This window comes from Arachis hypogaea, chromosome 9 (assembly GCF_003086295.3).
Source record: "Arachis hypogaea cultivar Tifrunner chromosome 9, arahy.Tifrunner.gnm2.J5K5, whole genome shotgun sequence".
In the NCBI taxonomy this organism is placed as follows: domain Eukaryota; kingdom Viridiplantae; phylum Streptophyta; class Magnoliopsida; order Fabales; family Fabaceae; genus Arachis; species Arachis hypogaea.
The window spans coordinates 6,598,553-6,655,491 of record NC_092044.1 but is presented as its reverse complement, the minus strand read 5'-3'; the positions used below and the strand labels follow the sequence as shown (position 1 = coordinate 6,655,491).

The following is a 56,939-nucleotide window of genomic DNA, read 5'->3' as shown; positions in this document are numbered from 1 at the left end:
TTTAAAAAAATCTAATTATAATTTTTAATTAAAATATTATGTTTATAATTTTAAATTTAAATTCAAATATATTTTTTTAATTTTTAAGTAAGTAATTAGGTTTGAGAATACTTTTTAAAAAATTATATAATTTATAAGCTATTATGCTAATTACAAAGGATTATAATAAAGTAAATAGAATTACCAGTCTTATTAAGATGTGAGGTTATTTATACTGTTAAAAAAAATATTTATCTTTATAGCAATATAAATAAAAAGTTCTTATGCTGACGTGGTGCTCATACATTGAATTTGGAAATTTATTTGTTTAAGTGTCGTCACTGAAAATTTTTAAAATTTTATTTATATATAACTTATTATTTGCTTACGTTGTTACCTTTTAAATTTTTAAATACGCTTTCTTAGGTTGTTGGGTATTTAATTTCTAATATTGTTGAACTAATAATTTGCTTAGGTGTCATCACTAAAAATTTTTAAAATGTTAATTATAAATTATAATTTATTATTTGGTTAAGTTGTTACTTTTTAAATTTGAAATAATCTTTCCCACAAATGGAGAGACTTTTTGCTGACGTGACACTCATATGTTGAGTTTCGAAATTATTTGCTTAAATGTCTTTATTAGAAATTTTTGTAATTTTATTTATAAATTAATAGATTATTTGGTTAGATTGTTAGATAATTATAAGGATTTAGTTTTTGAGTTTATTAACAAGATAGTTAGATATTTAAATCTTAATATTATTGAAGTAATTTAAAAAAATTAATATATAAATTATTCAGTTAGGTTGTTAGATATCAATAAAGATTTAGTTTTCAAGTTTATTAGTAAGGTAGTTAAATATTTAAATCTTAATATTATTGAACTAATTTAAACAAAGTTATTTATAAATTATTTATAAATTATTTTTAAATCAGGACGGTTGTTTAATAATAAAATTAACAATTTAAAAGTAATAACAAAATAATAAGAAGCAAGTAATAGTAAGAAACAAGTTCGAAAATAAAATAAGAAAAGCTTAAATTTAAAAATGGAAACAAAATGTTCTTTTAAAATAAAATAATAAAAAATTGAATTTAAAAGTGATTGTTACATTTTAAATTTAAGTTATTTAATTAAGTTGTTTTGCTTAGGTTGTTATTTTTTTAATTTTAAGTGATTTTGCTGATGTGGTTATTTTTTAAATTTTAAATTATTTGTTTAGTTTATTATTTTTTAAATTTTAAATTATTTACCGATTACTCTTTTAAATTATAAATTATTATTATTTGTTTAAGTTGTTACTTTTTAATTTTAAATTATTTATACATAAATTAAAATTAAAAAAAATACATGCTTCAGTTAAGAGGACTCTTGTGTCTCGATCCATGAATTTGCTAAGAGAAATCGATGACGGATAATCAATTATTTTTTTTAAATATCAACACTTACACATAATAGATGAGTAAAATAAAATTTAAGAATTTTAATATTAACTTCGATGTAAGTTTATTTATTTGGATTTGTTTCAAAATTTCATTCTATATATTCGAATTTATTTATTTTAGTATTTTGTATTTAAATTGTTATTTTAATTTTATTTTGTTACAAAAATTTTTGTAATATTTTTTTTTGTACTTGAAAGGTTTTAACTTGAATTTGAAGTTGGTCAAACGTTAACGTATGCTGAGTTTTCAAATCAATTTGTTTATGATAGCGAAGAAAAGGAATGATATCCACACAAGAGAGAGTATTCTATCAAGAGGTTAAACTATGTTCCACCGGGTACATGTGATGATATCTACTATATGAGAATTTTGTTAATTATTCAAAAATGTTGCACAATATAAGAGTCTATTAGGACATTTAATGGGATTACATATCCTAACTTTTAAGATGCTTTCTATTTTATGGGACTACTGTATGATGATAGAAAATTCATTGCAGTTATTAATGATGTCTGGTTATCAATTGAAAAAATTATTTGTAATGCTATTGATATCTAATAGTGTTAACAAATCAAATCGTATTGAAAATGCAACTTAGACGTTATTGGCTGACAGGATATATTATATATGAAGGGAAAAATATTGAAAAATTAAGGTATTTCACTATGTGGTAAATTATTATCATATGTAGAACTTTACTTGAAAAAATCACTGTTCACTAATGGTCATTTTTACATTGCTTTGTCAAGAGTTAAGAATCGCAATGGTCTTAACATTTTAATTCTAGATGAAGACAACAATCCAAACTCAACAACAACAAATGCCGTGTTCAACAAAGTTTTTAATAATATATATTTAGATAAGAAAATAGTATTTTCATTTTAATAACATGTTATGATTTATACTTTTGTACAAATATTTGTCGTAGATATAACTAATTTATTAACTATACTTTCAGACTTGAAATAAAATGTATATCATGAAACACAACATTATATGCCAATTATTTTTCTAATGAGGTTAGTAAAATATTAGGTTGCCTATAAATTTTTATTAGCCTTATAATATAAAATTTAGTGTCAAATTAACATGCTAATATTACAGTTATATATGTTCTTATTTTTTTCAAGTCAGTTTTTTTATGGCTCAAGAGTATTATAAACTTCAAACTGTTCCATTTGTATTTTACTTTGAATAAAGATAAAACAACATTTTAAGTACGTTTATTATATAATGATAATGATAGTGTTATACTAAACTTAAAAAATTTATGATTATTAAATATTATTTTTGATTTACCATGTCAAATTAAAATATAAATTTCGTGCATCGCACGGGTTTAATACTAGTATAAATTCATTTGAGAAAAGAGAAGTTTTCTACTCAAAGAAAAACCTGTATAATATTTTTTGTATTCTTTATTTTTTAATAACAAGATATTTTGTTTTCAATAATTTTTGTTTATATTTATTAAAATCATTCGGTACATTTATTTTATTAAATCACTTTATTTTTAGTTAATAAAATCTAATAATTCACAAAAATGATATATCCAATACGGACAAAATCAAACTAATTATAATTAAATATACTTCCTCTACTTATGGTTTGAAGCCGATTAAACGATTTCCATAGTTTAATTAAATAATATATATATATATATATATATATATATATATATATATAGTTAATAATCAAATATTTATTATTATATATAATTTATCTTAATGTGTATTTTATTTATCTAACTATCTAAGAGACTAAGAAAGTAATATCCCAAACTATTTTTTAAAATTATTATTGAGTTAAGAAATTAACTAAATTAATTAGTGATGATAAACATTATTTTTGGGCAAAATAAATAATTAGTGTTAAGTGTTAATAAGTATATGTTGCTAATTACTTATTTCATATTGCAGGCCAACAAAATTTCAAGCAGCCCAAATGGTATGAAAATGATATAGCAAGGCTGATGGATAAGTAATCAAGCACAGCCCAAGAGAATCAAAGCCAAAGGATCCAATGGGCCAAACGGGTGGCTTAATGAAAACCAGATCCAAGCCCGTATCCATCCCACAAAGCTTTTCATACAAGATAGAAGCTTTCATTCCTTCTCACTTGCTCTCACCACAGCAACGTACACTTCTCTAATCAAGTCAAATCATAGCATCAGAAAAGTAAGAAAGAGAAGGAGAGAAAAAAAAAAGCTTCATCCATAAGCTAGTGACCAAAGAAGCAAGAGAGAGAAAGAGTGAAGCTTGAAGCACAGAAGCTAAAACAGTAACTCCAAGCTAAATCAAGCTTAAGAAAGGTAATCCATCTCATCTTGCATGCATCAGATCTTCATCCCTTCTTCCCAACGCTCTGCAATATCCGAAAATGGCATTCAAAGAAAAAGTTGATCTCTGTTCTTCACTGCTACAAATCCACGGTCACAAGAGATTCTTGGGGACCAAGTTGCATCTCTATGGTTCAGATTTGGTTGACCATAGGAAAACTATTTCGGTTACTCCTTCATGGCTTTCGGTCAAGTTGGAAACGTCAGAAGGAAAGGTTCTACTTTGATGATTGAGAAGAAAAAGTGAGCTTGTGGGTTGGTGAAACTCAAGGCTCAAGATGTTGACCTTGGAAGAAGAACCAAGGAACATGCAAGGAGATAAAAAGAAGCTTGTTGTTCATTCTGAAGTAAGGAGAGATAACCAGTGAACTTGAGGTGTTTGTTCTGAGAGAGCTCTTTGAAGAAGTTCAACTAACTGGACAGTGTAACCTAATCAAAGGTGCATTCCGCCAGTATGAAGAACTGAATCAGAGGCTTGCTAATCTGGTTTTTCGCATAGCACAAAGGCTGTTGATGAAGTCAATCTCCTTCATGTTTTACTGCTTGTAATGTATTTTTCTAAGCTTATCTTTCTGTAATTTCTTGAGAGAAAAGGCATTGTGAGAAAGCTTGAGAAAAAGCCAAGAATTGAAAAAGGCTGAGAGATACACTTTAGAGAAAAGCCTAGAGTTATTTTCAGATTTCTTTAGGTTAGCTAAGTGTCTTGTATCTTGTACCTGTTTGGTATCCCTTTCTTAGTTGGGTTAGCACTAAGAGTGAATAGTTGAGTGTTAGCATAGCCAATGTCAAGTTAGGTTAGAACTTGAGTGTGAAATTGGTGTATGTAATACTGTTAACTATAGTGAAATTCTTCCATAGTTGTGGAGGAGACTGGATGTAGGTTGCATAGCACAAAGCAACCGAACCAGGATACATGCTGGTGTTAGCTTTTTCTTCTCTGTCATGTTCTGTTTTCTGATATTCATGAGACAAAAATAATTTGTCTCATAAATTTCCGCTGCTGAGTTCAAACAAAATCAGATTTGTAACTTTGCTTTAAAAAGATTGAAAACAGCAAATCAAAGGAAGGCATAGATTCAACCCCCCTTCTCTAAGCCTACCACAACCTTCAATTGGTATCAGGAGCTAAGGTCTCAAGAATCAATCTTAACCGCTTGGAGCAAAGATCCAATGGAGAACAACTTGGGCACAACCACAGTTGCCTACACCCTCACTGAAGGTCAGTCAAACAACCGACCACCTTTCTTCAACGGGAAGAACTATTCCTACTGGAAAGAAAGGATAAGGATCTTCATCCAATCCATTGACTACAACCTATGGAAGATCGTTGTGAGCGGTCCAAAGATCCCAACAAAAACAAGTGCTGATGGAGTGGTGACTCCAAAAGAAGAAGCTGAATGGAATGAAGATGATAAGAAGAAGATAAAGCTGAACGCTAAAGCAATCAACCTTCTTCACTGTGCTATCAGCTTTGAAGAGTACCGGAAGGTGTCTAGATGCAAGACAGCCAAAGAAATCTGGGAAAAACTCCAGGTTACACATGAAGGCACCAAACAAGTCAAAGAAACGAGGATTGATATGCTGCGAAAAGAGTACGAGATGTTTAGCATGAAGGATGGAGAAAGCATTGATGAAGCATTTGAGAGATTCTCAATCATAATCAACAACCTTGATGCTATGGGTACAAACTATGCAGAACAAACCTTGGTGAGAAAACTCCTTAGAAGCCTCACAAAAGAGTGGAAAAACACTGCCATTGTCCTAACCGAGAGTAACAACATAAGTCCAATAACCTATGATGAGCTGAGAGGAAAACTCCTTGCCTATGAAGCCACACACACAAACACAAACTCAAAGAAAAAGGGAATAGCCCTTAAGTCACAAATAGAACCGAAAGAGAGTGAGTTAAGTGATGGTATTTCAGATGACGAGCTTTTGTTTTTTGCTAGGAGATTTAGAAGGATGTTGAAGAGCAAAGGCAAATACAAGGGCTCAAGTTCAAAGGAGCACAAGATAGACTTGAGCAAGGTGACATGTCATCATTGCAAGGAGGCTGGACACTTCAAGTCAAACTGTCCAAAGCTCAAAAAGGAGGACAAAGGAAAGAAGGAAAGGAAGAGAGTACTCATGGCAGCTTGGGAGGATCTTGAGAATGACTCAAATGAAGAAGAAGAATCTGAAGGAGATGACAAGGACTGTTTCATGGCTGGAAACAACAATCTCGATGAGGTAAACTATTATGATTTGACCATTGAGGACTTGCATGCTATTATTGATGATCTTACCTCAAACACCTTAAAACTGCTTGACAAATACAATGAATGCAGATCTGAAAGAGATGTGTTAAGAGCTGAAAATGAGTTTTTAAAAGAAAAAGTGAAGGAAACTGAATGTGCTTTAGACATCATTGAAGAAAACAGATTTCTAAAATCTGAACTTGAAAAATTAAAAGGAAAGCACATTGTGAATCCCTCACATGAGTTAATTGCTGAAAATGAAAGATTAAATGACAAAATTAAAAGGCTGAATGGTGACTTAGCAAAATTTGCTCAAGGTTCTAGTAACTTGGACAAATTACTTGCAAGTCAAAGACCGTTGTTTGAAAAATCTGGTTTAGGCTACATAGCCAAGGAAGATGCTGTTTCCAACACTTCCTCTATGAAATTTGTGGCCTCTTCATCAAATACTAAATCCATACCAAACAAATCAGGTATCGGATATGTTTCAACTTGTGAAGAAAATTCTGATGAAGAATACACAAATGAAGCAGAAATTTCACCAAAAACTGGTCCGAGTTCAAACCGGCCAGGTTTGGGATATATTTCGAAAAATGAGGCTGCTTTTAAGAAACCAATTTTCTATAACAAAACCTCATTTTCAAAAAATCAAAAGAGTTCTAAAAATTCTGGTGAAAACAGTTTTGTAAAGAGGAACAATTATAACAAAAATCGATTTGTTAAAGGAAATGTGTCTCCCCAAAAAACCAGAAAATTTCAACCTTTTAATCACTTCAAGCAATTTAACTCACCTAAGTTTCAGCGACACACACCAGAAAATCATTGTGTTAATTGCAAAAAATTTGGTCACTCATATGCACAATGCTTCATTGAAAAGAGAGTTGTAGGAAACAAGGTCTACAATGTTGTTTGTGATTTCAATGCACTTGGGCAACCAAGATGGATTAACTTCAAAGGATCCAAATTAATTTGGATACCTAAGGCTACCTGAAACTCATCATGCAGATTTGCCTAGCATCCAAGAACAAAAAGGACATGTGGTACATGGATAGTGGATGTTCAAGGCACATGACTGGAAGGTCAACCTACTTCATCAAACTAAATAAGTATGACGGAGGTTTTGTGACCTTTGGAGATGATGGCAAAGGTAAAATCATTGCAGTTGGAAAAGTAGGTAATGAGAAATCTACTTTCATTGATGATGTGCTTCTAGTTTGTGGTTTAAAGCACAATCTTTTGAGTATTAGCCAACTGTGAGATTTAGGATATTTAGTTGTTTTCAAAAGACTTGAATGCTGTGTTGTTAATGAAAAAACAAATGAAGTGATGTTTGTTGCCAAGCGTTTCAATAATATGTATGGACTTACTCTTGATGAACTAAAGGATCAAAATGTAGCTTGTCTTCACTCTAAAGAATCTGAAAAGTGGTTGTGGCACAAGAGATTGGGCCATGCAAGTATGTTTCAAATAAACAAACTTGTAAAGAAAGAGTTAGTAAGAGGTCTTTCTTTGATTAAGTTTGACAAAGACATCACTTGTGATGCTTGCCAAATGGGAAAACAAACAAAAAGTTCTTTTAAACCAAAGGAAGACATCTCTACTAAAAGACCACTTGAGTTGCTACACATTGATTTATTTGGTCCAACAAGAATTCAAAGCCTAGGTGGTAAACATTATGGTTTAGTAATTGTGGATGACTACACTAGGTTTGGCTGGGTTTTATTTCTTGCACACAAAAATGAAGCCTTTTCGGTCTTTGAACCTTTTTGCAAGAAGATTCAAAATGAAAAGGATTTGAAAATCTCTTCTATAAGAAGCGATCATGGAACTGAATTTGAAAATAATTTGTTTGAATCCTTTTGTGAGGAATTTGGAATATCTCACAACTTCTCTTGTCCAAGGACACCACAACAAAATGGTGTTGTGGAAAGAAGAAATAGAAGCATACAAGAGATGACAAGAGTTATGCTTTGTGAGAGTAATGTTCCAAAATTCCTTTGGGTTGAAGCAGTTAACACGGCTTGCCACATTTTGAATAGAACAATCATAAGGAAATTTTTGAAGAAAACCCCTTATGAACTTTGGAAAGGTTACCCACCAAACTTAGATTACCTGCACATCTTTGGATGCAAATGTTTTGTTTTGAATAACAAAAAAAATTTGGGAAAATTTGATCCAAAGGCTTATGAGTGCTTGTTTGTAGGATATTCCACAACTAGTAAAGCATATAGGGTTTATCATCAAGATGCTAGAATTATTGAAGAGTCCATACATGTTACATTCTGTGATACTAACTTGGTGCAAAGCATTTTGGAAGATGGTGATGCAGGAAATCAAGCTCAAAAGGAGGATGAAACAGCTCAGAAACATGAAAAAGAAAATTCTGGACAAGCTGAACCAGAAACAGCAAATGCTGAAAATTCAAGAGACAATTCCATTTTGTCTCATGAATCTGAAGGAAATTCTGCAGACAGCTGCACACAGAATCCCTTGGTGACTGAATCCGCATCCAAGTCCACCAGACCTCATGAATGGAGATTCTTGAAGAATTGTCCTGAGGAATTTGTCATTGGGGACGTCTCTCATGGAGTGCAAACTAGGTCTTCCACTAGAAAGGCAAATGAAGGTTCAAACATTGCCCTTCTTTCACAAATAGAGCCTCAAAACGTCAAGGAAGCCCTCAGTGACCCCTCTTGGATTAAAGCTATGGAGGATGAGCTTCTTGAGTTTGAAAAGAACCAAGTGTGGACGTTGGTTCCAAGGCCAAGTGGAAAGAAAGTGATCGGCACCAAGTGGATATTCCGAAACAAGTTGGGAGAAGATGGTTGCATTGCAAGAAACAAGGCAAGACTAGTGGCACAAGGATATGACCAAGAAGAAGGAATAGACTTTGATGAATCCTTTGCCCCTGTTGCCCGAATGGAAGCCATAAGACTTCTCTTAGCCTATGCTTCATTTTGTGGTTTTAAATTATACCAAATGGATGTGAAATGTGCATTCTTGAATGGTGTGATAGATAAAGAGGTATATGTGGAGCAGCCCCCTGGTTTTGAAAACAAAGAGCATTCTAATCATGTTTTTAAATTGTCTAAAGCTCTCTATGGTTTAAGACAAGCTTCTAGAGCTTGGTATGAGAGACTTAGCTCTTTTCTTTTGAAAAATGGTTTTCAAAGAGGCACCACTGATACAACTCTATTTATCAAGAACTCTAATGATTCTTTTATTTTAGTCCAAATATATGTTGATGACATTATTTTTGGATCAGCAAATGAATCCCTTTGTACTGATTTTGGAAAGCTCATGACAAGCGAATTTGACATGAGTATGATGGGTGAACTTAATTTTTTCCTTGGGCTGCAAATTAAACAAACTGAAAACGGTATTTTCATTCATCAAGAAAAGTATGCCAAGGAATTAGTTAAGAAATTTGGTATGGAAAATGCCAAACCTATGGGAACTCCTATGCACCCGAATTCTAAATTAGATAAGGGAGAAAATGAGAAAGATGTTGATGAGACTAGGTATAGAGGAATGATTGGTTCTCTTATGTACTTAACCTCCTCTAGACCAGATATTGTGCAAAGTGTTGGATTGTGTTCTAGGTTCCAATCCAAACCTAAGGAGTCACATCTTTCTGCGGTTAAAAGGATCATTAGATATATTCATGGCACATCCAATTTTGGTCTTTGGTATCCTAAGACTGATGATTTTTCTGTAGTTGGTTATTGTGATGCAGATTTTGCTGGTGACAGAATAGATAGAAGGAGCACTTCTGGTTTATGTTGCTTCCTTGGAAAGTCCTTAAATATTTGGTCAAGTAAGAAGCAACCAACAGTGGCATTATCCACTGCAGAGGCTGAGTATATAGCTGCTTCTTCTTGTTGTTCTCAGCTTTTATGGTTAAAAACACAACTTGCTGATTACAAGTTAAATGCTGAAAATATTCCCTTATTGTGTGATAATATGAGTGCCATCAATATTTCTAAAAATCCAGTTTTGCACTCTAGGACTAAGCATATTGAAGTGAAATTTCACTCAATAAGAGAACATGTCCAAAAGGGGGATATTTGCATTCAATTTGTTAAATCAGAGGAGCAATTAGCAGATATTTTTACAAAACCATTAGCTGAGGATAGATTCTGCTTGCTTAGGACCTGTCTAGGAATTTTGAGTTATGACTCCTTGTTTGAAAAGTGCTGATGTTCTTGCTGGAGCTTTTTGTCTCATAAACAGGTATGAGACAATTCTGGGCAGATGATGAATGTTTCCTTCTAGTCAGCGTGTTCTGGGCTTATTGCTAGTGAAAAATCATTCTGGGCCAACCTCATTTCAGATCTGAGTAGTCCTATGTGTCTCTTTTGTTCAAACCACATCTGGACCCAATATGAATGTTACATTCTTAAGTTTAAGTGTGAGTTTAAGTTTTCTTAAAATTTTTTGTTTAATGGCCCGAAAGGTTTCTTTTTGGCTAACTTAATTTTTGACTTTGGTCCAAAAAGTGTTTCAATTTAATTCTGATTGCCTTTCAAAATTTAAAATTAATTTCCTGTTTTAATTTAAAAATCAAATAAAATCTTTTCCTTTATGATGTCATGTCTTTTCAAGTCTTGTCAAATGGTGATGCAGTTGCATGGTTTTGGAAATTTGCTTTTGGGTACGGTTACCAACATAACTCTCTTCCCTCCATAACTCCTCCTCTATCCCTTCGGTTCTCACTACTACCCCTAACACTCTCTTTCTTCCTAAATCATAACCACAAAATGAGGAAGAAAACCATTGCTCATAAACCTCCTCGTGAAAAGCTGTATAAACTTCCATCCAAACCTTCCACTCGCTCACAAGACAAAACCTTCACTCCATCTCCTTCTCCTCCTACCTCTCCTCCTCGCTGTGACCCCATGGCTCGGACCAAGAACACTTCAAGGTTCCCTGCCTCTGCCAAGCCAACGCCACCACCGAAAGTCACACCATCCAAGCCAGGTTCATCGAAACCGAGTTCATCCAAAGGGAAGCGACCTGCGGCAACAGAACCTCCACCTGAGTCCACACAACCAAAATCTAGGTCTGTTCCATCACGTTCTCAAAGAGGTAAAGCTCGAGTTCCTCTCTCATCTGTTAGAGAACCAGACGTTGATCCTTTTGCTCACAAATCACACTATATGACATCTCACTCAGACTTTAACCCCCATCGTTTCAAATCTGCCATGAACCACGATTTCTATGAGGGAGTTATTAAGTATCGTACTCTATGTCCATCTTTTCTGGCTGATTTACCTGATTTGAAAAAGAAAGGTTTTCCTTTTGTTGAAAACTTGGAATTTTTAGACTGGAATCACCTTTTTGACATAAAAAAACCTGTATATCCTCAGTTGGTCAAAGAATTTTATGCGAACATGACTTACCATGAAGGAAGTGTGCATTCTTATGTTAAGGGCAGAGACATCTTTTTAAATAATGAAACTGTCAGTGATGCATTGAAGTATACTGATGTTGGGCCTTGTGCTTACACTTCGGTTAAGTGGGATGAAGGTGTTGGAATTTCTTATCTTGATGCATTGGCTCACATTTGTGAACATGTTTCTTTAATTGATGGCATCACACCCACTCACAAAGCCCTAGGATATGAACGTGCTCAATTACACCGCTTTGTCAACCACATTTTGATTCCTCAAAGTGGTTCATATCAAAGGGTTTCTTACACTGACACACTTGTTTTATATGCCCTTATTACAAAAACAGAAATCTCTTTTGCATACTTGATGGCTAGATACATGTTTGATTCTGTTCGAAGTACAAAAGATAAAGCACTTCCTTATGGCATGTTTCTAACTTGCATATTTGAGCATTTTGGTATTGACTTGACCAATGAGAAATATGAAAATAGACATTCATACCTAAAGGGGGGTGGTTCAGTGAAACAGAACAAAGGACCTACTAGATCTGAAAGAGTCGTCCTAGATGATGAAGATGAGGACTTTGTCCCTGAGGATTCTCCTGCTCCTTCCACCGAGGGTACTTCCATTTCCACTGGGAAGAAATCCACTCTGCTGAATGTGGTCAAGGATGTTGCTCAAGAATTTGTATCTCAATCAAATCATATGATTGCCATGAGTAAGGAACAAAGGAAGTTAGCTAGCAAGCATGAGAACTTTCTGAAGAAATCAAGGGATAGGGTGGCTGTGCTCATGACCTTCATTGATAACCTTCACAATGATGAAGATATTGCCACTGATGTTGAAGAGGATGCTGCCTCGGAAGGAACTGGTTCTGATGCCTAGGATTTGTCTCATAAAAACTGTTGCTATTGCTCATTTTTTGTCTCATAAACTCTGTTTATTTTGCTATTGTTTGATCTACTTTTCTTGTCTTGGATGACTATAATAACTTTGAACACTGATGCACTTTTGGTTATTTAGTTGGTTGTTTTGACTGTGCACTAACATTTCTTGCAGGGTTTATAGTGCTATTTTTGTTGATCCTGCATGTTATCCGCCCTTGATGACAAAAGGGGGAGTAATAGCAATTAATAGCAATTAAAAATTGGTTTTTGATTCAGTTGATTGATGCTGCTAATTCTGTCCTGAACTTTGTTTCGAATTAGAACTGAACTTTGTTTTTGCAAATTGTTTTTGATTTACAATATGCTTTGGCTGTTGTCATGATAAGAAACACTGGGCTGAATATGTGTTGCTAGAATCCCTTAGTCAAGTTACATCTTGAATAGCTCCTTTTAAACTTAATACAAACAGGAACAAAAAAGAAAAAGCATAGATTCAGGGGGAGCTACTGTTGAAAAGGAAAGGGGGAGCAACACATCAGCAAGCAACATCATTCAAAGGGAGTCTCTAAAACCTTACTCAAACTCATTTCCTTTTGATTGTTGCTTAAATCATGTTTGTCATCAAGGGGGGGATTGTTGAGTTAAGAAATTAACTAAATTAATTAGTGATGACAAACATTATTTTTGGGCAAAATAAATAATTAGTGTTAAGTGTTCATAAGTATATGTTGCTAATTACTTATTTCATATTGCAGGCCAACAAAATCTCAAGCAGCCCAAATGGTATGAAAATGATATAGCAAGGCTGATGGATAAGTAATCAAGCACAGCCCAAGAGAATCAAAGCCAAAGGATCCAGTGGGCCAAACGGGTGGCTTAATGAAAACCAGATCTAAGCCCGTATCCATCCCACAAAGCTTCTCATACAAGATAGAAGCTTTCATTCTTTCTCACTTGCTCTCACCACAGCAACGTACACTTCTCTAATCAAGTCAAATCATAGCATCAGAAAAGTAAGAAAGAGAAGGAGAGAAAAAAAAAGCTTCATCCATAAGCTAGTGAGCAAAGAAGCAAGAGAGAGAAAGAGTGAAGCTTGAAGCACAGAAGCTAAAACAGTAACTCCAAGCTAAATCAAGCTTAAGAAAGGTAATCCATCTCATCTTGCATGCATCAGATCTTCATCCCTTCTTCCCAACGCTCTGCAATATCCGAAAATGGCATTCAAAGAAAAAGTTGATCTCTGTTCTTCACTGCTACAAATCCACGGTCACAAGAGATTCTTGGGGACCAAGTTGCATCTCTATGGTTCAGATTTGGTTGACCATAGGAAAACTATTTCGGTTACTCCTTCATGGCTTTCGGTCAAGTTGGAAACGTCAGAAGGAAAGGTTCTACTTTGATGATTGAGAAGAAAAAGTGAGCTTGTGGGTTGGTGAAGCTCAAGGCTCAAGATGTTGACCTTGGAAGAAGAACCAAGGAACATGCAAGGAGATAAAAAGAAGCTTGTTGTTCATTCTGAAGTAAGGAGAGATAACCAGTGAACTTGAGGTATTTGTTCTGAGAGAGCTCTTTGAAGAAGTTCAACTAACTGGACAGTGTAACCTAATCAAAAGTGCATTCCGCCAGTATGAAGAACTGAATCAGAGGCTTGCTAATCTGGTTTTTCGCATAGCACAAAGGCTGTTGATGAAGTCAATCTCCTTCATGTTTTACTGCTTGTAATGTATTTTTCTAAGCTTATCTTTCTGTAATTTCTTGAGAGAAAAGGCATTGTGAGAAAGCTTGAGAAAAAGCCAAGAATTGAAAAAGGTTGAGAGATACACTTTAGAGAAAAGCCTAGAGTTATTTTCAGATTTCTTTAGGTTAGCTAAGTGTCTTGTATCTTGTACCTGTTTGGTATCCCTTTCTTAGTTGGGATAGCACTAAGAGTGAATAGTTGAGTGTTAGCATAGCCAATGTCAAGTTAGGTTAGAACTTGAGTGTGAAATTGGTGTATGTAATACTGTTAACTATAGTGAAATTCTTCCATAGTTGTGGAGGAGACTGGATGTAGGTTGCATAGCACAAAGCAACCGAACCAAGATACATGCTGGTGTTAGCTTTTTCTTCTCTGTCATGTTCTGTTTTCTGATATTCATGAGACAAAAATAATTTGTCTCATAAATTTCCGCTGCTGAGTTCAAACAGAATCAGATTTGTAACTTTGCTTTAAAAAGATTGAAAACAGCAAATCAAAGGAAGGCATAGATTCAACCCCCCTTCTCTAAGCCTACCACAACCTTCAATTATCAAATTAATCTTTAATATTTTAAAATATTAAATATTAAATATATTAACATCTAATAAAAATGGAATAAATCTGTTTATAGTATTTTTTATAAGATTTAGATAATATGTGTCTTTTGGACACAAAACAAAATTATTATTAGTAAAATATTCTAAATATTTGTATTTAATAAATACAAAATAAATATATTAAAAATTTAAATTTTTATATTTTTAATACAAAAATCAATTTATAATATTAACATATACTCTTAAAAAACAAAATAGCTAAACCCTATTTTATAAAATGACAAGTTTCATTTACTTTTCTAAAAATAATTTAACAAAACAATCAAATTACCAGAAATTGAAAATAGAAGAAATTAATTTGTCTTTTTATATTATTAAAAATTAAATTATTCAATAAAATGTCATGAAATAAGATTTTAATATTTATTTATTAAGTACTAATTTGTTTGAAGCAAAATTATCTAAAAAATTAAGAATATTATTTCTACATGTTAATTGCTTGTTAAAAATAAAATAAATTCAGTTAATATTAAATTAGTATTATCTTTATCAATTATTCTTTTTAAGTTGTTCGAACAAATTTAATTAAAAGCAATGTCTTAACTGTTATTTTTAAAAAACTATTCTTAATTTATATGTAAAATTATTTTATTCTACATATAGTATAAACGATGTTTTGTAATTATTTTCTTTTAATACTTCACTAGAAAGAACTTTAACACTATTGGGTAATTCTTCAATTTTCAAAAGTTCTGTTTTTACTATTTTCTAATAAAAATAGTAGTCTTTAATTACACAGTAATAATTATAAAGTCTATCGATATACCAGTATTTCAATAATTTTTAATCGTTAATTTTAATTTTATATAAAGAATTTTAAGTGTATTAGGTACACCAGTATTCTAATAATTTTAACTATTAATTTTAATTATAAAAAATATATATAATATATATTAATTAAAATCAACTGTTAAGATTACTAGAACATCAGTGTTTCAAATACATTTGAAAACTTTTCAATTATATATATTATATATATTTTTTATAATTAAGATCAATGATTAAAAATTATTAAAATACCGATATACCGATACATTTAAAAGTTTTCGTGTGTTATTAGTGTATTGAACAAAAAAGCTTATATTTAAATCTGTATGATTTATTACTCCGTACAGGCTCATCTTTACTTAAACGCTTCTTGATAAGTATGGAGTGCTACACACATTATTAATTTATTAAATCTGAACTCTTCATTTATTATATTTTATTTGAATGGTCTAGATTTAAAAAAATAATCTATTAATCAGGTTAACCATTTTTTATAAGTTTTTTATTTTTTTAATAAGTTTTAGATATTGGGTTGAAGTCTAAAACAAAAAAATAATATATAAATATTAAAAGCAACATTTCTATAAAAAAATAATAATTGAATTTTAGAATTAAAATAAATAATACATAAAAAACAAGTTAAAAATTTATTCACCAAATCCAAGAAAAAAAAGGATATATTAGAATCCTAAAATAATATTAAATATATATTATGTATATAATATTAAAGTTTAAATAAATTTTATTTTGTGTGAAACAAAATTATAATATTAAATATGAAATAATAATAAAAAATTTTGTGTTATATAAATTTAATTAAAAAATTATATATATTCAGGTAAAAAGCAAACAAACATATAAAAGTTTTATTTTATGTGAAACAAAATTATAATATTAAATATCAACACAATATTAAAAGATTTTGTATTATATAAATTTAATTAAAAAAATATATACAATCATATAAAAAGCAAACAAACTTATAATAATTTTATTTTGTGTGAAAAATTATAATATTAAATATGAACACAATGATAAAAGATTTTGTATTATATAAATTTAATTAAGAAAAACATGTATGCTCACATAAAAAGTAAATAAATATATAATAATTTTATTAACACAATGATAAAATTTTTTGTATTATATAAATTTAATTAAAAAATATATATACTCACGTCAAAAGCAAACAAACATATAATAATTTTATTTTGTATTAAACAAAATTATAATATTAAATATAAATATAATAATAAAAGATTTTATATTATATAAATTTAATTAAAAATATATATATACTTACATAAAAAGAAAACAAACATATAATAATAATAATAATAATAATAATAATAATAATAATAATAATAATAATAATAATAATAATAATAATAATAATAATAATAATAATAATAATAATAATCTCATTTGTTATTTATCCAAAGTTAAATATAGCTTTTCAAACATAAATGAAATGATTAGGCTACGTTTAGATGATAGACTAATACTGAGAGAGATAGAGACTGCAACATAAAAATTGAAAGACGATAGAGACTACATAATTTTCTGTATTGTATTTAGTGTAAAGTGTATAAGATTGAGTTATGTCTCAATATCTTTTTTATTTAAGATAAATATAAAGACTGAAACAAAAAAAATAGTTAAATAAATTTTTTTTAAAGGAATATTTTAATATTTTAAAATTATAATATAAAATTTTAAACATAATTAAAAAACTTTAATTTTAAAGGGGTGTTTTATTATTTTCAAAATTAGTCCTAAAAGCTATTTTAATATCTTAAAAATTAAATATAAGAGCATTTTAATGTTTTTAAAATTATTTTAAAATTTTAATTCCTAATACAATTAAATAATATGAATTGGTTCTTATAAAATTACTTTAGTATTTTTAGAAACACTCAAAAGTTGTTGTGTACTTATAAAATTTAATTAGGGTATTTTAGTTTTTATTTAAAGTTTAAATTTATAATTTCTAATATAATTAAAAATATTTATTCTCAAAGAGTATTTTAATCTTTATTCTAAAAGGGTATTTTAATTTTGTTTAGATTAATTCTATTTTAATATTAAATTAATATTCTAATTTTTAATGCAATCAAAGAATTTTAAATAATCCTATAAGTATAATTTAGTATTTTAAAATTGATGCGTAAAATATATTTTAGTATTTTAAAGGGTAAATGGTCAAATTAATTTCTGAAAAATTATTCGTTCTCTAATTTGATTTTCGAATGATTTTTTTAATCAAATTTGTTTTTTAAATATTTTAAATTAATCATATTGGTCATTCTGTCACTTCCTTTGTTAGCCGTGTCAGAATTTGTTGATGTAGTACGTTAAATAACATAACAGACACCTATTAGTCCTAATTGACTATTAACATTATTAGTTAATAAAATTAGATCAAATGAATCCCAATTTTAGGAATCCCAATACCTCAACTTCTCTCCTCAATTAGACTTTAATTTAATCAAATTTCATAATTTATAACGTTAATATTCAATTAAGGTTCTTAGGCTGCATTTTATTTTGAAAACAGGACAAGACAAGACACTGAAAACTAGACAGAAAGGACAGAGGCACACAAATTAGTGTTCTTGTATTTTATTTGGTGATCAACTAAAACAAATTATAAAAGTCTAACTTATTATCAATTTTTTCATTCAAAAAATTTAGAAAGAAAAATATAATAATAAGAGTTATAATTATAAAAAATTAACAAGGGTAATAAAAGAAAAAATAAAAATAAGTTGTGTCTTTGGTTAGTGTCTCTGTGTTTTTTCTGATTGGATGTACACAAAATACATTAATTCAGTATTTCTTGATACAATGTCTCTGTCTATGTCTCATTTGTCAAACACGATCTTGTGTCTCTGTATTTTTGTTTCAGTATCTCATGCCTGTAAATAAACGCACCTTAGGTGTGTGTTGTGGTGTCACATTAGCAAAATTTGACCCATCAATAAAGAAAGTGATAAAAGGACTACCATGACTAGTTTAAAATCTTTAAAAGATGAGTTTGATTAAAAAAAATCAAGGACCAATTTAAAAATCAAATGATTTTTCAGGGACTAATTTGATTATTTGATCGTCCTTTAAATATGAACTATAAGGGAGTTTTTTGTTTTTAAACTAATGCTATAAGGATTTTTTAGTCTCTTAAAATAGAATCTACCAAAAAAATTTTTAAATTTTCTTTAAAATTTAACTTTGTTTGAGTTATAAAAAAGGTATTTTAGTTTCTTTTTAAATGAACTAAAAGTGTAATTAAGTTTTTTTAAAATCAAATTTAAATTTTTAATTTCTAATATAATCAAACAAGATGAATTAATTTTATAATCGCATTTTAGATTTATTTTTTAAAAAATTAATAGTAAGAGGTTGTTGTTCGAGTTATTAATTTATTATCTGGAATCAAGGTGGGTTTTGAACCTGAACATGAGGTGCAAACACTTAAGGTTAAGGATTCTAATTTGTTCGTTGTTATTTTCGATCTGTGTGGGTGACGCCATGTATCGTTGTTGAATCGACTTAAACATAGCTTATTTGTGGTTTATCCATTCTTTATTCAGAGTGTGGGCTGAACCCATGTTTAATGGGTGTAGGTATAAACAATTGCTTTATTCTTTTTAAAATAATTATGAAAGAATTTTAGTTTTTAGAGTTCACATTTACTATGTCTAATACAATTAAATAAACTTTATTTTAAAAGCGTATTTAAGTGATTTTAAAATTAATGCTAAACATTTATTGTTTTTTAAATGAATTTTGTGAGTATTTTAGTCTTTCTGTAATTAAATTCAAATTTTAATTTATAATATAGTTAAAAAACTTAAACATAAAAGAGCATTTTAGTCCGTTTAATATTAATCCTAGAATACTAACTTTTAAGAATATTAAAAAATGTCTTTAACCCTTTTAAAAAATTAATGTATAATTTTACCTAAATTTAAATAATATACTATCTTCACATATTACACATGTATTTTGTTATTTTTCATTACAATTATGTTTTTAATGGAGACATATTTATTCATATTTGATTATTTTTATCATCATCTTAAAACTATTGGTGATATTTTTATTATTTTTGTCATTTAAAATTATTTTTGTTAACACTTAGATTCTTAAAAATATTTTTTGTAATTTTTTTTATTTTTCTACTTCTTGGTGACTTGTTTTTATTAGATAGAGTAATTTATTTATAATTTTTTTACAAGATATTATATACTGTATTTTAATTATCTAATTTTTTTTAATTGATTAACAGACAAATTTATATATTTTTAGTTTAAAAAATAAATTTATATTTTAAATTAAATTTTTTTATGCCTTTTGATAACCTATGTTTTATTCATGTAAATGTTTTTTTCTTGAGAAAAAAAAAGAATTCCAACTCAATTTCATCTCAAACAAATCTAATAATATGCATTTTCATCGCACAAAGGCATAAAGTCATAATAAAAATTATTCTTAAAAATTTGCACAGTTTACTCTAAACTAGCCAATTAGCCATAATCATTCCTTCAAAGCTGCTCCCTAATTAAAAACAAAACTTAAAAACTACTGTACATATAATACATGTCATTATAGCAAGGTTCTGAAATCAAACCGGTTATGAGCCGCTCTAACTACTAATTTATGGTTTAATCAGTTCAATTGTAATTTAACCAAAAACCTATTTTTAATAAAATAATACATAAAATATAAGTACACATGGTAAAATATAATTATAGTTTAATATAAATTTTAAAATATTATCCATAGTAAAAATATTATATAAACCACAATGTTATGATCTTTTTCAAATGCAAACTCAAAAACCAAATTAAAAAAAATTATAAAATACTATATGATAAACTATTCAAGATTATTCACAATTCTACGCCACACAGTAATGAAAAATCACAGTTCACATATTAGCTAACAACAATGAGAGTTAAAAAGTACCTAGAAGAGAGCAGATTGAGTAGTTAGCACACAAAGGGACAGGACACAACTAGAGGGAATGATACGACGAAAGGGAGGAGTGTGGTGGAACAGAATTGGCGTCGGTGGGACAATGTTGCTCGATGGAGGCAGGAAGCGAGACCAATTGCAGCCGCGACAATGGCTGCGCAATGGAGACAGCTTCCAGAAGTTGCAACGGCGACCATAGCAAGGTGATGGCTGGACGGAAGTGAAGAAGTGAGGGAGTAGATCAATGAAAGGAAAGAAATAGAGAATGAGACTGTGAGATAGACGAGGCATGAGGGTATTGCTAAGTGTTTTAGACTTTGATAGCTTGGTTAGAGTTTCTCTCCCCTAAATAAAAGGGCAGGATGTTGGACTTTTGGGAGAAAATTGACTAGGTCTCACCGGTTCATTTTGACCGATCGACAGCGATTTCTAAATCTTTGGATTATAGTATCTAATTGATTTGTTATTTTTACTTGTTTACAGTTCGATCGGCCGGTTTAAACTAATTTTTAAAATCTTGTATTACAATAATAGCTAGAAGAGAATATCTATATATTTATACAAACTTATCTCTTTATCTTATAATTCATCATATATGTATACAATGTTTAATATTGTTGACAACAATAATAATAAAAATAATAATAATATTTTATTAATTTAGCTATGAAGTATACTTAAAACTTAACATATGTTTAATTATTTATGTACTTAATTTAACTATATTTTTCTATTGATACTTTAAATATTTCTAATAGTATGTTTGATAATTTAGTTTTCATGTTAGTACATATATTAAAATGGCTTAAAAAATAAAATGAATTGAAATGGTGATTTATTTCAATGTTTATTTTCGAAACACAGATAAACAAATTAAATAAATACTATTTTAACACTAACATTTTGCTAGTGAATCAATACGTTTTTTTCTTTTTTTTTAATAAAAAATAATTTAAATACACAATTAATTAATAATAATAATATTTTTATACAGATTTTAGAAGTATTTTATATATAAATATATTTTCATCGATTTTGTATATAAAATTTTAAAATTGTTTTTAATTAAATAGGATTGAAAAAATAAATAAATTTAATAATATTTATAAATAAATAATTTTTAAATAATATTAGTCAATTTTTATATTGATTTTGTTTACATAATAACAATCTATTTTTGTAATCTTATTTTTTAATTCAAATTTATTTATTTTATATATTTTACATATTAAATAATTTAAAATATTTTATTGTTTTATAATTTGTAAAAGAATATAAAATTAATTTTTAAAACTCAATAGAAAAATGACAGAACAGACACGATAATATGCTGTTAGTAAAAAGATAGAGCCAATTAAATGTGTTAAATATCTAATTAATTTGTTTTAAAAAAAAGTTGATAACAAAAATAGAATAATTAGTATTAATTTTTTCCCACATAATACATTTGTTTATCAACACCGTTTTTCATAAGATTTATATTTTAAATACTCAAATGTATGATAATGTAGGTTAGGTTAAATAATATATATTGTATGACCATAATCTATATATGTGTATATATGTGTATGTATATCATATTTTATTACTAACCAAAGTCCATCAAATAAAAAATAAAGCCAAATATTTATATTTACTTTTATCATATCTCCATATGATATTATAATTGTTCTTGCAAAAAAAAAGAAGTTTAATAAAAAAATTCATATAAAAAATATTAATATAATTTTTTAATAACAAATTTTTTATTAAAATATATTACTTTACTATATTTTAAATATATTATTTAGAATACTTATATTATTTTAAACGATATATATTATTTAAAAGAACATTTAAAATTTATTATTTTATATTAATAATATTATTAAAAATATATTATTATTTTTTTAAATAATATTTTTTTTCTTTGATTCATCAAATAAAATGGCAACAAAATTTTTTTACATAACTAAGTCTACTAAATAAATATTATATTAATTTATTTCTATATTGCATGTAAAAAAGAACGGAACAATAAAAATATTCAAAAACATCATATCCACAATAACAGAATAATAAAGAAGTTCCATCAAGTTCTCTTCAATATTTTTATAGTGTAAAAGTTGTTCTGTGTTGAACAAAAAGATTAGTTTTTTTTAACTAGTGAGTCCATAACAAAAAAATTAACAATAATAAATAAATTTAACTAAACCGATAAATCGGATCCTAAACCAGTTTGATCCGTTAATTAAATCAAACAAAAAAACCGATATAAACCGATTAAATTCGAAATGAATCGATAAAAATCAGTCAAATTTGGTAAAATCGGTTCTGGTCCGTTAATTAAATCGAACAAGAAAGAAAATCGATATGAACCGATCAAATCTAAAATGAATTGATAAAAATCAGTCAAACTCGATAAAATCGGTTCAACCAAATCGGTAGAATTTAAAATTTTTTAAAATAGGTGAGGTGGGATTCAAACTCCTGTCCTCAACATCAAAAAAGCAAATCACAACCAACAAGTTAGTATACTTACAAATTATTATATATATAAATATCTTTTATCGAATATATTTATTTATATTTAATTTATTTTAATTTTAGTTATAAACTCACTTATTTTTAAATTAATTATATTTTTATTTAACAACAATTATAAATTTACTTATTTTTCTTTTCATAATTATATAATATCTATTAATATTATTTTTTAATAAATACTTGTAGTATATAATAGTATAATAGATATAAATTTATTAATAAATTATTAAAATTTAAAAATAATTATTATTTTAATATAAAAATAAAATAAAATATTTATGATAAAATAAAATTAATAAAATATTTATTATTTCTGTTTCATATTATTTTAAAATAGTTGGATATTCTTAAAATATTAATAAAAATATATATTTTAAATTTTAATTTTAATTTTTGATTATATTTTATTTTTTATTTATATAAGATCGGATTAACCGATTCAATCAATGACCTACTAATTAAACCAATTACTCAATAACCTAATAATTTGACCAATTTAATTATCGGTTCAATTTTAACAACTATGACCCGAGTGCACTAACTTTCGCCCTGTGTACACTATAATTCACCTTATTGAAAATCCCTAAATTAAAAAGAGTGTATTTACTTGGTTTCCAGTTGCCCCCAAATCAGATCTCACAGACTCCTTCCACTTTACAGCAATGGCAGTCGCTCTCCACCGTCTTACCTCCCAATCCCACCGTCTTCCATCTCTCTCCTCCTTCCTCACCAAATCTCTAATCGCCCGATCCTCCACCACCACCTCCACCTCCTCCTCAACTTCCTCCTCAAAGAAGGTCTCCGACCGCATCGTCCGCCTCTCAGCAATCGACTTCGAGGGCAGGAAGCATGAAATTCTGGGCCTTTCAGGCCACACCCTCCTTAAAGCCCTAACCAACTCGGGCCTTATCGACCCAGCCTCCCACCGTCTGGAAGAGATCGACGCCTGCTCCGCCGAATGCGAGGTTAACATCGCCCAAGAATGGCTTGACAAGCTCCCTCCACGTTCCTATGAAGAAGAGTACGTTCTCAAGCGCAATTCGAGGGCTAGGGTTCTCAACAAGCACTCCAGGCTCGCCTGCCAGCTCACTCTTAACCATGACCTTCAAGGTATGGTCGTCGCGGTCCCCGAACCCAAACCCTGGGACACTAACTAATATATAAAATTTTCCCCCTTTTTTTTGTATCTTCCTTGAATTGGGGGATTTTTGTTAAGTGAAAAAATAATGGCTTTGAGAAAAGACTAGAAACTTGTTAAATTGTTATTTTGTAATTTGTACTGTTTTAGACTTGTGATGAACCGGTATTCGCTCCTTTATATGCACAAGTACTACTGCAATTGCTTATTATGATGCAATGTTGATAACTCTGCATTGTTTGATTTTTGTGGGTTATCTTGTGAGGTCACTTTGTTTAATTATAAAGAAAACAATCATAGAAAGAATAAAGCTCCAAATTAGAATTCAAAATATAACTGTGTTTACAAAATATATCCAAGCGACTTGGAGATTGGGAATGATTTTGGATGATTTTGTTAAGTGGATGAGGATCACGGTAGAATATAGTTCAGGGATCCAATTTGCCGGTTTTTGCTTATAATATTAATAACGTAGATAGATTTAGAGTGTTTTTTTGGCAGGAATTATCAAACCTGAATTCATGGGAATGATGTTCGTTATGTCTTTTTGAAGGAATATTGGAATAATCAGTTTTCTTTTGGTGTATTACACAGTTTTGGTTTGGTTTGGACATGCGCACGATGTGTATTTTGTGTTATGTTTAATTTGAATAGTTGTTTGGTCAAGTGCTTTCCGCTAGGAGAAAAGTTATTGCTGTTACTGAGAGTACAACTTTAATTCTTTATAGATTTTAGAACTGCACCAAGAATAAGGGATTGCACCCATTATTATAGGCATCATGGCTCTAGATGTTAAGCTCATCAAATCCTAAGGCTCACATTGGCCATAGTAAAGCCAATAGTAGTTAAACAAGTAAATTTAGTTGACCACCTTTTGGTAGTAAATTGATGTACGTTCTTTTGTAGTTGCTATGAGTTTTGGTTTCCTTGCTTCTAGTAGAAATGGGTAGAAGACACAAACCTAGTCAATGAATCAGTGTGTGCCAGTTTCCATGAGGAAAGGGACTTTTGTGGTTTATTAGATGCATGGTTTGCAGATGAATGTGTTTTTTGAATAATTTAAGTATATTTTGGACTAGGAAAAGGTAGGTTGCTGCAACATATTGTTAAAGTAGAATGAGGTATCAGGTATGCTAGTTTTTGTGAATAATTAAAGAAGGTTGGTTATGTTCAGCAGTTAAGCACAATTTCAACATCAAGATGCATAGAACTTTTCGCCCCTCCTAGTATTTTTCAAGCCACATGAATGTTGGATGTGTTTTTGTTTTAATGCCAGCTTTACTATGCTTTTGGTCCTTGTAAAATATTGGCAATTTTGGTACCCGCCCAAGATCTCATGAAACAGTTGTTTGGTGTTAGTAAATGCATGTGTCCATTAAAGTGTTGAAATCCAGCAATTTATAACACATGAAGAATGCATCACATTTAGAGAAGATATGAATGGGAGGAGTAATGTTTATGTGCAATGGATTTATTGACACTTCATGTATTGTTTCTTGTCCAAGGTTCACTGACAAAATAAATTAGTAGTATGTATTATAGGCTGCAGCTCCTTTATCTGTCCACAGGATGCAAACTAACAACCGCTGTATATCTTTATATCCATGTTTTGCAAGATGTGTTATAGCTTCCTACTGTGTTTCATATGAGGTTTTTTTTGTGTTTTTTCTGTTATCTGTGATAATCTTTTGAACAAAAAAATAATGGCCATGTCTACATGTATTTCCCTATACGTATTCTGTATTTCATAAAATTGTTTGTATTTACATGATAAACTTAGGCAAATTTCTGATGCGTCATTGATTTATAAAATAGATGACTTGTGCTTTTTCATTCTGCTTAATGATGTGTTGGAAGCCCAGGTGTGCTAATAAGTTGGTATGTATATGCTTTTCTAGAAGAGGACATATGATAAGATTTGCTAATGACTGATATACAAATAATATATTATTATTGCTCAGTGAACAATTTTAGGAGTCATATTTTCATCAAATACTACATAAGATGAATGACTTGCTTATTAATGTTACATTAGTGATACATTGGAGACAATAGTAATAGAACACAAAAGAATTGTCATAATGAATGCTCATCTTCTGAATCCAGAATTTAATTGCCCACTAATTGTGTTTAGTTTCCATTGATTTGTGCTTTCTTCATGCTCCAAGCACTCAAACTTGTGATCTTAACACTAGAAGTTCCATTATTGAAGGCATATAGTTGTGCCTCATCATTTATTGCCAGTGTGGGATAAACTCTGGCAGTGATGCAAGCCTTTCCGTCTCCTCCAAAACTCTCCACAACAGAGTGATCAATCTGTTGAAAAAGTGAAAAAAGAAACTCATATTAGAAGCATAAAAGTAAAAGATCTAAGGAATAATACATGTCAAGTAGCTGCAATTGGTTTTTGATAGATCATAATCATGACACTGATGGTTGTTAAGTGTTAACCATTTTAATAGGAAGAGCAAGAGTGACCTCCTTTTCTTCACAATAAATAAAATAAAGATGAAATTCTTTGTAGCCATGACTTGTATGGATAATGATATCTTCCGTTCCTTTTTATTTATCACAAATAAAAGAGAATGGAAGAAGTATGATTAATTTTCTTTTGAAGTTCTTATGAATGCATAAATTGGAACTTACCAAGCTTCTCAATGACAACTTCTCATGAAGAGGATCCACATCCACAAAAGTTCCATAAGTGGTGAGATCATTGTCTTTGTTCAAGGAAGACCTATCAAAGCAATGATTATACATATCAGAGTGATTCATATGGGAAATACATAATGGATATGGTTGAACTTAGGTGTTTGATGCACTAAAATATGTTAATGGTATAACTTTAATAGATTATTTTCTCCGTGAATCATATTTAGTTACATCATTTTCAAACCTGCTTTGGTCACTGCAAAAGAGAACCAAATTTTCGTTTTGGTATTTGAATATTCTGAAGAACACTGAAGTGTACTCTTGCAATCCCTTTGAAGCCAAAACTACTAGGCCAAAGGGTCCCAATCCACTTCTAACAGAAGAACCCTTCTGGCTACACAGAATTTGGGGGTCTACCCAAGAGTTCAATTCTTCAGCATCGCCAATCTTATTTATCTTAAATGAAATTTCAACGTCAGCCTGCAAAATACACATAATTAAATTCATCTGAAGTTTGAAAAGAATCACACTCTTCTTTTCTTTTATTTTTTGGATTGATTCATCACTTGACACCCATAAATACTAGAATGCGTATAATAGAACCTATATATATGAACTCGCTCATCTAACACTAGGGGTGGCAAAGCGGGCGAGCAGCCCGTCCTGTGAGTTAAGGTGGGTTTAAAATGCTAGTTCGTCCTACTTTATGGCGGATTAGCGAGCTAGTGGGTTAGCCTGCTTGATTCTTTTTTTTTTTTGGAAAAATAAAATTTATTAAAATTAATTAAAAAATAATAATTAAAAATATAAATAAAAAATAGTAAAGTTATAATATAATTTTCTTATTATCTTTTTTTTTAATTTTTAACTTCAATAAAATTATTCAAAATAATATTTGTCAATAGAACCGTCTTTATTTTTTTTAAAAATCATATAATGTGAGCATATATACAAAATTTTAAAATGAAATAAATAAAGTTAATAACTAAGAACAAACAATAAAAAAAAGTGTTTGAAAATTATATAATTATTAATTTTGTAGTAGTAATCACTCTTTTATTTAATAAAAAAAGAAAAAATAAAAATTTTTAGCCTGGTGGACTAGTCCGTCCAGACAAAATCCGCAAATTTGGTGGATTTTTTCAATTTGACGGATTTCAAATCCTAACCTGACCCGCTTTTTTAGTGAGTTCGACGGGTCATCCCGATAAATTCGACCTGTTTTGCCACCCTTATCTAAAACTGTATTTGCTAATTATTAATTTGACAAATTTAATTGCATGAATATTTATTTCAATTAATTAATTTATTAGTTGATTATTAAAAAAATAATAGAACCTATATCAAACATTTAAAACACATAATTCACCTGTGCTGCTGTGATGTCATTAACTTGAAGCAGTTGACCACCTTTGAGGACTTTGGTGTTCCAGTTGACTGGGTTTTCTCTCAGCTTCTCAATTTCTACCACAGGCCATTGCACTAATTGCTTACCTGACTCATGAAGCCAGATAGCCCTTGGTATTGCCTGCAAATACATGTCAAAATGCTTATTATTAAAACTTGTTTTACGCTCAATAATTTCCTTAAACTTTACCAAATTCAACCTAACTTTTGATCATTTCTAAATTTATATATACTATTAAAATTTTTTAGTTCATTATCTTAATTATCCTCCTAAGTTTTAAATGAGTAAAAGTTTAAATATATTTAAAAAAATAAAAAATCTAAAATCTTGTTTATTTAAAAAATAGAAGATAATTTGAAAATTGATTTGGAATTTTTATTATTTTTATTTTTATATTTTACATTATTTAAATATTTCTATAAATATATAACTAATCTCCTTTCGAGAAGGTCAATATAACATAAACAAATAGAGATAAACTACTAAAAATTTGCTAATCTGGATTCTTGAACAAAGGACTTAATAAATTATTATTATTATTATTATTATTATTATTATTATTATTATTATTATTATTATTATTATTATTATTATTATTATTATTATTATTATTATTTTGTTTGTGGAGCTAGATCTATATACTAATGGTTTGACTCTTAGCTGTCACGTGAAATATTTTATTTTTGACATCCCTATCCATGCAAATATTAAAGCATATATTATAAGGGCGTACCAAATTATATAATCTAACCAAATAATTCATAAAAACTTCAATAATCAACTATTCTTGGATTAAATTAGAGAGAGATTAAAACCAACTCACATGGATTCCAGACCATCCTTTCTTGATATCATCAGCAACACTTGATGATTCGTTGACCCAACCAAGCAACACCCTTCTCTTATTCCCATCATCAAAGAAAGTTTTTGATGCATAGTATTTTCCATAATCATACCTTAACACGGTTTCAATATTCTCATCAAAATCCTTATCCGGGATAAAGTTATCCTTGGTAGCATTATAACTCCCAATCAAATAGTAATCATGTTTCCTATCATCCAAACTAGCCTTAAGCACGTGCCTAACATTATCATCATTCACAGAAGTTTCTATTCCCAAAATGCCCTTTTTCGAAACAGGGAAAAAATCAGGACATTCCCACATTCCAGTATACTTAGATGAATGTAAAGGGTGTTTGGCTTTGACCCAATTAACAAAATCTTTGCTCCTATATAAAAGTGCTTGCCCAATTTTGCCCCTCTTGTTTCCAACTAAGACCCTCCAATGCCCATCTCTTCCTAGCCATGCTGTAGTGGGGTCCCTAAATGAACTTGCATTGATCATGTTAGCAATAGTTGGTGCCATCAAAGGGTTTTTCAGGGATTTCACCCATTCTTTAAGATATGGATCAGATAAGTCTTTCGGGTAGGCCAAGTTTTGAACTTGTTGATTGTTTGGATCAATTCCGGTGTACAAAATGACAGGTTTGCCCCCAGGGAGTATTGTAGCTGATCCTGACCAACAACCATTTATATCGGACGGCTGAGATGGATAGATGGCAATATTAAGTGGGGTCCAATTAACGAGATCTTTTGATACAGAATGAGCCCATACAATGTTTCCCCAAACTGCACCTTTAGGGTTGTATTGATAAAATAGATGGTACAATCCCTTATATCTCATTGGTCCTACATAATATAATATGCCACATATATTATATTAGTGTAAAAGAATTATGGACATATTTTATCATGATAAATTATTAAAATAGTAATAAAAAATTTATGTTACCAACAAAAATAACTTTGAAAATGTGAATGATAAAACATATAAATCTCAAAAAAATTTAAAATGTAATAAACAAAAAAATACTATTTTATTAATTTACTGTATCTATTATTTCAAAAAATATTTTATAAGTGAAAACATATATTTGATTAGATAATAACTTAAACCCTTTGCTTTTTTTTGGCATTTTTTATGGTGAAAATTCAGGTGCAGTCGACTTCACGTGAAGTTGATATTTCAGAACCGTTAGATGAAAACTTAATCAAATCAATCAAATCATCTAATAGCTCTCAGTTATCAATTTCACGTGAAATCGATTGCACCTAGTTTCCACCATTTTTTATACTAGTGAATTGGTTGGTGCAACACCTGTGCATAGTGCATTGTTTGCGCACAAGAGTTTGCCATTAAAAAAAGTTTAATTTTATAAACGAATTTTATTTAATTATATCGATTTTTTTAGATGAATATTTAAATAATTAAAAATAGTTAATTTTTACTGACGTATTATATTATATTATATATTTTTTATATATATATATAATTATTTTACGTTAATATTGCTTAAAATTAAAATTTTTTAAAAAATTAATAGAATATATGAGCAAATACTAATTATAGGATATAGTGCGTAGTCGGGTATTATGCCGAACAATAGTTATTATATATTAGTAAAATTTATATGAAGTAACTATATATACTATTGTCTAATCACTGCCAAAGAAACCATATTGTAGTAAAGTTATTTTTTACGTATTATATAAATCATTTTTGGACTAGTAGAATATATTAATTACATGACATAAGTTGAACATATATATCTCTTCAAAATCGAAATCAAAGTTATACTTATAGATGCAACATGAACATACCAGAGAAGGAGAATCATCAGAGCTAACAAAAAACTGTAGCTATGATGGAGATGCATTCAGTGTATCTTTTAAAAAAAAATAATTAAACTCTTCATCCACGGTAATTATATTAATTATAGGCTTGTAGATATACAGTGTTTCTATTTGTGGTATGAGTTGCACTTTTATAATTATGATGGAAGACACGTCATCAGCTTATTATGATTTTTGAGACAAGAAACTTAGCATGACTAATGCACTAGCAAAAATTTGTGCTAAACATCAGATTTTTACAATTACATGTAAATATGATATCACATAATAATTAGAAAAATAAATGTATCTAGAAAGCTAATTAGTGACAGTGATTTTTAGTTATAATATAAGTATCCCTATGATAAAGGGTTGACCAAAATATAATAACATAACTTACTAATATATTATTTCTCCTCCTATTAATATTGCCTAAGTTTTATCAAACAAACAATAATTTATTACAATGTAAACCTCTAACTTAAACAGTTATTTTCAATTAGAGGTAGTAGTTATATAAGACTTTTAAGATATCCAAACACTTCTATTGTATATACATTTTACATTTAGATTTTATATTAAACACGCTCTATTTTTTTCACTATATTTTATTGACAATAATTTTATATTGTTAACAATTAGTATTTAAAAGATTTTCCTCCAAAAAGAAGAATCTAGGAAAAGACAACCGATTAATTTAATTCTTTAAACTATATTATATATCCTCATGAATATTTATAATAATAAGAAAATTAAATGCCGATCGGTTGGAAGAAACTTCTTAATCAAATAGATACCGAAAATTAAATTTGTCCCTACCGCATGAATATGCCAAATATCTGAATGTCATGTATATATGTTGTGATTTATTATATTTTTGGAACCGCTGTTGATGAACAAACTTTTGGAAATTAAATATTTTCAGTATTGACCTCTCTTCTACATTTCTCAATTATTGTTATCAATATTTGAATCCTTAATAAATTTGAAATTTTCAACCAGTTTGACCAAAGTTCTTATATATAAATGTTAAAATATATACTATTATTTGATTATTTCTATTTTCTTCTGAAACTATACAAAGAATATACTAGGCAGTGACATTGTGATAGAGATATGATATTTATTAATAAACACTCATGTAGACTGGGCCAGGTTGTTTATACTTTATACACATACAACACCCAACTCAATTTATTGATAAAAAAAAAATTATACTATTAATGTGACGATTTATCAAAGACAATACTAGGGTAGGAATGATTTACCAAAAATTTAAAATATTAAAATAAATATTAATATAAGGTAGGAGAATTTGAACGTTTGCCAATATATTTATTTATTTATTTATTTATTTCCTTACATTCGGAAACGGTGCTTAATAGAGATAAGGGAGCCATGATGATGACCCCTCAAAAATTTTAAAATTTATATCCTCCTTCTCTTTTTTTAGCTTTCACAATATTTTTAAAAAATTAAAAGTTTTTTTTAAAAAAATACTTGTTTCACTAATTTATTAATATAAATGACTTTTAAAATATCATAAAATATTATTAAGATATTTCTTATCTTTAAAATTAATTTATCATATTAATATTGTTTCAACTAATTTTATTTTATGATATATAAATAACTTAATAAATTTAATTAATAAATATCATCTGATCTTTATAAAAAAATTTAAATAATAAATCATTTTTATTGTGGAATTTCAGGCTAATAGCTAGCTATTCTACATGCAGAAGAATGATATAACTAAACATTCATATATCATTATAATTATTCAGTAAATAAAGTGCAAATAAATTAAAGCAATATAATCAAAGGAGGGTTAAGAAAGAGGGAAGATAAACTAACCATTAGGATCTGCAAGTCCAAACACACCCAAGCATCCATTTTAGCACCACCGGTTAAATCATCAAAACAAGAAGCAAATCAAAGGAACAAATTGTTAATATATATACATATATTTAAAAAGTTTCCAAAAATAAAAAGAAAGAAATTGAGCAAATAATAAATATATACAAGCAAGGGAATTAAGACATATAATATAATTTTTTTTATCGTTCCAAGTTATGAAGAAGAGAAAGAGTTTGTAATAGATATTATTTATCTCTTTCGGCATTGCTATCAGCAACAAACAACGCTTATATACTTTACCTCAACAAACAAATCCAGCAAAAGTATCTAAATATATAAAGAAAAATATGATAATTGATAAATAATATAATCAAACACATAATACCATTTATCCAATTCTTGGGAGGTTGGAAGTGATAAGCTGTTCTGTAAGGTTGATGAGAGGAATCATCATCATCATCAGAAGTTATGTGAGTGGCTTCAACATGAAGAACACCATTAACATAGATGATAGAGAAAAGAGCAATAAGCCAAAATGGAGAAATTTTGATCATGTTTGTGGTTATGTATGTGTGTTTAATTTGAAGTAGCTAGGAGTATCTCTTTATATATAGAGAAAGTGATATATGTGCCAATGGTTAAATGATATGACGGAAAACCGGGTGATGATTTGTTGAATGGAGATTGAATTCTAGAGTGAAAATTCATATAAGATAATAAATATATAGTGATGATGAGAGAAGCAACTAGGAAAATGAGAAATTTTATATATATAAATTCAAAGTATTGTCAGATTTCAGAATTAGTCAACTATGGAAGAGAAATGTAAATATTGTGTCTTATAAGATACCGAAAGTTAATAAGTAATAATTAAGGAAAAAAGTATAAGGTATTAATATATTATCTGTTAATTTATTAATAATAATAATTAATTATTATATTTTAAATATATGTATAAAGAGATATATTTAAAAAATATATTTATAAAAATATTTTATTATATATAGTTATAAAAAAGATAATTTTATTAGATACATACACAAAAATATTTTTATTAAATAAAACTATAAACAAAAGTCAGTAGAAATTGATAGAAATATTATTAATAATCTAGTAAAATTGTAATTAATAACATATGTGGGAGTTGCTAGCTATTATTATATTATTTAAATCTTGTATCTATGTATCTTATATGCCCACTATTTTAATTTGTTTTCACTTTTTTTTTCTTTGTCATTTCTCTTTATTTATTTATATTTTCATCACATTCTCTCATTTTTTTATTTTTTTTATTATTGTGCTTTTTTATATATTTTTTAAATAATTTTCAATTAGAAACTGTATATATATATATATATATATATATATATATATATAATAAATGAGGTATACATATAGGATGGTCCTTAATATTACACTGGGATTCTCATGATGGTTAGCTATGATAATTATAATAAATTATAGGGTAAATTATAGTCTGTTATATATAGATGTTTGATAACTAGGAGTCTAGGACAAAAAATAAAAATAATAAACAGGGAATTAATAAAGTGAATCTATTTTCACTTTTTTTTAATGACAAAAAATTGTATCCTAAATACATTTTATTTGTACTTATTTTCAACCACTATAAATATTCTTTTGTGCCTCTGTATTTCTAATTTATATTTGATTTTGACTACTAAATATCCTAAAGTTAAGTGGTTATTAAGCACATTATTTTTTAATTTAGTATACCTATATAAACTTTTTTTTGTGAGAGAGAGAGAAACAAGTATTTCAAACAAATTTTCAATTCAAAGTACAGTATTTGGTTTTCATTTAAGTATCTTAAATGATAGTATTTTTCCCAACCTAACTATTCTATTTTTATTTCTAATCTTACTTTATTGATATTGAGAATGAACGAAATTGAATTCCATTCTCCATTGAAACCTGTTACCCGAGAGTTTTGTTTGGCCATAGTATAACTGAAAAAAACAAACCAATACCATATAATGTTTAGAAAAAATAAAAAATAGCTTAGATTGTTGAATTTTATATTACCAGAGATTGAAAGAAATTAAATATTTTTTGGAGATTTATTAATAATAAATGAAAACGTGAGGTGGAAATTTATTAATGATAGAAAAATATATAATCTAACGAAAAAATTAACTAATATTCTATATGAAATTAAATTTAACCCTTACTCGTTTATATCATATTTTAAGTAAACTAGGTTTAATGTTAATAAGCTAAATTATAATTTGATAATTTATACTCGTCTAATGCTCTAACAAATGGGAGTACGTATTCCTCATCTAGCGCCCGATGAGTTCGTTCACGTTCTGCTAGGATTTTATTGCGCCGCTTTCATGGTTACACCTCTTTTTGTCTTTTCTTCGTCAAATTCTTTTCCATCTTCTTCTACTTTCTTTTCTTAATTTCTTTTTCACTGAGCTCCCTAATTTTCGTTTTCTCTCCCAATTCATTCCTCTTTTAATTCATTTCGTTTTCTAATTCACTCATTTCATATATCTTATTTCTCTCTGGAATCATTAAATACCAATTCTGATTTTCTCTACACCATGAACAACAAATCAAAGACTCAGAACCCTCATATAATTGATAGTGATCAGAAAGATGATTTGATTGTTTTAGCTTATGAAGATGTTTCTGAAGGAATTCAAGCATGTACACGGAACCTGGAAGAACTGCCAATTTTTTATTGATAATTTTGCCCAAAACAATATCAAGGAAGATCGAGTTGGTGAATGGCTTAAGGCAGATTAAATCGGTAGGCGTTTAACTGAAAAGAAAGCTTCCTTCAATCCTAACCAACCTCAGGATGGTTCTATTCCAGCTCAATCGAAGAAAAAAGCTCCACCTGCTTGGCTTTTTGATAGTTTCTGAAAAATAAGTGTGCAAGATGATCAGAAAAAAGAGAATAATGAAAAAATTGCTGCTAATTCGGGTTATAGAGTAGAAAATGAGGGTGAATCAGACAACACAGGTATGGCTACTGATACTAATTCTTCTTCTAATGCTTTATTGGAGATATCCTATCCCATGAATAATGTCCAACACAATAACAACGTCATATCCAAGCTTAAAAAGGAGAACAAAAAGCCAAACCTGAAACAACTTGCCAGAAAGTCTGTGATAGGTTTCAAACGGAGGAGTGGAGGTAATGGTACTGAAGATATTTCAAAGAAAATTTGTCTCAATGATATTGTCTCTGATGCTATGACGGTGGAGGGTGCCAGCTGCCAGCCTTCAAGTGGCACCCAAAAAAATATGAAACTGCTCTCGTGAAATTGTCGGGGTTTGGGGAGACCCCTGATAATCCACAATCTTAAAGGGATTTGCAAATCCTACTCCCCCGAGGTTGGTTTTATCTGTGAAACAAAAAATCAATCATGACAAGTTGAAGGAAAACTAAGATCTTGTGACTTCTAGAAATGGTTTATTGTGGATCCGGATGGATTATCAGGGGGTTTGGAAATGGCATGGAGGGATGGTTGCACTGTTCAGATTTTACAGTATGGTAGATTCTTCATTGCGGCATCAATTCTGACAGCTGGTTCTAATGATCCCTATGGTGTTCTAGGTGTTTATCTCAGTTCAAATGATCAACATAGAATGGCTCAATTTGCTGAATTAACTTCAATCACTCAATAGTTCGATGGTAAGGTTGTGTTAATGGGGGATTTTAATGCCATTTCTAATCAATTGGAGAAAGAAGGTGGGGGTACTAAATCTCCTTCTTCTATTGAAACCTTTAATAGTTTATTGATAATAATTCCCTGATTGATATTGGTATGGTCGGAAAACTATTCACTTGGTTAAATAGACGGAGGGGTGATGAGTTGATATAGGAAAGACTGGACCGATTCTTGGTAGGAGTTGATTGGCAGCAACTCTATCCCAATGCAACGGTTCTTAGACTGTCAAAATCAGGTTCGGATCACTCCCCTCTTCTCTTAGACTCTAATCCGAGAACTGAGAGATCTAAACGCCGATTCAAATTCCAAGAAAAATGGTGTTCCAATGATGAAATAAGGCAGATTGTTAGAGAGGTTTGGCACGAACAGATTGATGGTTCAGCCATGTATATCCTAGCTCAAAAAATAAAGTGTTGTCGACATAAGATTGTCAGATGGCAGCAAGAACACAGATCTAATTCGAAGGTAGAGATTGATTTACTACAGTCGGAATTAGAGAAACTTTGTTTAGTAGAAATTCATGGAGGTGACATCATTTCAGAAATAGAGGACAAACTTGAAAAAGTATTGTAAAATGAGGAATCTTATTGGAAAGATAAGTCTAGAATCAAATGGCTCAAATTTGGTGATCAAAATACAGCTTTCTTCCATCAGAAATTTAGAAATCGAACCCGAAGAAATAGAATTTGGCAACTAACTGGTAGTGATGGTGAAGTGGCTACTTCAAATGCTGGTATTGCTTCTGTGGCTGAATCTTATCTCAAGGACATCTTTTTCTCCACTTGTCATGAGAACCATGAACCTGTGTTTACTGATTTTGAACCTAAAGTTACAGCTCACATGAATCGTAGGCTTCAAAGACTAGTTACTATGAAGGAAGTAAAACGTGCAACATTTAGCATTCATCCTCAAAGTGCTCCAAGAGATGATGATATGACAGCAAAATTTTTTCAAAGCTTCTGGAACATACTTAGTGGTGATGTGTTTCGAGCAGTTAAGAGCTTCTTTTCAGGGGGCAGAATTTTGAAGGGTTTTAACCACACTCAGATCTGTCTTATTCCCAAGATTTCTGATACTAAAGATATAACTCAGGTAAGACCAATAAGCCTATCTTCAGTCTTTTACAAAATTATCTCCAAAGTATTTGTACATAGACTTCAGGGTATGATGAATAGACTAATTAGTCCTACGCAGAGTACTTTCATTAAAGGCAGATTAATCTCTGATAATATCCTAATTGCTCACGAGTGTATGCATTACTTGAAGAACAAAAAAAGAGGACTCGAAAATGAAATGGCGCTAAAATTATATATGAGTAAGGCATATGATAGGGTAGAATGGCACTTTCTTTGGTTTATATTGGAGAAGTTTGGTTTCGACTCTCCGTGGATCATGTGGATTCAAGAATTAGTGACAACTGTTTCTTATTCTGTTATTGTGGAAGGACAACCTTATGGTTTCTTCAAACCAAATAGAGGTATTCGACAAGGAGATCCTCTATCCCCTATTTTTTTCTTTTTTGTGCAGAAGGCCTCTTCTTCTTGCTACACAAGGTAGAACAAAGCAAACTAATTCAGGATCTTCAGATACATAGGCGATGTCCCATGGTCAACCACCTCCTGTTTGCTGATGATTCCATCTTATTCTGTAAGGCTAATCCTGAAGCATGTTCAAATATCCTGCATTTATTGAATTCTTATGAAAGTATCAGTGGCCAGAGGGTAAATCTTAATAAATCTGTTGTATTCTTTATCCACAACACTCCCTCCACTACTCGTACACTACTGGCTAACTCTATGAATATTAATCATATTGGGGCTCAAGATAAATACCTTGGTTTGTCTTCTATAGTCTCTAAATCGAAAAAGGCTTCTTTTAGTATGATCAAAGAAAAGGTTTGGAAAAGAATCCAAGGGTGGAAGCACAATCTTCTTTCGTCAGGTGGTAGACACGTATTGTTTAAGGCAGTGGGAGAAGCTATTCCTATTTATACATTGTCTTGCTTCAAGTTGCCTGATGGTTTAATTTCGGAAATTCACTCTCTACTACTTTCTCAGTTCTGGTGGGGAAAAAAGGTTCTGAAAGGCGGATGGCTTGGATTAGCTGGGACACTATGACTCGCCCACGAAAAGAAGGAGGCCTTGGATTTAAAGATCTCAGAATCCAAAAGCTGGCACTTTTAGGCAAACAGTTTTGGCGACTTGTAACACAGCCTACTTCCTTATTATCCAAAATCTTAAGAGGTAAATACTTTAGCAATGGTAATGCTATAACGGCAGAAATTGGAGTCTTACCTTCTTGGGGATGGAGGAGCATACTGGAAGGCCGAAAGATTGTTGAAAAAGGTCTTAATTGGGCTGTGGGTACTGGTGAGAATATTCGAATCTTTGAGGATCCTTGGCTGCCTCCTCCGTATCCTTTAATGATTTCTGACATGCCAAATAGACAGGCTATTTCTGAGTTGGTTCCAAGAGTTAAAGATCTAATTACTGAAGATAGGAATTGGAATCAGAATCTCATTCAAGAATTATTTCCCCAAGACGTTGCAAACAGAATTTTGTCAGTTAAAATTCAGCAGAGTAGGGACAAATTGCAATGGGATTTGAACAAATCCAAGCAATATGATACAACTTCAGGTTACAGAATTGGCTATTTATTTTACCATCCGCCTCTGGAGCTTTGCCCTAATTATATGCAGCAGAAAAAGTCGTGGATTGATTTATGGAAGTTGAACTTGCCTCACAAAATTAAGCTATTTATCTGGAAAGCTCTTCATGGCCGACTTCTGGTGCTTGCTCAGATTCATCACCGCATTTCATCTATATCACCAATATGCCCCTGCTGTCATGAAGCAATGGAAACAGTCTCTCATTGTTTGATCGATTGCTCTAGAATTAAAGACGTACGGTCTCAGAGTTATCTTCGTGACTGTCTTCCCCCTCAGAATTCTAACGACTTTTGGACATGGTGGACTGCATCAATAGAGATACTTAACCCGTTGAATAATGTTGACCGTAATCTTTAATTGCTTGCCATCATTTGCTGGAAGTGCTGGAAAGCTCGCAACTAGTTGATTTTTGAAGGTTCTACTTCTATGCCGTCTGCCATTCTAGTAAGCTCTGTCAAGTTGCTCCGTGAAATCCAAAGAACTTGCAGTTTAGGTCGTCATCTTCATGAGGCAAGCTCTTAGTTGCATTCAATTTGATTTATCATTCTTTCTTCTTTAAGATTTTTCTTCGTTTTTCGACCACGCACCGTTGGATGAATACCTTCAACGTAGTGTTTTTGGGAAATTCCCACCTTTTATTATGCTGTCCTGTTTTTGAACATCTTTATATTTTATTTTTCAATAATTAATGAAATATAACCTACTATCATTTGGAAAAAAAAAGTTATAATTTGATATTATCATATGCTTGATTTATACTTGACCATGAACCCCAAACCATGCTTTGACTGTTTGACAAAGTTTAAATAGGATTAAAATCAAATCTAACCATAACAACTCACAAAATACTTTGAGTGATAAGACTTATGTATGCTCTAACTACACGTTATATAAATTCTTTTACTAGTAATAAGTAGTAATAAACAAGGTTTCTCGGCTGCTCCTCTCTTTGCGAGAGCAGAACATGGCCTGCCAAGTATTTTCAAAATTTTTTATTTAGTTGAATCTGGTACCAATTGGATTATTAAAAAAATGTTTTTAGGAGTTTTAACAACATTACGTGTATATTATTAAATATTAGTATTTATTACGTCAGTTATTAAGTATTTATATATATATATATATTATTTGATTTATTTTATATATTTTTAATATATATTTGTATTCTATAATTAATTTTGTGACTGATTTTTTAATACGATTAAAAAATTTGAACTTATATTTTTTAACAGAAATGTTTTATGCATAATTAAAAGCAACTATCAAATAGTAAAAAAAATAACTATTAAATTAGTCAATATATATTAATTTAGGTATTTTTTAATTAAATAATCACTAGAATAATCAAATTTTATAATAATTATATTTTTAAATATATATTTTTTACGTACTAATTAATTAGTGTCTGATTTTTTTATATAAATAATAATATATTTTATATTTTGATATTTTATGTAAAAAATATTTTTTTATTTATTAATTATATTTAGATATAATAATACAAAAATATTTATTTATTTATTAGTTATGTTAAAATATCTTTTTTTAAATAAAAAATTTTAAAAATATAAATTATAACTTTTAAAAAATATATTTTTATTTTTAATATTTATTTTTATTATTAAAAATTTATTAAGCACACTAAAAAATAAAAAATATTTTTATTTAAAGATATTTTTTAACAATCTAATAATACCCAAATAAACTCTTAGCTACGCTAACTTAGATGATGGATGGGTCTTTTTCAAGTTTTTATCAATCTATGTTTTGGATTCAAGATACTGATTAAGTGAGGACGAGAATTGGTATGATCAAAATTTCAAAATACAGAAGTGGTTAATCTTTTTTTAATATTATTTAATTGTTGGTTAGTTCTTTATTTTGAAAGTTTTTTTATTATTTTAATTTCTTTACGTATTTTATATAATTTTATATGTTTCAATATTTTTACACGACATAATGATAAAAATAATGGAAAAACTCATGTTTAAAAAAGATAAAATATAATTTAAAAACATATGAATTAATATATATATATATATATATAAATTTTATCAGATTTTTTTAAAATAAAAAAAATTATTTTTTTGTGATATATACAATAATTACTGATAAATTATTCTTTTACCAGAGTTTTAACATTTGCGTTATCTTCTCTTTTCTTTTTAATTGACGCTATATTTTTCTTAAACCTTGATAACAATGTCATCTTTATCATCCCATCAAATACACCTCTCCTTCTCCAATTTTAAAATCTTAATTTCTCTCTAATTTCTACGAATATATCTATCAATTTTTTGGTTCTCTCTTTTCTAAGATTGTTTTCCTAGTATTTTTTTTTTAATTCAGCAAGATCAACAATAGTACTCCTCTTCAGGTAACTAACCCCCGATTTAGATCCTCTAAATTTTGAATTTCACTCTAAAGGCTCTCACCATTTATTTCATAGGTGGGACAAAAAAAATATGAATGAAAAATCATTCAAGGATACAAAATCACACTTTACCTTTTAAAAATTCAAAATTTAGAGAATTCAAATTCATAACCCACATAACTTTATATAACTATATAACAAAAACAAACCAAATTAAAATATTAGTTAATAATAAAAATAATAAGTCAATAATTATCATCTTAGAATTTTTATTTTTTGAATAATGATTAAAAAATAATTTAAGAGTAATTAAAGATAAAAAAAATTAAAATATTTTGGTGTCTCTTTTTACGTACCAATTACTATCATTTTTAATTAATATATTACAAATTTTTATTAATTTTTTAACTCTCTTTTTTTTTAATTTTTTTTCAATCATATTAAAGATAACAATCAGATTTAATGATTTCATTTAAATTTTAAAATTTTGATTAAAAGATAATTTATTAATAATCACTGTACATATCATAACGGATAATTTATGTTTTATTTTAGAAAAGTTACAGTAAAATTTATCATATATATATATACCATGAGTTTCATATATATTATTTAAGAAGTAAAAACTAATGTGAGGTTTTGTCGTTACTTAAATTGTTTAACCGTAAAATAATAATGATTCCCAATGGCTTGATCTGTCATTGTTATGATATATTTAACATACAGTTTAATAGTGCTTTCTATCTTGATTCATTGCTTTAACAATTAAAGACATCTCTTTGGGCATCTTAGTTAGACTTGTACTCTTTTTTAATTAGAGCAAGACATCTGGAACTCATTTTTCGTTGAAGCCCTTGAAGGTAGGTATCATGACGAATATTTTCTTTTAAATAAAATTAAAAATTCTTTTGGAGATTGTGAATTTGTGACCATCAATTTCGTCAGCGTTAAACTCATCAAATGATCGAATTGGTAGCCTTTGATAGAATTTGAATCTTCTAAAATACGACAGATAATAAAGTGATGATAAAATAAAAGATTAATTATTATTTATTTTATAATTTTATAAATGATGTATTTATTATTTTAATTTAAAAATAATTAATTTTTTACTTGATTATTTTACTAACTTTTTTATTTTAAAATATCTTAATTTTCCTATATGCCAAGGTTAAAATCTTGCACTTTTTTTTTTCTTTAACAAAATATTCCTGTTAAAATCTATCAATTTTATTTGTTAAATTTTTTTTCTATGTTTAGGAAAAAAGAATAGTCTGAAAGACATGAAATCGAAACGCACTTAACATATGATGAGAGGTTTTTCAGTTTCTACTTTCTACTTGTGCCATGGCGTATGAATTTTAATTTGTTCTTTTATAGTATTGGATGTGACGTGAAAATACCACTTTGCATTGCATGCATTACATGTCATGTATGTCATGATACACATGATCAAAGAAACTTTTTATTATCATATGTAATCACTAAAAACTAAAAAGAAACCACCATTAAGCATTTTATTCATATTATTGCACACTCATATTCTGTTGACTGTAGGGAGCTATCGACCATGAAGAAGATTTCAGAGAAAGATTAAGTGAGATAATATAAGATTAGAAGATACTATATCTAACTCAAAACCTCAAGGTAATAAATTTATGGATCTTTCATCTTATAAAATTTTCACTCTTTTTTACTTTTTTTAACGTGAGACTAACTTTAACACTTCTTACACTTGCAACATTAACATATTCATGTATAAAGTTTTTTATATTTTAGGAGAAAAATATAGCTAATAATTTTTATAAAATCTTATTTAACCGTCTAGAAGCTTTCTTAATTTGTATCTTCTTATCATGCATACTTTTTCTATATTTAATATATTATCTCAATTTCAAACCAAATTCAAAATAATGTTATTTTGACTTTTTAATACATTAAAAAAATTTAAAGTATACTTATTTTGTATCTAAATACATTATTAGTTTTTCAAATCACAGTCATTTTAAAAATGATAAGAGTAATTTTTCTTCTTGGAGTACTAATGTGTACATACATTCGATAGATATCTTGTGTAGTTGGTCAATCACTAAATAGAAACAACCAATTTTTTGGATTATCGACAAAATATTAATGTGCTACAATATAGATGTCATATAATAGAGTAGCTTAGCCTTTTGAATGTGTTACTTGAGTTTGAAATGTCATGTTTAACTTTTATTCTCTTTCTCAGTTCGTTACTCTCTAAAAATATATAGATTCTATAATATTATATTTTTTAACCCATATTATTTATATAAATATGAAAATATTAAATAAAAAATAAGTATTTTATTTAAAATTTTCTATGAATTGAATTTTAATTTATATTTTATTGTAGTTTGTATTTAATATTTTATAAGTATTTATTGTATTATTTATTTGTGATATTAAAAATAATATATTTTTAATATATTCTTAATTATAACTTATTATTTTTCATGGAATATATTATTTATTTAAATTATTATTATATATTTATTTATTTATGTTTGATTAATATTTATTTAATAACCAAAATGGTTTAATTTTTTATTTCATTAAATAATTATTTATTTAGTATTATCGAAATATAAATAAGTAGCTAATAAGAAGGGCTTCATTCTAGTTACTTTTAGAGATTTCTTGAAGAAAGTTGTGTGGTGAAGATGGGTAGCACCACTCATAAGGATATATATCATGCTTATATAATTGTGTTCTCATAATTGGTTGTATATAAATGGTGGATAACATACATTATTATATTATGTGCGTTTCCATTTATTTACCTTTTTGTTTCAACCATAAACTTTTGTCTTCCACAGTTCAATTGATAATGCATATCCATTTATATGATCATGTGTGTAAGTTTCTCGTGACTTCAAATTGGCAAAAGATAAAAAGGTTTTCATGGGTGGTGATTATTATTGTTTACGATTAATTGACTTTAATTTGTTTTTCACAAACAATTTTCAATACGTCGTGATACAAGTTAAAATTTCTTCTTTTTTTTTTTTGATTTCAATTGTAGGCATTTTAAAAGAAAAAAGTATGTGGAACCAAAAGGGGATCAGCAAAAAAGTAAACAAAATCACATTAATCTTAATTAATTTAATTTTATTTAATTTTCAATTTTTGTTATTAATTGCCGTGTTCAATGAAATCACTCTTTGACTAATATGTTTTAAAAACCCAAAAACCACTCCTGGGATCACAGAACACCTCATCAAGCCCGTTTCAAAATTCAGCTTCCCTTTTGTCAAACCCGAATCAATTTTCTTTTCCATTTGGTGGCGCAATTCATCGTTATTCTAGATATCATTGACGGCGCCAATTAGAACTTCCTATCGTGGCGGCTACAGTGCATGGTTTCGTAAGGGTGTCATAAACAGCGTCAACCTCATCAAGTCAAACAGTCAAAGATAACTACGATTGAATCACTTCTGGAAAAGAGCATCTTCCATGGCGTTTTCACCCACTGAAGGAGGATCAATTACTACATTCACCAATCCAACACAAGGCGATGAACAATTCAATGTGGATGAATTAGACATTCAAGAACAAGTAGGGTGTAAGGTATGTTTCATAAGCTTCTCATTGGTTGTTTTAAATTTTGTAACAACGTGATATTTGAAGCATTCTTATTCATGCTAATTTGAATTTTTTTTACTTCAAAAACTATATCGTTATGGAGAATTCTGGCACAGTTATATATTAAGCTGAGCAAAAAATTGCTACTAAACACTTACCCATCATGTATGAATCACTAGAATTGCCATCATTAAAGTATGCTTGACTCCCAGATTTGTGATGCAATTTTCTTTGATGGTTTTTATATGACTCATTAAATATATAGTAAGGAATGTTCTTAACTTGACAATGCCTTTTTCCGGTTTCTTTAATTGAAGTTCGACGAAATTACCGATGTCGTGGTGACTAGAAAGGATGAGCTGGACGACGGACACCAGGTTTGAATGTGCTATCTCGATGTTTCTAGTTCATGCTAATAAGATGTTTCTTAAGCGACAGTGGACTTTTCACTATGTTAATTTTGTCTTATTGATTAAGAAAGAACATGTGCTCTTTTTGGAGCTATTTATGCCTTGACAAGGTTTTTATGAGATGAGAATATGCTTTGATTTCACACTTCACTTACTTCGTTAGGGTAGGATATACCTACTCGGCACATACCTTCAAAATAGTATAACTCTATTAGTGAGTGCTTTATGAATCCTCAACTAGTATTAGACCATATAATGACAAAGGAGGAAAAAAGTAGATTGATGATTGTACACTTCCCTAAAATTTAAATATCATTTCTAGATTTATCATGATAGTATTTTACTGAAATTATTCCCATGTTACTATATAAAGGTGTTTTGTGATTTGTAAACCTATCAAATTTTTTTTGGTTTTTTTTTTAATTTCAAAAAGCTCATTTATTTGAGATATTATTATAGTATGCTAAGAATTTCTATTAAACACTTACTGTGTTAGGGCTAGTTTAATTCGTATCTAATTTTTTGTATTGACGTTATAGTTGACGGATCATAGTGGCATAGGTGAAGAGGAAATTCCAGTCGTAGGAATGAGTTTTGGTTCGTTGCCTCTCGCACAGAAATTTTATGCAAACTATGCAAAGAAAGTTGGGTTCGTTACTAAAATCAGGAACACGAATTTCGACAAGACGCAGAAGGAATCAAAGATACCAGTTAATCAATCTATTTACTACACGCGCGAAGGTTATCGAGAGTCTAGGGTGAACGCAGCAACTCGAGCAAATAGAATTACAGCCACGAGATACAGAGCAAGGATGTATGTCGTGCTGGAAAATGAGAATGAATGTTTGGTTGTGTTTAGATTAGAACTGAGGCATTCTCACCCTTGTTCGGCTGAGAAAGCTGTCCACTATCATGAGTATCGGGAGCTGACCATGCATGCTAAGTGCGTCATTACGGATAACGACGAGGCTGGAATAAGACCCAACAAGACGTATCTAGCACTGGCAAACGAGGTTGGTGGGTCAGCAAACCTGGGTTTTTCAGAAAAGGATGTCAGAAATTACATCACACGCAATCTCCGATGCTCCTATGACAATGAGGACTTCCAGGGGATGATGAATTATTTTGTCCGAATGAAGGAGATCAATCCCAACTTCTTCTATGCAATAGATGTTGACGATGCTAATAAGTTTAGGAACGCACTTTGGGTAGATGCAAGGTGCAGGGCTTCGTATGAATATTACGGAGATGTGGTGTCGTTTGACACCACATACAGAAGAAACAGGTCTGTATATGTATTTGTAAATAGCAAGAGCAGTTATTTCTTAATTTTCTATTGTTGCCTCACAGTTGTCTTTGCTCTTTTCACAAGCATGGTCTGCCATTTGCATCCTTTGTAGGTGTAAACCACCATGGGAAGTCTACTCTTTTTGGCTGTGCTTTACTTGGGAGCGAGGAGATCCCTCGTTTTGAGTGGGTGTTCACGCAGTGGGTGAGATGCGTCGGATCTGCACCAAGGGGGATTATCACTGACCAGTGCAAGGCGATGACTGGAGCTTTTAGGAATGTCCTACCTGACACTGTCCACCGATGGTGCATCTGGCACATAATGAAGAAATCACAATTCAAGCTTGGTGGATACGCTAGGTACGGAGAACTGCATGCAATGATGAATCACATTGTGTGGAATTCTCCTTCGACTGAATCATTCAAGTCTGATTGGGCTAGTTTCATCAAACAGTTCAAGTTAGGCCAAAACAGATGGTTAGCAGGTAGGTGATTGTTAAAATAAATCCCTTCTATTGGTTTCTAATTGTCTATTTATTCACATCATGTGATTTGTGCCACCTTGATTCCGTTCCTATTGTTTTTATAAGAAATGTAGCGACAGTGAATGTTCCTTTCAGTATATAAAGAGATGTTTTTCTATCAGTGTGTCTGGATGTTTGTAACCATTTGTTTTTTTTTATTTGGGCAGACCTTTATGCGAATCGATGGAAGTGGATTTCAATATTTTTCAAGAGTGAATTTTGGGCAGGCATGAGGAGTACACAGCGTAGTGAAAGTATGCACGCATTTTATGGTGGATACCTGCATTGCAAGAGTGGGTTGGTTCAGTTTGTCCATGAATACGACAATGTCCTCAGAACCAAGGAGCAAAAGGAGCTGGAAGATGATGCTGCGGACTCGAAAGGTGTCATCCCATGTATAGGGAGCACGGGCATTGAGAGACAGTTTCAACAGGAATACACCAGTAGTATGTTTAGGATTCTTCAACTGGAGGTAAGAAAAAAAACCGATTGCATGGTTTAATCAATTGAACAAAAGGAAGATACAATTTCTATTACAGTGGACGAGCAGAAGGTATTATGGAGGAAGCCGGTCTACCATACTTTTAGGGTCGACTTTGACCCTTTGAGTCGAAATGGTCAGTGCAAGTGCAACAAGTTTGAATCTGCTGGTATATCGTGTCGCCACACCCTTGCGGTCTGGTCATACTACAGAGTTGACATAGTACCAAGCTACTATGTTCTTCCTTGATGGAGTAAGAATGTCATCCGCAAGCACACTTATGTCAAGAGTAGCCATGACGTGGCTCGGAGTGATGAAAGCAACAACTTGTTCAGGCATATGTGTTCAGAGTAATATAACGTTGCACAGGAGTTTGTTGCTTGTGATGAGGAAGCAGCCATCTTGCGAGCTGCCCTTTGGGATGCAAAGTCCAAGCTGATTGATTACCGTGCCAGCATGTGTTCCACTACTGCTGCTGCGTCTCAGAATACCGTGCCCACACAGAGCACAGGCGGTGCGATTGTACATGACATTCGGGGACCCTCAATAGTCAAAACTAAAGGACGGCCTAAGGGTAAGAGACTTGGAGCAGAGTTTGATAAGTCAATTAAGAAATCAATGCAAAAAAGGAATAGGAAATCACACCTGGTATGTGTTAGTAGCGGCTTATATTTTAAATTTTAATCACGCAATGATGTTCTTCATTAATGTATGTTTTTCTGTTTGTGTTGTGCATCTTGTAGGATGAGGTTGACCTTCCGTCAGATAATGATCATCATGGGTCCCTTAGTAAAAGATTTGAGGATTCTACAATGTGGAACTCATCGGAAGGTGGAGGATTCATGCACCTGTTGAACTCTTTTAGGCATATATAGATAGGTTTCTTGGTGCGAGTTTGGTGTCATTCTATACTTACAACTTAATAAATTATTCCCTTTTCTATTTTGTCACTAATGGTTATCATGTTTTATTGTAATCTTTTCAATGAAACAAAATAGAAGACAATAAAAATCACGATTGATAAATGATTTAAATCTGCCGTGAAATTGGACCAAGAGAATTTAAAACAAGAAAAAAAAGCACAAAACGCATTGATATCTCAATGCAGTGCACGCCGTTGCTAATGCGTAACACATGTAACAAAGAAATCATATACAAAACCATCCAATTTAGTTAACAGAAGAAACATCCGAGTCCCTACCAAAGACACCATCCACCTAAAATCCTACCTACTGTAGCCTGATCACGACTGAAGTCCATGCAATGCGTTAATTACCAGCAACTTCACAATAGACATGACCAAAAGGATTATATACACCGATCAGAGTTCACTCAATATTATCAATGTGCAATGACTTGCTTAAAGAACTAGTGACATCGCTAACTTGAAAAAACATTGCTTGACAATCCTGAAATAACTGATATATGAAACTTGCTAACGAGTATCTAACAAAACATGAGCCACTCACTCATCAATGAAATACTAACAAGTTCAAATGCTTTAAACATGACAAAACATAAAACAAATCCAGAACCATCCAATTTACAATGAGAAGAAACATCCGAGTGCCTACCAAAGACACCATCCACCTAAGATCGCACCTACTATGGCCTGATCACGACAGAAGGCTGTGCAATGCGTTAATTTCCAGCAACTTCAGAATTCCAGCATTAGATAAAAAATGATAAAAAAATAAAGAACACCACGAGAGTTAATGGACAGCAGTGCCACTTAAGCATAGACATGACCAAAAGGGTTATATACACTGATTATAGTTCACTCAATATCATCAGTATGCAATGACTTGCTTAATGAACTAGTGACATCACTAACTTGGAAAAACATTGCCTCTGAATCCTGAAATAACAAATATATGAAACTTGCTGACTAGTTTCTAACTAAACATGAACCACTCACTCATCAACGAAGTACTAACAATTTCAAATGCTTTAAACATGACAAAACATAAAACAAATCCAGAACCATCCAATTTATAAAGTTAAAAAAAACATCATAATTCCTAGCTCAAGCACCATCCACCCAGAGGTTTACGATTCATTGTCACCATCAACTTGAGAAAATCACCACCATGAAATGATAAACCTGCAGCGAAACAGGAATTATCAGGCTCACAAGAAACTAGTTTAAGACGGAAAATGCCATATTAAGCTACATAACTCTACCACAAGCAAAACATAGATGTAGTAACAGAGGTGTCTATAGTGAAGTTTTCCTACCTAGTAAAAAATTCTACTTCCGTTGTCTTCCCCCCTTTCTCGGCTTTCTTGTGGGTAACCCCGCACGCTGCAGCATGCTCTTCGTGCTCGGTGCTGTGAAAGGTGATTTCATAGCCTTATACTTTTTTCTAGGCTGGTTTCGGTGCACATGATTGCTTTCCAATGCCTGCAGCGCCTTGCCAATTTCTAAATTGTGAGGATCCATCACTATGTCTAGAACGATCTCCTTCCTAAACTCCTGTACAACGTCCTGTATGACAATTACGTGTTGGAGGGTAATTTTAAAGACCAGAAAGAAATTGACCACAAATGATTTCAACCTAATTGTTATGACAAATTCACCTGGTCCCAATGCTGCAATAATTTATCCAAACCCCAAAATTGCATGAAATTGATTACGAATACACCACAATCACAGCTACATGTACAAACACAGAATATTACTTCCAACCATGATATCATTATCAAGTGAAGTGCTATTAAGAATATTGTTAGGTGTATATTTAACTGACCCGTTATCTTGTTGTGGGATGCTAGCATAGAAACGAGGTAGGCCATTCTCCGTGTGCTCATATGCGGGCATGGAGAATTTCGCCATGTCTTCAATGAGTCTCGCCTAGAGATCAGCAACACCTTAGAAATCATACAATTTCAATTACCAAGTCTAACGTCGAACTAATTAGTTGTCGTATACATACCGCATAAGCATGTAATTTTACTCTTTCATTGTTAGGCACTCCTGTATTCATACTATCCAGCACCCATAGCCTTTTCTAAGCAATCTCAAAGGCATACAATCACCAATGACGATTGATACAGACTGGGGAAAACCACTACGATGGAAACAGAAATATATATTTTCATGATCAAGTTAGTGACCAAATAGATATAGTTGCAAAATTTCTAAAACATTTAACGTGTTGCGATACATCTATTGAAACGAAAGCCAACAACATCTCAATTAAGCACACGCAAATTCAAGTGACTAAGACACGAAAACCAAAAAACATATTCAGAACCATCCATTTGACAATTAAGGGGAACATCCTATTGCCTATCACAAGGAACATCCAAGTAATAAACACCAGGTTGTAAGCACTTAAACAAAAGCATCAACCTTCAAGCGTTAAATAATACAAGAACCATACAGTTTTTTTTCATGTAGCGAATTAGCTTACCCATTTTTGCATGGAAGCTGCTATCTTGTCAAAAAATATCGAATCATCACCAAAGTGAGGACCCAGCCCCATATAACTAACGGTGGGATCCTCCCTGAAGGAAGCCAAGTTCCTCTTCTGCAACACGGTTTCCTATTAAAAAAGTACTATTTAGGTTCAGATCTCAAATCATTATCGATTAGAATCCGCAATTTCGTGCATACCAAAATTCTGGGAGGTATACAGTAAAAGTCATCCTTAAACTGCAATGATTCTAAATCATTAAATGTTGAACACATCCACTGAACGATCTGCATAAAAAAGGTTTAAATTGCATTAGCGTCATCTGTTTTATCCACTATCTATATTAAGAAACATATTCATTATATCAATGTGATAGTATGTTATACTTACGTTGCTGGTGACCCAGTGCCGGGGCAGCAGTAAGTAGATGTCCTCTTGGAGCAAAGATAGGTGCTGCCTTCCTTCATAAGACGCCAAAACCTCGCTTTGATACAATGATCCATTGGCCGCCCATCGTCGGACTCGCTCCTCATCATCCTCGTCGATCTTTTGCCCCTTTTAGAAGTGGATGCACCTTTATCGGAGTACATTGGGTATACTTCTGTTCCGTCCCAGCATTGCCCAGTGAGATTTGCTTTCCTGGTGGGCTAGGAGTCATGCAAGACGGATTGGCTGGCATCACGGCCTGTAGTGGACTCGTATTCTGCAGTTGCTCAAAGTAGTTCACTCTCGGGGTCTCAGTTCGACAGGAAATTGGGATTACTACAAGCAACTCAACCAATTTTAGAGAAATGGCAGCTGTACACGGATACAATCCTTAACTCACTAACAAACAAAATAGACCAGAAAATGAGATAGTTTTGGTTAGGAGACTTGCTCGTCGAACTCCTATTCTTCATGTTTCACTAGCGCAACGGAGAGTATTCCTGCATCGGGAAGGACAGAGACTGGTGTTTCATGGGTTCCCTTGTTCTGATTGAGGTTGCCTTCTGTTGGTTCGTCACTTGGTTTTTTTTGTCAACTCCCTGTTTATAGAGTCGGCACATCCGCTTGGCAAGAGGCTCATTCTCTTCATCATCATCAGTGCCACTTGGGAGATCCTTTTTCTCAGATTTTTTTGGGGGGCACCTACGTGGTCGGTCCTTTTTAGCCTCCCCCTTTTTTGCGCAGCTCCCCTGTTAGGCTATTTTACGTACAACAAATAAGTTGTGTAAAGAAACATCCAAGTACATTTAAATGACACTAGTACACGTAATCAAAGCTAGTCAATGAATTAAGCCGTAGATAACAGTAATCGTATACTCACCCTTGTGCTAGTTTCAGATCGTTTAGCGCACCGTGAACTTCCCGCTGTTGGAGGTGAAGATGATGTACGTCCCCTTGGTCGTCTTTCATTTGAAACCTGCTTACTCTCTCCACCGACTGACCTCCGCTGTTTGAGGCAAGATCCAGAACCAAATTAATAATGGCGAACTAAGCTAGTTAACATGCTAAAGCAGTAAAACGTGCTTACCCTTGGCAGCACCGATTGCTTTTGCCGACACTTCTGTGGTTTTTTTTCCCCGATTTCCTCCTGGCAGCTTGTGGTGACCGGCCATTTATGTCGTCACCTCCCCCATGTCTCGTCAAAAGGCGCCCCTGAATTAAGAAACGAAGATAATCAATTATTTTAATTAACCCCCAAATCCCCCATGTATATCTCATAAAAACTAATGATTTAGTTGTGAAATTGAAAAATGGAATTCATTGATGTTTGTCTATTGAGCTCCGACTTCCTAACGTCATAAATTAACCGATTATGAGATAGAAACGAGTACCTCGGATAGAATATACTGCACCTTCTTTTCAAGTCTCTCCGAGGTCCACGCATCGAGCCATGGCTCATGCTCAAGACAATTGTCAAGACACCGTATTGTAGATGCTGAAAATAGAGTATCTACACAGAGGATGGGCCAAATTTAAGTTATACATTATGAAAAACCACGCTGAATATACTGATTTGGTATAGAGCAAATGGACATGGAACTAGTGACATGAAACACTCAGCTGAAATCATACACGGAACCATCTAAATTTAGTGAACAAAGATTCAAGTAATTCAGCAACATATCAGTACATCACATTCAAATAGCAGTACTAGAGCCTGAGCTCTCCAAGCTAATGTATAGGAAATTAATTTTATACAATTTATGATATTCATAAAAAGAAAGGCAAACAGAATTTATTAATGGTCATTATGTCCTACCAGCACGACGAACATGCAGCCTTCACATGTTTTGTTCCCTTTCAACTTATACTTCTCGAATGTCGTGTCGAACCACTTCAGAATCTCCAACGGCCAATTGAATCTCCGTGGATCAGAAACATCTAACACGGGGTAGATGTGCCACAGAGAATGTACCTGTTGAGTGGTGGGGCACAGGAATATCTTCATCACCACCAGTATGAAATATCTCCGAAACTCCATCCTATCTGACTCTGTCATCATTGGACAATTGTAAAGCTATTCTTGAGTGGTGGGGCACAGGAATATCTTCATCACCACCAGTATGTGCTGCGTCTATGGAACCTGTTTTTGATGGCGACGTGTAAAGCTAGGGAACCTATTAAAAAACACGAGTAAAGCTAGGGAACCATATACACAGCACAACCGAGCTCCAGGATTTAGTCTACAATTGTCCAATGACGACAGAGTCAGATAGGATGGAGTTTGGGAGATATTTCATACTGGTGATGATGAAGATGTTCCTGTGCCCAACCACTCAACAGGTACTTTCTCCGTGGCACATCTACCCCGTGTTAGATGTTTTTGATCCACGGAGATTCAATTGGCTTTTGGAGATTCTGAAGTGGTTCGACACGGCAGTCGAGAAGTATAAGCTGAAAGGGTACAAAATGTGTGAAGACTACATCTTCATCGTGTTGGTAGGACACAATGACCATTAATAAATTCTGTTTGCCTTTCTTTTTATGAATATCATAAATTGTATAAAATTAATTTCCTATACATTAGCTTGGAGAGCTCAGGCTCTAGTACCGTTATTTGAATGTGATGTACTGATATGTTGCTGAATTACTTGAATCTTTGTTCACTAATTTTAGATGGTTCCGTGTATGATTTCAGCTGAGTGTTTCATGTCACTAGTTCCATGTCCAGTTGCTCTATACCAAATCATATACTTTGCGTGGTTTTTCGTAATGTATAACTTAAATTTGTCCATCCTCTATGTAGATACTCTATTTTCAGTGTCTACAATACGGTGTGCTTGACAATTGTCTTGAGCATGAGCCATGGCTCGATGCATGGACCTCGGAGAGACTTGAAAAAAAGGTGCAGTATATTCTATCCGAGGTACTCGTTTCTATCTCATAATCGGTTAATTTATGACGTTAGGAAGTCGGAGCTCAATAGAAAAACATCAATGAATTCCATTTTTCAATTTCACAACTAAATCATTAGTTTTTATGAGATATACATGGGGGATTTGGGGGTTGATTAAAATAATTGATTATCTTCATTTCTTAATTCAGGGGCGCCTTTTGACGAGACATGGGGAGGTGACGACATAAATGGCTGGTCACCACAAGCTGCCAGGAGGAAATTGGGGAAAAAGGAACCACAGAAGCGTCGGCAAAAGCAATCAGTGCTGCCAAGGGTAAGCACGTTTTACTGCTTTAGCATGTTAACTAGCTTAGTTCGCCATTGTTAATTTGGTTCTGGATCTTGCCTCAAACAGCGGAGGTCAGTCGGTGGAGAGAGTAATCAGGTTTCAAATGAAAGACGACCAAGGGGACGTACATCATCTCCACCTCCAACAGCGGGAAGTTCACGGCGCGCTAAACGATCAGAAACTAGCACAAGGGTGAGTATATAATTACTGTTATCTACGGCTTAATTCATTGACTAGCTTTGATTACGTGTACTAGTGTCATTTAAATGTACTTGGATGTTTCTTTACACAACTTATTTATTGTACGTAAAATAGCCTAACAGGGGAGCTGTGCAAAAAAGGGGGGAGGCTAAAAAGGACCGACCACGTAGGTGCCCCCCAAAAAAATCTGAAAAAAAGGATCTCCCAAGTGGCACTGATGATGATGAAGAGAATGAGCCTCTTGCCAAGCGGATGTGCCGACTCTATAAACAGGGAGTTGACAAAAAAAAAAACAAGTGACGAACCAACAGAAGGCAACCTCAATCAGGACAAGGGAACCCATGAAACACCAGTCTCTGTCCTTCCCGATGCAGGAACACTCTCCATTGTGCTAGTGAAACATGAAGAATGGGAGTTTGATGGGCAAGTCTCCTAACCAAAACTATCTCATTTTCTGGTCTATTTTGCTTGTTAGTGAGTTAAGGATTGTATCCGTATACAGCTGCCATTTCTCTAACATCGGTTGAGTTGCTTGCAGTAATCCCAATTTCCTGTCGAACCGAGACCCCGAGAGTGAACGAATATTGCAATACTTTGAGCAACTGCAGAATACGAGTCCACTACAGGCCGTGATGCCAGCCAATCCGTCTTGCATGACTCCTAGCCCACCAGGAAAGCAAATCTCACTGGGCAATGCTGGGACGGAACAGAAGTATACCCAATGTACTCCGATAAAGGTGCATCCACTTCTAAAAGGGGCAAAAGATCGACGAGGATGATGAGGAGCGAGTCCGACGATGGGCGGCCAATGGATCGTTGGAGCAAAGCGAGGTTTTGGCGTCCTATGAAGGAAGGCAGCACCTATCTTTGCTCCGAGAGGACATCTGCTCACTGCTGCCCCGGCACTGGGTCACCAGCAACGTAAGTATAACATACTATCACATTGATATAATGAATATGTTTCTTAATATAGATAGTGGATAAAACAGATGACGCTAACGCAATCTAAACTTTTTTTATGCAGATTGTTCAGTGGATGTGTTCAACATTTAATGATTCAGAATCGCTGCGGTTTAAATATGACTTTTACTGTATACCTTTCGGAATTTTAGTATTCACGAAATTGCAGATTCTAATCGATAATGATTTGAGATCTGGACCTAAATAGTACTTTTTTAACCGGAAACCGTATTGCAGAAGAGGAACTTGGCTTCCTTCAGGGAGGATTCCACCGTTAGTTATGTGTGGCTGGGTCCTCACTTTGGTGATGATTCGATATTTTTTGACAAGATAGCAGCTTCCATGCAAAAATGGGTAAGCTAATTCGCTACATGAAAAAAACTGTATGGTTCTTGTATTATTTAACGCTTGAAGGTTGATGCTTTTGTTTAAGTACTTACAACCTGGTGTTTATTACTTGGATGTTCCTTGTGATAGGCAATAGGATGTTCCCCTTAATTGTCAAATATATGGTTCTGAATATATTTTTTGGTTTTCGTGTCTCAGTCACTTGAATTTTCATGTGCTTAATTGAGATGTCATTGGCTTTAGTTTCAATAGATGTATCGCAACACGTTAAATGTTTTAGAAATTTTGCAACTATATCTATTTGGTCACTAACTTGATCATGAAAATATATATTTCTGTTTCCATCGTAGTGGTTTGCCCCAGTCCGTATCGATCGTCATTGGTAACTGTATGCCTTTGAGATTGCTCAGAAAAAGCTGTGGGTGCTGGATAGTATGAATACAGAAGTGCCTAACAATGAAAGAGTAAAATTAGATGCTTATGCGGTATGTATACGACAACTAATTAGTTCGACGTTAGACTTGGTAATTGAAACTGTATGATTTCTAACGTGTTGCTGATCTCCAGCCGAGACTCGTTGAAGACATGGCGAAAGTCTCCATGCCTGCATATGAGCACACGAAGAACGGCTTACCTCGTT

General features: G+C 31.2%; 2 protein-coding genes across 2 annotated transcripts; one reads left to right on the top strand and one right to left on the bottom strand.

Moving 5' to 3' along the window:
• Positions 1-23,535: 23,535 nt before the first annotated feature.
• LOC112710153 (beta-fructofuranosidase, cell wall isozyme) lies at positions 23,536-33,307 on the bottom strand. The gene is made up of 7 exons (XM_025762271.2): positions 33,026-33,307; positions 32,638-32,646; positions 28,931-29,796; positions 28,069-28,227; positions 26,944-27,179; positions 26,694-26,784; positions 23,536-26,363 (listed from the first exon to the last, which is right to left on the bottom strand). Exons 1-7 carry the CDS (start codon positions 33,192-33,194, stop codon positions 26,178-26,180), a joined length of 1,716 nt encoding a protein of 571 aa, XP_025618056.1. The 5' UTR covers positions 33,195-33,307; the 3' UTR covers positions 23,536-26,177.
• LOC112710154 (uncharacterized) lies at positions 23,572-24,290 on the top strand. Its single transcript, XM_025762272.3, has one exon. The coding sequence runs from the start codon at positions 23,572-23,574 to the stop codon at positions 24,064-24,066; it is 495 nt and encodes a 164-aa protein (XP_025618057.1). The 3' UTR covers positions 24,067-24,290.
• Positions 33,308-56,939: the final 23,632 nt, after the last annotated feature.

Bases quoted from the DNA above. Each gene is read 5' to 3' on its own strand.
- LOC112710154 (XM_025762272.3), top strand. From the start codon at position 23,572: ATGGCAGTCGCTCTCCACCGTCTTACCTCCCAATCCCACCGTCTTCCA.
- LOC112710153 (XM_025762271.2), bottom strand. From the start codon at position 33,194: ATGATCAAAATTTCTCCATTTTGGCTTATTGCTCTTTTCTCTATCATC. The intron at 27,180-28,068 runs GTGAATTATGTG...TGTATTTTGCAG, and splicing joins ATGACATCACAGCAGCACAG to GCTGACGTTGAAATTTCATT. The intron at 26,364-26,693 runs GTAAGTTCCAAT...CTTTTTCAACAG, and splicing joins AGTTGTCATTGAGAAGCTTG to ATTGATCACTCTGTTGTGGA.